This window comes from Leiobunum rupestre, chromosome 2 (genome assembly GCF_980474605.1).
Source record: "Leiobunum rupestre chromosome 2, qqLeiRupe1.1.hap1, whole genome shotgun sequence".
Taxonomy (NCBI): domain Eukaryota; kingdom Metazoa; phylum Arthropoda; class Arachnida; order Opiliones; family Sclerosomatidae; genus Leiobunum; species Leiobunum rupestre.
Genome location: NC_143385.1, coordinates 38,629,778 through 38,701,866, shown reverse-complemented (window position 1 = coordinate 38,701,866; position 72,089 = coordinate 38,629,778). Strand labels below are relative to the sequence as shown.

At 37.4% G+C, this 72,089-nt stretch overlaps 1 long non-coding RNA gene across 3 annotated transcripts; it reads right to left on the bottom strand.

The window, feature by feature from the left end:
* Positions 1-45,299: 45,299 nt before the first annotated feature.
* On the bottom strand, positions 45,300-58,934 carry LOC149957482 (uncharacterized). 3 transcript variants are annotated; one of them, XR_016478227.1, is made up of 6 exons: positions 58,715-58,934; positions 58,588-58,661; positions 45,686-45,715; positions 45,483-45,635; positions 45,397-45,426; positions 45,300-45,343 (listed from the first exon to the last, which is right to left on the bottom strand). It is a non-coding gene; the product is annotated as an uncharacterized LOC149957482 (long non-coding RNA). The 3 variants fall into 3 exon arrangements; XR_016478226.1 differs by having other exon boundaries at positions 45,300-45,426; positions 58,715-58,933; XR_016478228.1 differs by lacking the exon at positions 45,686-45,715 and having other exon boundaries at positions 45,300-45,426; positions 58,715-58,933.
* Between the last annotated feature and the right edge of the window lie 13,155 nt (positions 58,935-72,089).

Genomic DNA, 72,089 nt, shown 5'->3' with positions numbered 1-72,089 from the left:
GAGGTCCTTCAAAGCTTCAAAGTTGACAATTGACTGATTTTTTTTAGTCAATGTAATTTAGTAATTGTTAATTTAGTTTAGTAACAATCTTTCCAGATTCGAATAAAATTGAATAAGCTTTACATCCCAAGGAAACAAAGGCTTTTATATTTTCATTGGGATACTGGTCAGCTAATGTACCTAGGGTAGTCCCTAGCGGAATATTTAAGTCTTTACTCATATAAAGAAAAGCAGAATCAGTATCGACGTAATTTAAATTAGAACCAATTTGAGCCATTAATTTGTATAATTTAATACGGCCGTAACTGGCTACAAACGCGCCTATCGTTGGTGACCCTTTCCGATAAGTTGGAACGTAGTCTTCCCGAAAACGAGTGGTGACTAAGGCTATATCATCGTCTAGTAGTTTAAAATCCGTTAATTCTTTGGTTTTATCGGCCAAAATTTCGACTAATTCCTTATAAGAATTAATAAAAACACTTTGGCCTCGAATTAAATTAATGGAATTTTTGCCCCACAGACTGTTTAGACTAAGTTTGCCAATAGCTTTTAAAGCGGGATTATCGGTTATATCGTCTAAATTTAAATCTAACCCGTCAATTTCATTAAAGTCTCGTAAATAATTAAGTTTTTGTTCTAATGTAATTATGTCTTTTGGATACGACGAATTTTGAACTTTGATTTTGTAAAAAAGCCGAATATAGTCATCGAATAGCGGACAATCTTTATCGAATGTCTCTCGGTAATGATGTACTTCGTGAATTGTAATAATTTTGTAACCGTACTCTATCGCTAGATAAAACTCGGGGGTCGTCCACACGTCGGTTATGCTACGCTCTCGATCAGTATGGGTACATTCGAAACATTGTTCAGCTGCACATTTGTAGCAGAGAGTATAATAAATTTTACTATTAATTTTAGCTGAGAGAATTGGGAGGTTTAAATTGGTAGGTGGCAGCACCGTAGCTTTAATCAGACCAAAATAAGCGTTAACGGAAAAATTAAAGTTACAAGTTATAATTTCGGGGCTTGATTTGGGATATTTATAGGAACTCATCTGGACCGACGGGTACATACTATTGAAATCCACGACTTTGATTGGTCGATCGGGAGTGGCTTCGGCGTAAATTACAAAGTTTTCGACCCTCCCCCCACGAATGGCGTCTCTCGCTCCTATCGGTTTGGTAAAGGGTAGGGAATCGCAGAAACTCGCAATTGCTGGGTCTTCTACTAACTGATCATACTCGTGCTCCCATATACTAATAAACTGTGCATTAGGCCTTTCCTTTTTTAAAAAATTTTCGCGGTCGAGGGTTTTGAGATAAATATTTAAATTTGAATCTTTTAACTGTTTATCGTAAGCCTGGTGGTCAGTGTGCAGTGGGCATTTATGGTAATGGCAGCCGTAAAATTCGGCAATTATTTCGGGCGAGGAACAATAACCGTCTAATCGATAGGGATAAATGACATGTTCTCCACCTAGCGATCGCGCCGTTTGAAATTTCACGTTGAGTTTTTTTTCCAAATAAGCTAACCATTTTAGGGCCTTGACACTATGCCGTTTCCTATAACCCGTCCCCGGAACAATAGCGATAGTGTTTGGTTCGACAAATCTACTAAGGAATAAATTTGTGACGGCTCCCGGCAACGTTATGGCGTTTGACCCTAACAAATCAAAATCGACTGTTTTTAAAAATAAATTTCTAAAACTATCGAATCCTTTCTGTAAAAGTTTAACGTCATCGATCGCGTATTCGGTTAAAACTTTATTTAGATCAAAAACGACGTAACGTTGGGAATCGTACCATTGATTAAATTCCACGATTTCCTCGTCCGTAAATTTGTCGATACCAAAATATTCTTTCTCGGGGAGGGCGCCGATGTAATCTAAATTGTTTTCCGTAGCGAATGAATAACAAAAATAACCTTTCTTTTGGACAATCTTAAAAGTTTTCGAGAAATTTCGAAGGGCTGTAGGTAGGAACATGAAACTATCGATAAAGGCTATTTTAAATTGGTCGAGAAACATACCCAGGGCTTTGGAACCGGTATAAATTATCTCGGGTTTAATCTTTCGTTTTAATAGACCGTTAAGAATAAGCAACGTATCGAAACCACTCCCGAAATGGCTAATTAATATGACGTTTTCAAAGAGAGGCCGCGTATCTCTTTTCCGACCATTAACTGTCACCTGGCATGCTAATAAATAATCTAGGAAATTTTGAACGCAATCAAAGCCGTGAAATTTTCGGTAATCATAATTGGTCGAAAATGGCGCTTCTTGCATCGCGGAAATGATTAAAATTGGTCTAATTGCAGTGTCAGTCGTTATGGTTTCAAAATCAAAATAACATAGTCGTTTCTCATTTGATTTTATTTCTAATGGGCGGACGTGACACTCGTTTTTGGCATGCTCAATTTTGCAAAAAGCGCATTTGTTGTCGCAATTATGATTGCCTTCATAGTATTTCCCGCAATTCAAGCACCGTTTTAAAACCTGACAGGTTCCTAGTTCTACGTGTTGGGAGAAACAATTTGGTCCGGCAAAATACCTATTACAGTCATGACAACGGGTAGCCTGTTCTATACTGGGGTGGAATTCGGGGCCGCGACATCGGCGGCATTTAAGCTCGGATCCGCAGTCGTGACTTTTTTTTTCTTTGTCTTTATATAACAGGGTAAGACAAAATTTACAATAATATTTTGCCCCAAACATGGCCGAATAAGATCGTACGACGTGGGTGTGGTCTTTAATTTTTAAGAGGAAAATTTGTTTTTCTTTGAAGGGCCCAATAAACACTTTATCGAAATTATCGTCCGCCGAGATTAATATAATTTGGTAGTCGGGTAATATATTTTGGAATCGGTTAATATCAATTATTTCTACGGGGCCTTCGGGAACCCCCGCTAGGGCATGTAATTTTTTGGCTTCAATTTCTTGTTCGGGTTTTGTCCCGTTTCTAATTGTCTTTAATTGGTATTCGTTAAAATTAGAACCCTGTCCTAAACTTTTTAAATGTTGATAGTCGGTCAAAACTCTTCCCACCGCCAGGGCTCTCGTAAAACATAAATTGTCCGTATTTCTAATGGGAATAAATGTGTTACCTTGGTTGATATACTGATCTAGACATTCATAACTTCTTGTTCTAACGCTGCGAGGGGGTCCTCTCATAGGGGTATCTTGAAGAAATATTAGGTCGAATCTGAGGGGTGATTCTAAATAAATTGTCTTAACGGACTGCGCTACCTTTTCAATCCCCGTTAAAATTCTCTCAGCTGTCAACTCATTAATATTCATTAATTGGAAATTTATCGGATCGTGCAGCTCATCGGAAATTACCACCACCCTGACGCGCGTGTAGCCTAAATTATCAGCCGTAATTCTATCTAATATTGATTGGAAAATACGGGTCAGTTGGTTACTGATATCCGCGTGGTTTAATTGGTCTAAATTTTTAAAATTACACTCGAATAGCATAGATTTACACCTATACTTTCGAGAAGAACTGGCAATGATTTTATCTATCGAGTAAAAATTTTTAGGGTTGAAACGGGTGCTAAGATCGAGGGCCATGGTGTTTTTAAAGTCCTGCGTAAATATTTAATACGGTTTGAATCGTTGTCGTAAACTTCGCCGGAATTCTGCAAGTTTAATAGTTTTTCGTGGGCACGTCCACGATTTTTATAGACGTCTCTTGCACGACAGGTGAGCGTTCTACCGCAGAACCACGGATACAGTTACGCTTCAGTGAACTCTTCCGAGGAGAGTTCTATTTTGGCTTGCCAACTTGTTATACTGGCAATTTTTATCCCGACTATATCCTTCCAGCAGTCGTCTACTTGCTTAGATGGACCTGACTTGGATGGGGTGCTTTTGGGTGGCGCATCAACTGGTTTGAATGGTGATTGTTTAGATGAGTTGTCGAGAACCGCGTGGCATAATAAGTCTTCTTGTAGAAAAGCTTTTCGCCTTTATATTCGAGACCACGTTTGACCTTATTGGTGAACAGTTGGGTGTTTCGGTGCAATGCACGAACCTTTTCTAAAATTCAATAAAAACAGACTGAATAATCTATTACTCTTCGTTCAACTTCCATCGTGCCCAGGGCCGTCTTAAGGCATCGGCTAAATGGGCTACAGCCCAGGGCCCCCAGCCAAATTTGGGGCCCCGGCTAGGGATAAGGGTTTAGTTGGTAAATATTATTTATGCTCATTTAATATTATGTATCTTTTAGTTACGTCTAAAGTAATTTGACTCATCGCCACATCGCGTATCATACGGTACCTACAATTTCTAAAACCTAGCAGCGAGTCACTGTCAGTAAAAATCTTATTTTCAGTAGTCTTATTTTATACTTTTGTAAAGTTTCGGCTTGATTATTGTGTAGTTGAATTTAGACAACGGACATACAAAGGCTTACCGTTGGGGATCGCAAAAGTGTTAAAAATAATTTAGCCCAGGGCCCTAAAAGGTCTTAAGACGGGCCTGATCGTGCCAGAATAATAATAATAAACGGTCATTTAAAAAAGGTAATTCCCCAAATTTTAAAATGCAAGTTGTGAAATAAATGGAAATAAAGCGCGTCCCTCTATTTATAGTCGCAAAACCCCCTAGCGGGACGCTTAGGAAACTCTATAACACATGCTAATTTATCTAACGCTTTTTTATTAATACATGTGTAAATTTTCATAATAAACTAAAATCCCCTAGCGGGACGCTTAGGAACTTCTATAACACATGTGTAATAATTTGTAACGGTTTTTTTTATATTAACACCTACCCTTCTAAATTATCCGAAGACTTTGTCAAGCAATTATTTTTTATAAAGGATGTTTACATTAAAAACACGGGAGATAAACTAACAATTCTACTTTAAGATTTTTGTAAACTCTAATTATAACAGAAAGTGTAACTGTTAATGATTATAGTAGTTATAGCTTTTTGACTTTGGTCATACTTATCGACTTTCCGCAACTTAAATATTTCCCTTCAACCATTTCCATTACCTCTCGGGTAAAAACGACGCTTTTTAAAAATTGAAACACCTGCCAGTAAATTATTCCATGAAGAATGACGTTATGAAATACCAACGACCATTTTATATTTAACTAAGTCAATCTTGTGACGATAAAATAATAATAGTATGCGTTAAATGGGTGAATTATAATACTCTAATTATAACAAAGAGTAACTGTTAATGTTTTCAATAATAGTTATAGCTTTTTGACTCTTTGGTCCGAGTTTTATTCTTGAAGTGTATTATCTTTAAATTTGTTAGCATTTTGCCCCTTTTTATTATGACCGTTTCTACCTTTTCGGTCATTTCACTGTATTATAGTCCATAGGTGGTTTTTACTAACAACCATCTGTGAAACATTTATAAGGCTAGAGCTGCAAACGTTGTTAATAATACCTGACGTACCAAGCTTATTCTTAATATAAGGACAACTTGTTTTAAACTGCGAGGTTAACGAATTTGACATTGAACTTAAAATGACGATGCCTTCAATAAATTTGAATGTAATTAAAAATATTTTAATTCTATAAATTATTTGTGTTTTTTAATAAATTAAAATGTATCTATAAAAATTGATTCATTTCGAAAAATGGGGCCGCTGAATAGTGTCGAAAATGATTAGTTTCTCTTAAAAATACCTTGATCAAAAGGCTGGGACAAGCTGGCGTGTAAAAAGCGAAAGTTGTTGCCGTTCTAGCTCTATACGTTAAACGAACGCTCTCCATCCGCCCTGTCTAAGCCCGCAGGATATCTCGGCGCTGGCGGTTTGGCGAGAGGGAAGACAGAGGGAGGCGTTACGCACGCGGTGAAGTTATTCAAAACACACATTCCTCATTCTACGGGAAAAAAAACGTTTTTATTAAAATATCTCACAACCGTTATATAAACTCTAATACAAATAGAGCATTGGTTTTAACATCGGGGGGATTGTACTTAAATGTCCATGACATCCGGAGGAATAACAGCTCATGAAAAACGTGATCTGAATATCTCATTTCGGATTTTTATTCTTTTTATAAATAAAACTTAGTAGGTGTTGGTAATAAAAAATCGCGATTGGTTTAGTATACAAAATAGCCGATTATCAACTCGTACAACAAAAAGTAATACAAATCGTAGACCTAAACAGATTTAAAACTTTGTAAATATCTGATAACCGTAAACTACCTAAATTTCTAATAAAATATTTTATTAATATTTCTGGTAGAATATGAACTTTCAAAAACAATTAATGAGAGCTATTTTGGTCAGTTATTGAGATTGGATTTAATTCATATTTTATATCTCACGTTTCAAAAACTTCAAAGCTAGATAGTAACCTGTCTTAAAGTTGAAAAACGTCACGTAGTGTTCTATATCAACCATGTACTTTTAGAATTTATTTCCATTGCCAAAATATTCAATGTGCTATTAAATTTCATTGGAATAATTTGATTACAGACACATAGATTAAAAAATTATGATAGATAGGTAGTCGTAAAACACAACGATTTTTTTTATCTTATTCGCTTTTTATACTAAGAAACGTATTCTTTGCCGCGATATTGAAATCTCCTAACAAAAAAGTCCTGAAAGATTAAGAAACTAGTCTATTAAATAATAGCCAGGCTAAAACCCAAAGCGCCACCAAATCGTGAAGCGACTTTTACATTAAGCAGGTATCAAACAAAAAAACTTGTGTTTAAGTTGTTGTATAACTACACATGATTTTCTGCGAAATAAACCTAAAGTTTAATTGCCAGCAATATTAACTAAAATATCAAATCGATAGGCTGCTACGTTTTTTGCCAATTTCGTTAAAAATTAACTTGATTAACTGAGTGTTATATTATAATCTAAATAAAATAGTTATTAAATGTCTGTGTAGTATTTCTGTTATGTAAATTTTTTAAAGAAGCTCTTATGTAAGAAAATAGTCTTTGGCCATTTATCTAGCTGTACTTTTTATTGTTCGTATAATATATAAGTTGATATACTATATAAAGTATGTCATAATTTAAAACTACATTACCCCCTCTCGGAATAAATTGCAACTCTATTTGAAATCTTAATGTAATTGACAATATCGATTAATAATAATTCGCATTGAACCGTATAGGAGTGAAAATCTCAATAACTGACCACAACACCTATAAGTTTAAAAAGATAACAAATCACCCTCTAAATAGCTCTGCATTTAGAAATTATGTTAATGCTATTAAAAGGATGAATCTCCTAGTGGTGAAAAATGGCCATTAAATACAATAAGGTTCTAAATATGGCTGCCACTTACGAAAATTAACGAACCGTACATGTTAAAGTCTATTAAACCGCTGCGGAAACATTACTCGCGCCGCTTGGTTAACACGGAATAATAATATACGATAGATTAGAGGATTTTTTAACGTTTATTGTGAGTGCGAACCGACCTTGTTATGTAAATATTTCGTATAGTGGCCACGTATTCATAAGTTCTTAATACTATTATGTATTCAATACGCGAACTTATAAATGCATTATATTTAGAAGAATCGTTAATGTTTCAATAGTAACATATCCAGATAATAACAAAAGTCTGGTACTTCAACCCGCGCTAATCCTAAGAGTAAATACTTTGTTTATTATATGATTAAAGACGATAGTTTCCTATCATTGTCCCATAACTAAAACATGTCCGATTGGTAAAACTAAAAGGGTATATGTTACGGATATACGTAAACTAATATTTTTGAAGGAAATGTACACGATGTGCGTAAAGACATTGTATACAATGAAACATTTATAAGGCCAGAGCTGCGGATGTTGTTAATAAGACCAAGCTTATTCTTAATATAGGGACAACTTGTTTCAAACTGCGAGGTTAACGAATTTAACATTGAACTTAGTTTTCTAAGGCTTATTAAAAATATTATTCACGATGACCACGCTCGACAAGTAATACAAATTTTACCCCGTTATGTAAGATGCCATTAACGCATTGACTATGTTAAAAACTTGAAATATCCAAGATGGCCACTAAAAACTTTAACTCCCTAGTTAATTTCTTCACCCCAAAAATACCCTTGAATACACTGTGTAAGACAAAACGAATTATGTGCTTAAAGACAATGTTAGATTAATAACCTATAAAATCTGTAAAAGGGACCCCTATTAGGGGTGACTTATATTTGAAAACATGTACCCGAATCCATATATACCAGCCTAGTGGCGAAAAATGGCAGCATTGCATGATTATAATAATTTAATTTATGGAAGACCCGTTTCAATAACCGTAAATCAGATGATCACGTGACGCGGCTTTTTGATCGAACTATCTAGGGAAAACGTGTTCTTGAAATGTCTTTTGGCATTATGTAATTCCCCATTTTCAACACATGTTTACGTGAGATGACCCCAAAGACCCTTCCTAACGGACGACAGGATATACTATCTTTACCCCGTTATTATCGTATTGACTATGTTAAAAACTTGAAATATCCAATAAAAAACTCCCTAATTTCTTCACCCCAAAATAACCTTGAATACACAGTTTACATTTCATAAATTTTAGGCTTATTATTTACGATGGCCAGGCTTAACAATAAAACTTTACCACGTAATGCACAATGTTTATCGCGCGTCCTCATTAACGGTAATATAAAATTAACACATGATGCATTGTCATAATATTTATCAGCTTACACCCAAGGCACTACCTTAGGCCTAGCGACTTTAAATTCGACGTTTTAGGTTAATATATATAAAAAATTGTTAGCAACAACTTGTTAAACACAAACTTGATCTAAAGTATATATGGCAAATTTCCTAAAAATAACAGACATGGACACCCTTTTCAATACACAGAACCCGTTTAAATATGAATCATTAAAGATGGCTGCCAAAACACGTGAATTTCCAACCAAAATTACTAAGAGTTCATATAACAACCGTTAAAAGAGAGACCAGCCTCCAAACTTTACCCCGTTCTGTTAAGTCTTTTTTACCGCGCTTCCTAACGTTAAAACACAGCTTATAAAACTCTTTAATATTTACTACTTAAGACCACTTGTTGATTAACCCCCAAGACGTTGCCTAACTGTTATAAACAAATATACTGATTTACCCGCCAAATGGCTAAGAGTTCAGCCACGTGACCTCTATTTCAATACACCCTACAGAACCCGTTTGAATATGAAACATTAAAGATGGCGGCCAAAATTAACCCCAAGACGTTACCTAACGGTTATAAACAAATATACTGATTTAGCCGCCAAATGGCTAAGAGTTCAACCATATAACATCCACTAAAAGAGATCACTTGTTCGGGTCCATAATCCCAAAGACGCTTCCTAACCGTTGTCAGGTAATTAAACCATGCAAACTTTTATACTATTAAATAAAAACTTTACCCCCCTCCACTTGTTCATTGATCCTTTTCGCGCTTACATCATCATAAACGCATGTTAAATCCCCGCCAAAACTTTAACAGTTCAACCATATAGCTACCAGGTCAAATACCCTAACGGTTTATTTTAAAGGTACAAACTTTACCCGTTTCCCCGCCAAAATCATGTCAAACATGTAATAGACCTATAGAGTTTAACCACTTGTTGATCGACGCTTACACTTTCCCGCCAAAAATTAATATTCAAACATATAATATAACTACTTGATGATCCTAAACACATGTTACTATCTAACAGGTCAATGACCCCTAACGGTAAAACAATACCACGCTCATTAATATTCACCCTTTTTTAATTGACCTTGAACAGGTCGACTAACTAGGCTAATTAATTAACACCTGTGCTCGTTACGCACGAGTGCACGCGTGACACGCGCCCGAGGGGGGGCGGAATCGCGATTCCCCGCTTCATTCCCCCCCGTCACGCAGCTGGGGACGCGTGGGGGAAAGCACGCTGCGCCCCCCTCGCGTATCCAGAAAGAGGGGGGTAAACTACTACTGGTTCATTTGTAAATTTTTTAACAATTTTAGAAATGTTTTTTGGTAATTATTTTAAAAAAAAACATAATTAAGAAAAATGTTTATATTTAGCAGTCATACAAACATTACAATTTTTAGATAAGCCTTTTCACAACTAATTTAAAAAGTAACCTAAGGCCATTTACTACCATCTTTCTTATTTTCATGACGTAATATCTTAGTGAAGAATTGACTTATTTCTACGAATTTCATTTCAGGTTTTTGAGTGTGCTCAACAACTTGTTCATTGAATGTTTATTTCTACAACCTAGCGTAAAAAAATATAATTCTAAAATCGTGAAATATTTCATGACATTTACAAATAAGAACGACCTTCTTCGTTAGTGTACATCTTGATAAAATCACATTTCTATAGTGAGTTGCAGGCTAAGAAAGACAAAATATATAGTACAGTCGGCGCAAGGATACCTCAGACCATTTCCGGCCAGTCGACCGCGCGTAATTTAAATTTGACCACTTTACAGTCAATTTCAAATTTCGTGAGTTTCATCGTTTTTTCGCGCCATCTAGGAACTGAAATTGGAATCTATTTTTTAATTTCATGTTGTCATGAGTTTAATTACTGAATGCAGCTAAAGAAGGTTCGATAATTGAAGCTCCAAATATTTTAAATAGCCCAAGAGGTTACTATAAAAAGCATGATAAAGGTTTATTGTTAACAAGTAAAGAGAAAAATATAATTTTAAACGTCTATAGCTCATTAAGACAACGTTACCCCCAAGAAATCGTGGTAACTATTTTAAAAGAAACTGCCTATTTAACTGGTAAGACGTAGAAATAAATTTACAAAAATAAATAATTATACATACTATTTTATATTTAAGAATGATATGAATGCCTTATTTTTTAAATTTGCTCGCCACCACAATTATGAAATTAAAAAATAAAGATTCCAATTTCGGTCTCTAGATGGCGCTAAAAGACGACAAAAAGAGCAAAATTTGAATTTGACCGTAAAATGGCCAAAATTCAAATTTCGCGCGGTGGAATGACCGGAAATGATCTGAGGCATCCTTGCGCCGATTGTACTATATATTTTGTCTTTCTTAGCCTGCAACTCACTATAGGTTATATAGTTTTTGAGCAAATTGCGAGGGGCGATTAAATTAGAACACCCTGTTGAAATCTTAAAGTACATGCTTTTAGAAAAATGACCTTCCCCAAAAGTATGCTTAAGCTCTTTTGAGTTTGTTCATAGAATAATAATTATCTTAAGTGTATGATATTTTTTAATTTAAATTATAAATTTTTAGATAAATTTCCTTATGTGCTAAGAAAAAGAAACCTCATTGGCTAGAAGCAGATTTTTCTGAGTACTGCAAACCATCGTATGTGAACACCGCGTAAAGGCTCAAAATGAACTTCATGGGCTACTGCAATGAACGATACCAGAAATACACGAACCGAAATTATCAGCGAGCTATCCCGCTAACGTTAGAGACGCTTTCCCCGTCCTCCCGCCTCCTACCCGCGGTATCACCCTCCTCCCTTTTCGTAATGCTGCCTCCCTGAGTCCGCGGCGCGGATTCGAGTACGCTACCTGGTGATTTCCGTGACAAGCGTTGAAAAACCACGGACTAAATAAATACTCTAGGAAAGTATCTTTTTTGGTCGGTTATCAATTTCGTTCGAATTTAAGCATCAAAATGTCGATTCAAGATGAAATATGTTCGTAATGAATAGGTCTAAGCGGAAGGATAAATCTGTGGGTTGTAATTTAATTATAAGTGATAGAAATTCAGAGGAATTAACAGCTTCACAAACTATGGTTGTTAAGCCTTTGTCAAAATGTTCATATGTGGCAACTCACGAGGAGACGACCCGAGGTGGTTCTCACCGATTTGGTTCAAAGTTGGAGGATTGTTAGACCTAGATGTAACATGAAACCCGTTAAAGGGAAAAGTTACGCTGGGCTTCCGTTTTGCCATGGCAACCAAAAATGTTTTTGACAACATAAAATGAGAAAAAGTCTACGTAAAATAACATGCGAAAATTACAAATTCTAAAACTCCAATAATTAAAAAATATATATATTTTTAAAAAAATTGTAAATTTTACATTTTTGGATTACTTTGGACAAATAGGGGGGAATAAAAACCATTTAGGGTGAGCTCGAGCTAATTTGAATAAATAGGTCGACATTTTAGATATAATACAAAATATTTGTAAAACTTATGCCGTGATAACTGCCATATATTTTCGCCGATAAATCTTAAAATTTCTAAATTACATTATCTGAACGATGTAAACAGATTTTTTGATTTCGATAGAAAAACGACGCCATTTTATAAAATGGCGGATACAAATATAAATCATGGTGCAATAAGTTAGGTAATTTATATCCGATTAACTTAAGATTTTACGTTACATTATCTGCCCGAATGAATTTGTACTATAGATTTTTATAGTAATCCGACACCATTTTGGAAAATGGCGGATATCAATAAAACTCATCGTGCGGTAAGTTCCGTAAATATTCGTCGATTAATCAGAAATTTTCTACGTTTCATTATCTGCCCGAGTTAATTAGACCTATGGGTTTTCCAATAATAATCCGACGCCATTTTGAAATATGGTGGATATAAATATACCTTATGATGCGATAACTGCCGAAATTATTTGTCGATTTACGTGAAATTTTCTACATTACATTATCTGACCGAATAAATAAGCCCCTTACATTGTGATAGAAATCTGACGCTATTTTACAAAATGGCAGATATCAATATCTCATAATGCGATAACTGCCGAAATTATTTGTCCAATTACTTGAAATTTTCTACTTTACATTACCTATTAAAGATAATCCTATTAATTTTAATAAAATTCGAGGCCATTTTGGAAAATGGCGGATGTCATATAAGTTCCGTAATTATTCGACGATAAATCAGAATTTTTCTGTTTCATTAAATGATCGAATAAAAAAGTGCTTTCTATTTTGAAAGAATTACGAAGCCATTTTGCAAAATGGCGCATGTCTGAGAAGTTCCGTAATAATTCGTCAACTATTCTGAAATTTTCTATTTATGACCGAGTAAATTAGTCCTATTTCTTTTGAGAGAAATAGTTCGTTTTTCAAAATAACGCACATCACTGTAACACTTGGTGCGATAAATTCTGTATTGTAATTGTTAAAAAAATTATAGGAAACTTCATATAAAATGGGTAAATTTTAATACATTTCGGCAAAATCCAATAATATTGGGTAAGCTCTTATATTATTGGATTAATAGAAAATAATTATGGTTTTATATATCATTTAGGCATAATTTGGGTAAATTGAAATATTATTAAATTAGTTCAATTGGCATTGTAGAATTATTGGTAATTCGGGAAATTATTGGTAAAGCAGAAAATGGTCGTAATTCCGGAATTTTTGGGTAATTTGGAAAATTATTAATAATTTGGGAAATAATTTGTAATTTGGAAAATTATTAGTTATTTGGGAAATAATTGGTAATTTGGGAAATATTTTGTTATTCTGGAAATTATTGGTAATTCTTGAAACTACTAGTAATTCTTGAAACTAATGGTAATTCTGGAAATTATTGGTAACTCGGGAAATTATTGGTAACTCGGGAAATTATTGGTAACTCGGGAAATTATTGGTAACTCGGGAAATTATTATCGCATTATGAGATATTGATATCTGCCATTTTGTAAAATGGCGTCATATTTCTATCACAGTGTAAGGGGCTTATTTATTCGATCAGATAATGTAATGTAGAAAATTTCACGTAAATCGACAAATAATTTCGGCAGTTATCGCATCATAAGGTATATTTATATCCACCATATTTCAAAATGGCGTCGGATTATTATTGGAAAACCCATAGGTCTAATTAACTCGGGCAGATAATGAAACGTAGAAAATATCTGATTAATCGACGAATATTTACGGAACTTATCGCACGATGAGTTTTATTGATATCCGCCATTTTCCAAAATGGTGTCGGATTTCTATAAAAATCTATAGTACGAATTCATTCGGGTAGATAATGTAACGTAGAAAATCTTAGTTTAATCGGATACAAATTACCTAACTTATTGCACCATGACTTATATTTGTATCCGCCATTTTATAAAATGGCGTAGTTTTTCTATCGAAATCTAAAAATCTGTATACATCGTTCAGATAATGTAATGTAGCAATTTTAAGATTTAACGGCGAAAATATATGGCAGTTATAAGTTTTACCAATATTTTGTATTATACCTAAAATTTTGACCTATTTATTCAAATTAGCTCGAGCTCACCCTAAATGGTTTTTATTCCCCCTTATTTGTACAAAGTAATCCAAAAATGTAAAATTTACAATTTTTTTAAAAATATTTTTTTTTTAATTATTGGAGTTTTGCAAAGGGGGGGGGACCCTTAGAATTTGTAATTTTCGCATGTTATTTTACATAGACCTTTTCTCATTTTATGTTGTCAAAAACATTTTTGGTTGCCATGGCAAAACGGAAGCCCAGCGTAACTTTTCCCTTTAACTTGTTTCATGTTACATCTAGGTCTAACAATCCTCCAACTTTGAACCAAATCGGTGAGAACCACCTCGGGTCGTCTCCTCGTCAGTGCTATCGTTTGCCTCTAAATTTGAATAAAAAACCAAAACAATTGATAAATTTACAAAAACTGTGGACCAACCCAAGCTTGAAATAAAAGTCGCACGCACACAAGTGACACAAACTGTAATTTACAGCTGGTCACCTCTTTTTGAAGAAGTTAAAGCATTAGAACTTCACTTTTCTTCTGAATTGTCTTATCAGGTAGTTTTATATTACTTAAATATCCAATTAGTTCATCGCGTAAGCTTTCGTTTCTTTCCATTATTTAAATAATTAATTTAGTTTCCAACCGCTGGTCTCTTCACTTCACAATCTCGCATATCGTAAGTCTAGGTTTGAAGACTATAAGTAGACGACGTTCGATAGGTTGACCTTTGGCTCGACAGAAAACACTTTTTAATCATTTCCCTCACTAGATGGCAGACTACTCTACCCGTCATACACTCGGATTTATTCCTCGGCTGCGGGCGGGTGTAAATTTCGGAACCCTTTCCCTTCACCCCTCTGTTGAGCTAAGGGAAAGAGTCTCTTCAAAAAATTCGCTCGCTGATAATTTCGGTTCATGTATTTCTGACGATACTTCAAAAGAATATTTACTTTTTGTATAAATCATATTTATTCTTCGTAAAAGTTTAAAAATAGCTAAAATGAAATGCTCCTTTGTATAGTCTTTTCTTCTAAAACTTATTTCGAAGAATTGAAAACATATAAATTGAATAATTCTTATGGATCATTTCAAATTGTATAACTATGAAATACAAAGTCAGAAATTTCAAACTTTATCGTATTTGAAATAAAGGATCCTTAACCCAAGTAGAAGGAAAGTAAGGGCGAGGCTCCGATCCTAGGGGTGAAATCGTTGAAAAGTCAATGTATTTTTGATATTTTTCGCAACGATTTGTTTTTGTCTTATATCAACATATTATGTTCAGGACCAACTTATTTAAATTTAAATATGGATGTAAGTATTTTTTTTAAAGTGACGTCATGGAATATTCGTTGTTAAAGTGACGTAGAATGGAAATATTTTTAAACTTCATTTTAATAGCATTGTAGTACTTAAATACGCTTGACACTTGAACCTATATCACGAGTATTTCTTAAAACGAATATCTAAAGTTTAAGTATGAGAAACGTATCGTTCTCAAATGATACTTGAACATGATACAAAAGGGGTTGTATTCGCAATGAAAAGTTTCACTAGCGCCACCTAGTGGCGATGAAGCCCAACTACGATCTGAAGGAAACAAATCGGTCAGATAAGGACAGTTAAATATAAACGTGGAGTTTTCTTCATTAATATCATAGTTCAATCAATTAATGATATTAATATAAATGTATACATACACAACCAGATGGTCAAGACCAATAAATTCATAAGGAAAATAGGCATTAGAAAAAGTAAATTACACAAAAAAAAGCAAAAGAAATTTAGTTTGTGGGGGAAGCTGAGGCTAGAGGGTTATATGGTGTAGGGGATTTACATATCGATTCGCGCGCTGGTTCGTCAAGAGGGTTCAGCAGAAGTTTGTCGTAGAAAGCACTCGATTTATAGCTTGTTGTGATACACTTAAAGTAAAACCCGTAGGACTGCAGTCCATACTTACTTCTTCTTTGTCGAGTACCCTGTTTTTAAGAAAAAATACACGGCTGCAATCTTGATCAAATCCTCTTTGAACTACTATAATAACTAGATTTCAACGCATTATTGAGCCGATTTAAATCACAGTCACCCTAGATGCGGTTTGAATATAAGTGTCAACAGTGACTTTGCATATATCATAATTCATTTAATTATGCGACATAGTTATAAAATATTTGGCAGTTACCGTTAGCAATATAGACTTGTATACAGGGTGTTGTTTTCGAAAACTTAATTTTCTAGAAATATTTACGTTATCCGTACCGGGTGACACTCGTTGGCGAAATTTTATCGATATCATAAATCGTTTTCACTTCATTTAAAACGTAAGAACAATTTACGAATTATTCATTGAAAACTTTTTAGAAGTTGGGCAAGCTTAAATATTTCTTCCTATAATTTTCAAAATTACGTTTGTAGGTAAAAATGGGATAATTTTGATTTAAAGTATGTATGTTGGATAAGTATTAGAAGAAACATTTTATTTTACCAAATGTGAAAAAAACTTTAAAACAGCTTGGGCTCGAAGAATCATGTTGTCAAACGTACGTTGAACCATTTCTGGGGATACTTCCTAACTTGCGTTTTTAATTCTTTGACGAAGATTTTCCAGCGTTTCAACGGGAATGGCGTAAACTATATCTTTAACGAATCACCAAAGAAAGAAAGCTGGCCAATGCATTGAACCGTGTCTCCCTATCCATCATTTTGTAAATTCATTGTTAAGGAACTCTGCCACGTCTCTGTGCTAATGAGGTGGGGCATCGTCTGGTTGAAACTACAGCCACGTTCGTTTGGCAAATGGAATTGAACAGCCGGTTGCAAAAGCCCAGCCTTCTTTGAGCACTGCCAGCTACTTGTCATAGTTCAGCAGAGCTAGAACTGCCAGCGGCCTCTTTATGTTTGGGGATTTACAGAAATGGTTATACTGAGAAGGGTAGCGATTGTAGAATAACTATTTATCAGATCACGTCCATTCATTTTATTTCAAAATGTACACTTTTTGAATGCTCATTTAACAGATGTCCAATGTGACCAATTTTTTTAAAATCTCGGATTACCTTTTTTTAATGAGACTTGAACCAAATCTAGTGACGAAGTGAATTAAAATGGTTTTTACCAAATAGGATCAATAGGTTTACCCAAATCTTCCCTTGGAATCGCTTATAGCCCGACTATTTTCGGAACAGATAGTGATAAATTGAAATTCTCACGAATCAGTAACGAATGAGCTGCATAGTCGTAGCGTGCGATTTGAAAAATATTACTTTGAATGAACCTTTAAAGGTGAGAAATGAAATTTGATTTATTTTTACAAGTCACCAGTGGTTAGTCTCACTATTGTTTTTGAAGTTTTGTAACCCCTATTTTCGACGATAAATATGACAATTCTCTGGCGACTGTTGTATTCGGCGATTTCAATGGAGATATCTACTCCTTTTTGGAAATATGGGGAGTAACGTAAGCAAATACTCGTTTGTGGTTGGTTGACAAACTAAAACCGTACGGGTTCCTTTACGGGCAAACTATAATCAGAATAATTCTTGGAATATAAAGCTGCAATCGATTTTCTTTTTTTATTGTATTCTAGGAAACAACAACTTTCTTGGTGTCATTAAACCACTTCTTGACATTTTCCCTTCTCTTTGTCTGCAGTAAGGTACTAATGTTAATGCGAGTGTTAATGTGCCTCCGCTCGAATGTCGAACGACTATATTTATCTTCGCGGTTCAGAGTGTATACAAAATGATCCTATCGCCAATTAGCATCTAATAAGCGTTCATAAATTTAGCAGACTACTCACTTGTAGACTGAACTAATAATAACCCACATGATCGCGAATCGAAAGTTCTCTAAGAGAGAGGTGTCTCATTTGGTCTGAGGGTGAGCAGAACTTCGAAATGAGCGTTTCTTTAATATTAATATTGTTATTATTATTCCATTTTTCTTAATATTTTATAATTTGTGCTTAAGTATGTTAACTTTTTTATTTATAAAAAAAATTGGAAGTCATTTTTTATGTTGCGGTAATGTTTGTAGCTGAAAACAGTTCCACATTATAGTATGAGATAGATCGGATTTTAGTTAATAAGTTTGACGTTAAAGACTTTAAATGGATATTTTTTAGAACCAAAAAGTGAGGTTTATATTAGCAGCGAAGAATATTTAAGTTAACAATGTCCACAAAAGTTTAATTATTTCCTTTAATGAAACCCAATCATTAGCTTTGTTTGAAATTCAAAAACGGGCATAATCGTTAGGGTTTTGGAATAGCTATCAGGTTGCTTTCAGCATTTAACGATTAAAATAACTTTTACTGTTTTAAACAAAAATCTGCGTAAGCCTACGTAAACGACCATGTTATAGAAATATACTTAGTTTGAAAAGTTTCATGTTAACTTAAACCATAATACAGCCGAACAAATTTATGCACGAACTAAGCTTGATTTATGATAAAAATGTGATATTTCCAACAAAAGCCCGGTTCGAGCCCTGCATACGTTATTTGAAATCCATCGCGGGTCATTATAAAATTAAATTTTTTAAATAACTATACGTTCCACCTACATGTATATAAGCTCAGAAAAGTTTTGTACTGCTTAGCACTTTCGTAGTATAATTGAACGAGCTGTTGATTTTTTAACTGGTATATTCGCTTTGAAGTCTTATCGACCGAAGTATCTCGTTGGTAAATTAGTGTCCCCAAATCGTGTGTTGTTAACTTCTTACCGTTTTATATATTGTTTAGTAATGGTTTTTGTCCCCAGATTTTTTAGAATTCCGTCAGCATTGCGCTGTTTTAATAAAAAAATATGACAAATTAAATCATAACGCTTTAAAAATAATTCCTTAAACGTAATTAATTTTAAAAAGGAAGAACTGAACAGGTTAATAAGGTCGTAATTTTTATATATATGAAGGTAATCTGTGAGTCGGATCAGGTTGATATGTTCCCCTAAGCCAGCAATGTGATCTCAAATTATGGGTGATTTTTCACAATTGCAAGTAACTGATCTGAACTGATCAGTTATAATTTGATCTCCCCAGATTTAGCTTAGCTCTGACTGTGTTTAGTATACACTTAAACTACTATTACTCGTTGTAAAAAACTCTGGTGAGGACAAGTAGTCAGGTAGCAGAGACAACCAATAGTTCTTACTCAATTATTGACGAGTATCTAAAAATTTCTTGTTTAACTTTATGTCCTCGATTTTAAAAATGTCAAGCACTCGATGATGACCGGTTACTCGCACAGCCCAACTAATATCATCCTAAATTTTTTTGAACTAGGTATCTATTAACTGTTCTATACAAATCTCTGAGATAGTTCTTCGAAAGTATATCAATATAGACCTACATATTCGGTACTTCCCGTATTGTGGTTTTACTTTTTCAATCGAATGTCTTAGCCTTATTTAGGTCTTAAACAATATTTTGAAATTACTAATTATAAAGACTAAAGTACCTTTCAGGCAATGCAATTATATTGAGGCCAAGTTAGCTGTTCATATCCGATACACGAATTATTTATGTCTGCTATTTCGATTATTGCAATATAAGATAGTGCTTGATTTTTGCGTTGGTGTTATTTAATTTGAAAACAAACTTTTTGTTTCTAACTTGAACTACGTACTCTTTTTCAAAAGTTTGGACCTTTTATATTTTTATAAACGCTAGACATGAGATTCTTGGAGCCTCACAATATAATAAGTTGGCAAGCCAAAATATACCTCTCCTCGGAAGAGTTCGCCCTTGGGCGTATTAACTACTGAACACGGCACTTTACGAGATACCTCCACTATTTAGAGCGCCATACAAAAAACGTAATTCCGATTCAATCCCGACCGGTTGAATATGGTTTATTAAAATTAAAATAAATTATTAAAACTGTTAAAAAGGCGATTCCTTTTTTCAATAAAAAAACGAGCCCAAAAACTAAGAATTTAATTTTACCAAGACCCGCACGATAACTTTAGGATAATTTATTCCCGTTGCCGCTACATCGAAATTTAATTTGGTTCGAGATTGCCAAAACTGAATGTAAAGGGTGGAAAATAGAAAACACAAGGACAAAAGTTTTTTCATCTTTAGATTATGTAATTTAAAAAATTCAAAATTACTTTTACAAGACCACAATCAATTCAAATTAGAAAAATTCAAATACGTCATCTCTTACAGTACGTCGCTCAAAACAGTCAACAAAAACAAGCACTTTAAGCGTTTCAATCATTCACATTCGCGCGCACACAATTCAAACGTTCATACTTAAAACAATTTTACCTTAATAAAGAAGCCCGAACCATTAATTTAACACTTGCACCTCGTCCGACTTCTGACATTAACTTACATAATAACCCATTCGATCAGGCTTCAGAGCAATAATAACGCAATTAAGCAATAAATTAATACAAACACTTGGAAATCAAGCAAAAGTCAATTCAAACACCCACACCAATAGAAAATGTAATAGCAAAAAGCGAAACACACCTCAGCGTAAAAAAGCACGAAAAAGCCACTTGATTGAATATTGGAGACTAAACGACTGCTCGTTTATCAGCAAACGTCAAACCAACGCCACCGCTTTAATACAGCAATATCTCACAATTTAAGTTTTTTAAACACCCGTAAAATACGAACTTTCGACGTAGCTACAATCAAACCGAATAAGCTCCAGGACACGACGCAAACAATTGAAAGGTTCCATAATAAATTATCCATATCGCGGAAAGGTAAACACGCTTAAAAATTAATAGATGCGTCTCATTCTCCATCCAGTAACCTGTTTCTTCAACGCTTTAGTATCAATGCGATTATCACCACCAGCTATACCATGAATCGCAGTTTCACCTATTAGTTTTACCACCCTAACCTCAAGTGGGATCAGGTCATCGTACTTGACTGGACCACCCACAGTCGCTTTCCTGGTCCTTATGATATCTTGAGCCCTCTTCTTAACTATGCTTTTGAAATCAGACCATTGGATTCTATTTTGTGGGCTAGTTCTCATTGTCCCCATACCAACGGCTGACACTTCCCTAGCAATTTCGTACACGCTTTTGCTACATTTTTATTACTTTCGGAGGCTTTCCCTGACTCTGTTCACCAAACCCGTTCTAGCTTCTAGTCCAGCAACAATTGCTTCAGTTAATCTTTCACTAAAACTCTAGGCCCGTTGTTCTCCTTCTTAAGTGTCTTTTCTTCGCTTTTCCCATTTGTAAAACAATTTCGAGTTTATGAAAAGTAAATAAAACTAAAACATCGCCTTTTCAATCAAACGAAATTAGCACACGTGACCGAAAATCAACGGGCGGAATGGTTTCCTTTCCAAAATCAGACAAGTGGTTCCAGAAGTATTGAGGAAAATCGAAAACAAAAATACGGGTTTTTTAAGCCTATTGTCAGTTTCAGTTCACAGCCAGGAATCAGCCGACGCCCCGGTTATTCGACTATTTTGAGATTGTGGCGGTGTTTTATGATATTTCTTCGTAGTTTTATGGTATTTTAGGATATTGAAATCATATTTTATAGCTTTTTCAGTATTTTAGGATTAGTAACGCGTTATTTTATCGGTGTTTTTGGTTGTTTTGAATAGGTTTCGCGTTATTATATCGGTGTTTTTGGGCGTTTTGGATAGATTTAGCGTTATTATATCGCTGTTTTTCGGCCATCAGGTTAGACAAAACGTTTGAAATTCTTAAGTAATGTTGGTCTGAAAATGTTTGAGTTGCTTAGAGCTTTCGAAGTAAAATTGAACGAGCTGCCAAGTGATATACTTGTTGATTTCTTAACTGGTATATTCGCCTTGAAGCCCTTTCGACCGAAGTACCGCAATGGTATAATTAGTGTCACCAAAACGTGTATTATTAACTTCCCGTTTAATATATTAATGTTTAGTTTTCAATAAAAAAAAACATTTTTACCAATGAAAGTTTCTCAGACTTTCTTGATTTTTGAATTTGTTTTATTTATTTGGAAAACACACTGGGTATTTTCAACTTAAACTTTTATGTAGTGCTATAAACGTGAATAAGACCTTTTGATTTCAGCAACTCATCTTCTGAGGGTTTTATGATTTTATTATTCTAACTGGATTTTTACCAAACATTACATTTCTTAATTTGATTTATAATTTTTGTTTATAAATTGATCGCCTACTGTAATGCCTCCCGTTAGTCCCATCGCGCTCGCAGAAACTCTACCTTTGAATTGACGTTAATACTTTAGAGGGGAAATCAACTTGCTTCTCACCTCATGCTATCAGATTTTCTTTGAAGATGAAGGTTTTCGGTTTCGGCTGTTTAGAGAAAACCATTTTGCTAAATTTTGAATTGTAGAAGTACAGTCTTCATATAAACTTTGAATCTAGGAGCTCGTAAGTGGGAAATAAAATATAAGTTTTATCCCTCAAACTTTGAAAAAGGACAAGTGCACTTTCTTATCTTTGCAGTAAATGTATTAAAATCACTATTTGCTCTTAATATTTATACAATTATTTCACCTTATAGAAAATAAAGAACTTTGATGAAATTAATTGCAGACTAAACGATGCATGTCGACTTTCGATTACTTTATTATTATGTGAGTATAAACTGATTTCTAGATTTGTGTATCATGATATAATAATTGTCAGTGCAATCACGGCAATCCACAGATTTTCTGGCGAACCTTCAGTAAGGGTCTCACCAAACCATTTGACGCAGTTTGAACGGGTTGCGATAATCTCTTTTGTTCCATTAATAATAAAGAAATACGCCATGAACTCTGGTTTCGAACGAAAGCATGACCATGGCACGATCGGCGGACTTTTCTCATCTGCTTTTGGCATCATTATTGGCGCTTCTGCGTTGCTAGTGTGATTCAAATTTCTACTCATTAAGTCTAATTATTGATCTTATTAAAGGCGATGCTTTTATGTAAAATTTCAATGTAATATGGAAAGCTATAGGCTAATTCAGTTGTGACTGAATTTTCAATTTAAATTATCTCCATTTTGAAAATCAATTTTGTTCAGTTTATAGTAGCAATTGTTTTTATAATAAACATTTTGAGGGCAAGGTCGCCATTTACGAAAGATCACTCATTTGAATATCCCTAGGCTTTTTTATTTGTACATTCCTCTTATACGGAGTCTTATGATTTGATATATTCCATTCGTGTATTTTGTCGCCCTTAATATATTCAAAGCGATCAGTTTCTCGCGATTTCTTTGAAAATTTAGGATCTAAGTACATTGATTTAACACCATTGAGTGATGTTGATAAGAGATTGCTAAAATGAATTTAAAAAAACACATTTTTATCTTCCAAATTTTATAACGGTTTTCTTTTTTCAGCCCAATCCTATGTTTGAAAACGTAGCATTCAATAATTCAGCGCTGCCAAAAGAGTCTTACGACATTTTATATGAAGTTTATTTTATGAAATCTTGAAATGGCCTGAGATATTCAATCATACATATGAGTAAGAATATAAACTACTCAAGAATGTTTGCAATTTGTCCCACCGTGACTTAAATTTCATTAAAAATAGACTATTAACATATGGATTATTGTTCAATTTTAATAACGCAACAAAGTGTTTGGCTTCGGGTGGTACCACAGGTATTAGCCTAGCTGGTTAATGATATCCCCCATAATATCAAAGTATATATATTTGCATTGAGTACAGGAAATGGTTCATACTGAAGAGTTTGATCCTAAATTTAGTTTAAGCACGTGTCTATGGTGCCAGTTATTACAAATAGACCAAGAGTAAACATTAATTTTATAATACACCTTTTGCGAACTTGAATTAAAATAAACCTGTGCGTATTTGGTTAAAATTAAGAACCATACGTCAACAATCACACTGGCACACACAAATAAATATTTAAAATAATTGAACTTAAATTAATTCCGTACGTGGCAGACTTGTGCCATTTAGAAGTCGGGAACACAAATATACCCTAAAATATTATTCCTTTTTTGGCAACTTTATCTTTTATTTAGTGGTGTACTTCACCAAACAAATAAAAATGTGAGGTTTTTGGAAGTATTCACTTGGAACAACCCCACATTACCGTAGTGTTCCAACGCATTCTATTTAATTACTAAAAAATAAATTGTCTAATTTCTAGGTTCGTGGGATTTCCTTGGACCGGAAAGAAATGAATCTTAGAATTGATTTAGATTCCGTAAGTAAACTCTTCTTGAATTTTGAAATAAGCAATAAATTTAGTTACGTATTTAATAAATAAACCGGTGATATTGTAAATTTGAATACATGTATTAGGTAATTTAAGAAATTGGGTGCTCTTTACTTCTTACCTCAACTCCTCGAGGTTATAATTCGCCTTCTAATTTTTCTTTAATAGAGTTACACTACTTATTTTGGCCAAATCATTTGTTATTAAGAGGTCTTCTGTGTTTTTGATAGTTATTATTAACAGTAAGTAAGCAGCGAGGCTTTACAGGGATTTGTTTTTATAGGAAGATATATCCATAGATGGTGCTTGCTAAGGTCGTCTATCTAAATTATCTATTGATGGAAAATAATGGTCGTGGTAGCTCAGAGTCGCTCCAATGTGGTAGTTAAGTTAGATTTGCTGACAAATATTAGAGTAGATCTAGGACAACCCGACGCTGCAAAGTCGTTGGCGGACAATTCATCATCTAGGAAAACCTATCACCGGACAATTTTTCGCTCGAAAAATCGAAAATTTATAATAAATTTAAAATGAAAATATCACTATAATATATAAAACTTTAAGTTTTAAATAGTAAAAAAAGCGCAACGAATTGTTCGTCTTGTGCGATTTTCAATAATTTTATAGGAAACGATTTTAGTTATGATATCACTGAAAATGTAAACTTGTGCAATTTAATTTATTTCCCGATTAATCATACAGTATAATACTTTTACACAGTGCATATAATGATAGTCAAATGCTTGGAGAAACTTAAAGTTCATTTTTCTTATGTATCAGAATGTTCCAGCGATTTCAGCGTTACCACTGAAACAATCTAACCCGGCTCATGCTCTAAATTAATAATTGTCATTTATTCTAGTACCCAAGTCATCCAGGGACTTTTATGCTGGTTTACATAGCGTAGGAGGGTTTGGTGAGCCTCTCGTGCCACGTGAGCCAATATCTCCCTACACTTACTTTTACTAAGGGGAAACCGCAGCTCTCGATGAAAAACCGCTTTTAGCAGTGGAGGGATTAATTGGAATCTCAAATCCTTGGAGGCGAAAGTGCTAACGACTCCTCCACCCCTTCATTCTAAATATTTAGGAAAACTTTTTTTACAGAAAAATCATAGCTTTATCGATGTAACAAACTATTACGATGCCCAAGAAGTTTTCGACTATAGATTTCTTCCCTTTCTGACTGGAGTGGAATATCATAAGGTGATGTCAATGTCGTATAAGTACACCGATTATACATTTCTCATCGGTCCTCCACGCGCTCTAAACTACAATATCTGGAAAGCTTTGCCCAAAAGTGATTTTTACGTAAGTTACAAAGATACCACTAAGAGAAGATAATTTCTTTTTAGCTGGTTTTCACTAAAGCGAAAACACCACGGTGGCACGCGTCGACAAAAAAACTAACCATTTTCCCATAATTAGACTAAAATGATCGCCCTATCCGATGACAAACTTTTGCTAAATTATCAAGGACTATTTTAGTGGTCAGAATTTGACAGCTTATCATGATGGATTCTTAAGCTAGAGGCAGTATTTCCAGTCAGAATTGGTTTATAAGAGTCAACCAAATCCTTTAGGCTTTATTACATACGAAATGTTTGAAAACGCGCCAAACTCATCGCGATCACGTGATGTCATTTTCATGGTGATTTATGGATTTAATCATGGAAAAAGGCGTCAAATTCGGACCGTTGAAATAGCTCATTTTTCACTACAACCGAAATGACGCCATGGCGGGCGCTGACGCAAAAAGATTAGACCATAGTCTCAGTTTCCCTTCGCAAGCGTTACCACCCATCTCTCAACTTTGGCAAAGGGATTTGCGCGCGTAATTAAAAGAAAATTATGAGGCATAATACTTGAAACTAGGCTTAAAGGCTATTTTTACTTACAAAAAAAACCGCCACGATGACCCCACAGGCAACGCAAAACATTCCCATTAGCAATAATACAATTTTCATCAAAAATTAATTTCGCAATGATATCGTCGGCTTTTTATTCATCGGTGAAATTCATAAATTTTAATTTTTATGTTCACTCTTGAAAATTTGCTATGTATAATTTTCAGAAAATTTCCAATATTTAATTTAACAAACATACCAGAAATTCTAAAAAGAAAAAAGTTGTATCCTTTATTTATCAGCAATTTTTGTAAATTATGTAAATACCAAATAACTTTCGAATCCTCTTTTCCTCGTCATGTAGGTCTATCTCTGTTCAGGAATTTCCATGTTGGCAATTTGTCTCTACTTTTTCACAGAGGATGTGCTCATTCATAATGTGAAGCGTAAAACGAACCTGGTTAAAGTGTTCTTTTACTATTTTTACGAAATGTTTAAGTTCGTTGTGAGACAGTGTAAGTTTTCCTTGCAGTGGCTTAAACATTTTATTTTAAATACCCAAAGGGGTTTTCTCTTACTGAAAACGACAAAGTTTTACGTGTAGCCCGCCAATGATCGAATGCCTAAGCTCCTCCCTCAATAAGAATCCGGCAATATTTTTTTAAAATAAACTAGGTATATTGCCTTTAGCTAAAATGATTCGTCAATATTCGGACAGAAATTGAAATTAAACAATATAATCATGGAACCAAATATGTGTAAATAGAAGATGATTCGCGTGTCGCAACTTGGCCACTGAGAGAAACACTGCGCTTGTAAAACACCCAACGACAAATCATTAAGGAAGTTAAACTAGATAATAACCATCTACTTGTTCAGCCATTAAAAGTAGCTAGATGACTTGGGTTTAAGGTGGTGCCTTGGGTATTAGCCTAGATGATTATTATTATAAGAACAAAAAGTTATTATAAGAATACTAGCTTTAATGAATTATATCTGATTTGTACGTAAGCAAGCACGTAGAAAATATAGAAAGTCTAAGGGGGGGGGGGGCGGCTTATAACACAACCAGATGAAATCGCGAGCGCGAAATTTTTCGTTAGCAATAACGCATATTTAAAGTACTGGCTAGACTCGGGACGAGTGACAATGACATTTCCGCACGTGTATCAAACGAAGTTTTTTAATATTTAAATTCAGTTTTACGTCTTACTGTTTATTTCTTAACGTTGTGCATCTTTTGTAAGGAAGGAATCGAGTCATAAGGGGGGGGGGTTTGAACCCCCTAAACCCCCCCCCTTATATACGTCATTGTACGTAAGAAAGGTAAACGCTGTAGCAAAAACGCTACACGCGTAGCAAAAAGTCCTGAACTACTTAAAAATCCCAACTAAACCTCCCCTTCTACGAAGTATCTTTCTTTCTCACTAACCCATTGGAAAAGTTTGAAGGTCGGGACGCGCGCAAGGAACTCAAGGGGGGGGAAACAAATACCGGCGCGACCACGCGACTATTTAAAAAACATTAATCCGAAAAATAGATAAGGAAATGCCGAGACCAGCCGGAAAAAAGATAAGGGATGCAAATAGGTGGAAGTCCAAAGTCGAGTAAAATAAAATTTAATTAGGAATTAGATTAATAACCATGTCAGGTATTTGGAATTAGGCCCTGAACATTGAGTTAAAATTTCAAAGCTAACCGTTCTCGAGTTTTTAGGAACATGACATAAGCATAAATCTATAATCTTAAAGTTTGTCCTTTTACTTTTTTTATTTGTATGTCATGTTCCTAAAAACTAGAGAACGGTTAGCTCTAGAGCTTTGAAATTTTAACTCAATGTTCAGTGCCTAATTTCCAATACCTGACATGGTTTATCTAATTCAATTTTACTCATTATTCAATTTTATTTTACTCAACTTTGGACTTTCGCCTCTTTGCACCCATTATCTATTTTCCGGCTGGTCTCGGCTTTAAATTTTTTTCTCGACTTCCACCACCTTTGCTACCCTTATCTATTATTCGGATCTATTTTGGAAAAATGTTGCGTGGTTGGGCCGTTATTTGTTTTAAAACGTCGCCCGGTTTGTCTTCCCCTCTTGAGTTCCTTGCGCCCGTCCCGACCTTTAAACGTTTTAACGGATAAGTGTGAAAGACCAGCTTGTGTCAATGGGTGATACCACGTTACAAATCGAGGTGGTACACCAGATTTCTGATATTTCGTTTTCTCGATTTACGGAAATATCGAATATACGGCAAACATTTCCAATTATTTCTCTAGATTTTTAATATTTTTTGAATTTATAAAGATGTCTTATATTTCTCCTGCTTTTCTTAAACTTCCAGAAATATCGAAAATATTTTCGTTTATTTCTTGTTTGTACGTCAGATATCTTAAGGGGTTACCCATCGTTACAACTGCTTCGGCGTTAAGTTTCCTCCCCACTGGTTAAAAAAGGGGTTTTCTGCCGAGTTCTTCGGCTTGCCCTTTCTTCGTGGTAATAGTGCCTGTGGGCTTGCCACCACCTTCCTACGTGGTATAGCTCGGCCAGCTGAATTAAAGGCAATAAAAGTCCCTGGTTAACTTAGCCCTAAGACTCTGCATTCGGTATTAATCTAGCATATTATTATATTAATTTAAGTTCCGATTTTAATCTCATTTGTCCAAATTAAACTAACGAAAATTTTACAATTTAGACGGAAAGTTCATTCCTTTAACAATAACTGGACATTGGGTTTTTATTCTATGGGTCATGGTTTCTTTTCTGTTATCAACTTCCTATTTGTGCATTTTGAAAGCCTCGTTTTCCACTACTGACAAAAAACATCTGAACACTTTTATGGATGTGATTAATGATAAAAACACTCGCATTCTATTACCAGATAACTCTCACGAACTATTTAGACTTTTCAATGTAAGTGCAAAAATAAGTCTAGCAATTTGCCCTTTTCAAATTAGAAAACCAATTTGGTAACGTATTTTTCGATTTTATCCGACAACGAAAGAAATGGCTGAAAAATTTATATATTACTTTATTGGTTTTTTCTCTATCGCGAATTATTTTGTAAATAAATCAAAATTGGTAAAATTGAACTATATTTTACTGACTGATTAACAATTGTCGGCATCTGGAGAAAGGTTGCGGGTAAAGCAATTATTTTGATAAATATCAACTTTATAAAAGTTAATTGTTTTAAAATACAAGTGGAAAGATGAACGTTTTACGAATTTAATTTGGTTTTATAACCAAGAATGTTCACAGCGCGTAGGTTATATATAGTCTAAAAATAGTGTAAGAATATAGAATCATCACTGTAAATATATTATAACGATAAATCATTGTTATTATTTTACAAAATAAATTCACCGCAAGAATCGAAAGTGGGTCTATAATTGACTTTGGCTCTTGTGTCGACGTGGAAAGAAAATAAATGAACTGGTAAGATGACGGTGCATTGTTATGCTAGGGCTCCAGCGTTGACACGTAAAAGAGCTACTGTTCCATTCTCAGTGTTAATGAATTCTTACTACTATTGATATAGTATTTTAAAATTACGCCATTTATCGACATTTTACCTCCTTCACTGATTCGCTCTATTCATTCGCACCAAGATATGTTAATAACGTATATTTTTAACTTAACATGGTTCGAAAATTAAGAACCATGTTCAAGTATGAAGCCCATGAGATCATTCGATTACCAACTCGGGAATTGTATGATTTGGACATTTAATTTCCAACTGGATATTTAGAAAAGCGTAAGTATATTATACGAGCTTGAAACCAAAGTTGATTCCAAACCAGATTAATTAATATCACATAAAATATTGATATTTTTCTGTTTCAAATATTTAATACTTAAAATGTTGTTACTGTTCACGTGATTATTCCGAAAGCCCTTATTGTGATTAATATAGAATTTTACAAAATTATTTTTCTAGTGGTGCTTTAAGAGCAAACAGTCTTTTTGCAAGGATTTAAGGTACGATCAAGTGACAAAGGTAGCCATGCTCTACGAAAATCCGGTTGTAACGGCAGTAGAAATGATTCAGAGGGGAGAAGCCGTTTTCTTCGGATCCAAGCACATCATCCTTGAATTGCTTTCAACATATTCTTTCTTAGAGAAAAAGTTTAACTCGAGCAATTTCTTCTTCAGTTTTTCTAAATTTGACATGTACATGCAATCATTCTTTTTGGGAATAAATACGCCGCAGCCTATTCGACATTTGGTTGATTTAAGGTAAGTGATTGTGCCAAGCTTCGAGTTATGAGCTCGTATTGAATTCACTCTCAAGTTTCGAAAATAGTGTTGACTAACGAAGTATGAGTTCGTTAAACCGAAATAATTTTTTGAGTTTTGTTTTTCAATTTCTGATACTACAAGAACCTCTATACAGTGCGGATTTACTATTTACTATATTATAAGAATGGAATCACTGCGACCCCTGGTGGCGGAAATAGCTTCCGTGAAAGAATATAAAAACACCTCCGACCGCAATGGATAATACAGCATCAGATTAGCCAATTTGGACCTTTTCTACTTCTTAGGGACATTCATACTCACTGCACAGAAGGGTATTTTTCAAAAACGGGCAAGTAACATCTGGTAATTTCAATTATGCTAGAAGACTGCCCCTTATTTTAACTTCATTTACTAAAATTCAAAATTAACGTAATTTAAGAAAAAATCATTGTTAGAAATTCCCGCAAAACATTAAAATTTGGGCCAGAAAAAGAAAATCATACGATCTTATTCTGGTTATACTAGTTGGCAATTATTAAAAAAAACTATCAGTGTAGAAAACCGTCATTTAGTTAAAGATATAGGTAGAAAAAATTATTTGTGAAAACAACTAATCAGTTTTTTTTACCCTTCATAAAACCCTACGAAAATACCTCCATATTTATAATCCAAGATTGCCAGTTCGTTCGGAACTAAAAAAATAATATCATCAAATACAATATGTGAAATTAAATTTTTTCCAATAATTAAGTTCTGCCATTTAATATAACTCACATTTACTTTTCTTTTGTTTAAGATTTCTACCTTTTCTTACTAAAATAGTGCGGATTAGGGCTATTTTTTACTAATTCATTTAAAATTGTATATTACACTTTTTGAAAATTTTAGATCAACAAATTTTAGTAAATATACTTAAGATAAGGGGCTGTGTTCTTGAAAGGGGATTTCCAGTTGACTCATGCGCGTTTTTGAGAAAAAACCTTCGGAGTTCTTTCACTCTTATTTCATCTGCACAGTGTGTTTGAATATAAATAAGACTAATACATGAACTAATCTGATTGTGTACTATACATTGCCATCGGCAATTTTTTGATATTCTATCATGAAAGCTAGTTCCGCCGCCAGGGGTCATTTTGCTTCCGTACTAATATTATTGTAAATCGTACAGTGTACTGAACCACACATTATTCGTGGAATTTATTTCAAAATTTGGGGTCTTTCGAACACTGTGATCTATGGGCAACCTTTTACCTTTTTCTCAAGGACCAAAACTTTGTGCATTTCTGATTAATGCTCCTCAGGTGGGAGGCACAGTTTTCTCTTCTGTTGGTGCCCATTAATTAACCTATGCTAGAGTTAAAAATTTCTTATATCGGATAAGGGTGACCAAATTTCTAGTTTAGAAGATGGTTATTTCGAAGGTGAAAATGGCAACTATCAAGGTCAAGATCATGCTGGTTACAGTAGTTATTTTCATTGTAATTTTTTCTGAACATATTGGTGGACGTGGCCGAGGCTTTTTCCCTTAGATTTATTTTCATTTTAGGTAATTCAAAATTTAATGAAACAGCCATCTTCAAGACACTAAATCCGTTTTTATTCTTATCCGATATAACTTTGTTTCGGAAAGATTCTATTATTTTAACATTTTATCCGGTAAAACCTTAACTAGTAGAATATTCAACGGGTCCTTTATTAAAAATTGGCATGAAACATACAATGTAAAAAATCAAGTTACAATCTCTGATTTTTCTACGAATATAGCCCTAAATGAGTCTAGCCAAAGTAACGTATGAACTCCAATATTATTGGAATAACGCAATCTCTTATTCATTGCAAATGATAGGTAAACTGATCAACAAATAATCTTCTGTTGTGAAACAAATTTGTACAAATATATTCATCTTTTGGTACCTTATTGCTAAAAAAATGAAAATCCCTTTTTTTAATTATCTATCTTTAAAAAAAACCAAGAAGCAAATTTAAACCACACAACTAAAGAGGAAAAACTAACTGAATAATTTACATTTGGGTAAGTTTAGCTTATATAAGTTATCCTGACTCTTTAGTATAAAATCATGTTTGTAGTGGGGTGGTTAGCACTAACACTTAGCATCAAGAGGAACCGGGTTCGATTCCAATAATTCCTGATAATTACATAATTCGGTTTTTCCCTTCCATAAAAACTTGTAGAGATAAACGGTGAAAGTCAGCGTAGGGAGCTGTGCGCTTACTTCCACCATTCTACACGGTATAACGCAACCACCTTAATTAATGCCATAAAAATAGTAATCAGCTAGGCTTATACCCAATAAACATGCTTATTCCCATGCTTTGTAGCAACTTTTAATGCCGTTAAAATAACTTGATGACTGAGGCTATTGATATTACCTTGCACTTACTTTTATTATTATTGGTATTTCTTGTAAAACATTATCTTGCAGGTGCTTAAGATTTCATGAAACTGGTGGATATCACTTGAGTGACTTGAAAACGAATTGGTTTCCTGGAGGGCAAAGAATTCGTAGATCAGACGAAGAAGAAGTGCGCAATGAGTTTATACCGTTTTCGATAATGCACTGCTTAGCTTTTCTTCTTGTTTATGCCACTGGAATATGTGTATCTTGTATTATATTTGTCATCCAATTTGTCTGGTTTTGTACTTAAGCGTAATTCGAAAACTGATTTTTGAACGATAAAATAACTTACAAAATTATAACATTTCTTACATATTAGTGAATGTTAAATTAAACATAACACAGAGAACACAAGTAATTGTTTTTAATTCTATGGACAATAGACGAGCCAGTCAAACCACAAATTATTTGGTGTTTTTGTAAAGAATTAAATCATCTTATTCTGCTAGACCCCAAAAACCTTATAGAAGAGATATTTGATTAAAATCGGAAGTATATACTAAACAAAATCATGTATCCTTATCAATTTTAATACTGATATGTCAGATATGTCAATGTGAAGGAGATAGAAATAAACGGATATTTAATTTATTTAAAATATATATTATATATAAATAATATATTATATTATTATATGTATTTATTGTTTCGTTATAATTTTTTAACTTGTTTTCACTTTGGTGGAGGCTGTGAATGTTTTCAATAAAATTTTTTATCATTGAACTGTGTAATTTAATAACATCAGTATTAATTCTTTTTAATAAAGCATGGTGTAGTAAATTTACATTATAAGTTATAAGCAACTTCAGTGGGCTTTTGAGAAGAAGAAAACCGCTTGTTAAACAAAAATATCATTATTAGGCCATTTATTAAATAGGCCATTAGTACGGCAAAAGGGATGTTAGCAAGTTACGTACCTTTAAGGGTAAGCAGTTGGTTTTGTAAGGGTAAATTCAATGTTACAAGTAAACGTAATAAGTCGAATTTTAGTAGCGGTGCTATAATTTATATCAAACAAGAATATATTTAGGATAGAAAAGAATTTGTGCCCCAACTTAAGATTGGGTTTTTATTATCCCTTCAATATATTTTCTACCTACACGCAGAGTAAAGCCCCGTTTTCAATTACGATAAATTTAAGGCTTTTCGCTTTTGCTTTTTTGACGCGCTTTTATTTCAAAAGAAGCCGATATCAAATCCATTTAGATATCTGCTTCTCGTGACAAAAAAGCCGATAGAGAAGCTTCTCGCGGTTGGTTTTGACGCGAAAGCGTAATTTTTTTAAGAAAAATTCGTGATTGAAAACGGGGCTTAAGCCTGCGATCGTAACGTACAGTGTTCAGCGATTTGGTATCTAGGTAAAAGATAAAATATAGTAGGTAATAGATATTTGTATCTAAGGTTAAAGTATCTAGCGTATCTGTTGATTGTTTGTTCGAAGATACTTTTATCTAGTTGAGCTATAATTATCTAAACGTGCTATACTGCTTATCTTCTGATAAGTATTCGAGAGTTATATTCGCGTATCGGATATTTCCTCGAACACCTATTCACTTAAAATATAGTACCCAGTAAAAAGTGATTTTATCTAAAGGTAACTAGATAATAGGTACAGTTTAGATATACATAGCGATTATTATGTACTGTGAGTAGCGACACGAAATTTAACAGAACATTTCAAATAGCAGGCATAGACCGAATATCAACAAAGCTAACTCAAGACGTTAAATCGACCGATAGGTAGATTCAGAAAGCCAGTGGGTGAAAATTTGCATGACGTGAAGTCTAACTCCCCCCCTCAGGCCCGGCATTAGAGAGTGCGGGGCCCTAAGTAGTGAGAAGGGGCCCCTGCTCTTGACACAATTGAAGGAAAAAAGAGGGGGCTCACCAATAAGTGCCGCTAAGTACGGGGGGAACCAAAAAACCCCGCTAAATGCGGGTTACCATTAAGTGTCGCTAACTGTCGGATCTCAAAACATATCGCTAAGCACGGGGCGAACCAAAAACCCCCCGCTAAGTGCGGGATACCAATAAGTGTCGCTAAATACGGGGGGAACCAAAAAACCCCCCGCTAAGTGCGGGATACCAATAAGTGTCGCTAACTGCGGGATCGCAAAACATGTCGCTAAGCACGGGGGGAACCAAAAAACCCCCCGCTAAGTGCGGGATACCAATAAGTGTCGCTAACTGCGGGATCCCAAAACATGTCGCTTAATACGGGGGGAACCAAAAAACCCCCCGCTAAGTGCGGGATACCAATAAGTGTCGCTAACTGCGGGATCCCAAAACATGTCGCTTAATACGGGGGGAACCAAAAAACCCCCAGCTAAGTGAGGGATACCAATAAGTGTCGCTAACTGCGGGATCCCAAAACATGTCGCTTAATACGGGGGGAACCAAAAAACCCCCCGCTAAGTGCGGGATACCAATAAGTGTCGCTAACTGCGGGATCCCAAAACATGTCGCTTAATACGGGGGGAACCAAAAAACCCCCCGCTAAGTGCGGGATACCAATAAGTGTCGCTAACTGCGGGATCGCAAAACATGTCGCTAAGCACGGGGCGAACCAAAAACCCCCCGCTAAGTGCGGGATACCAATAAGTGTCGCTAGCTGCGGGATACCAAAACATGTCGCTTAATACGGGGGGAACCAAAAAACCCCCCGCTAAGTGCGGGATACCAATAAGTGTCGCTAACTGCGGGATCGCAAAACATGTCGCTAAGCACGGGGGGAACCAAAAAACCCCCCGCTAAGTGCGGGATACCAATAAGTGTCGCTAACTGCGGGATCCCAAAACATGTCGCTTAATACGGGGGGAACCAAAAAACCCCCCGCTAAGTGCGGGATACCAATAAGTGTCGCTAACTGCGGGATCCCAAAACATGTCGCTTAATACGGGGGGAACCAAAAAACCCCCAGCTAAGTGAGGGATACCAATAAGTGTCGCTAACTGCGGGATCCCAAAACATGTCGCTTAATACGGGGGGAACCAAAAAACCCCCCGCTAAGTGCGGGATACCAATAAGTGTCGCTAACTGCGGGATCCCAAAACATGTCGCTTAATACGGGGGGAACCAAAAAACCCCCCGCTAAGTGCGGGATACCAATAAGTGTCGCTAACTGCGGGATCGCAAAACATGTCGCTAAGCACGGGGCGAACCAAAAACCCCCCGCTAAGTGCGGGATACCAATAAGTGTCGCTAGCTGCGGGATACCAAAACATGTCGCTTAATACGGGGGGAACCAAAAAACCCCCCGCTAAGTGCGGGATACCAATAAGTGTCGCTAACTGCGGGATCGCAAAACATGTCGCTAAGCACGGGGCGAACCAAAAACCCCCCGCTAAGTGCGGGATACCAATAAGTGTCGCTAACTGCGGGATCCCAAAACATGTCGCTTAATACGGGGGGAACCAAAAAACCCCCCGCTAAGTGAGGGATACCAATAAGTGTCGCTAACTGCGGGATCCCAAAACATGTCGCTTAATACGGGGGGAACCAAAAAACCCCCCGCTAAGTGCGGGATACCAATAAGTGTCGCTAACTGCGGGATCCCAAAACATGTCGCTTAATACGGGGGGAACCAAAAAACCCCCCGCTAAGTGCGGGATACCAATAAGTGTCGCTAACTGCGGGATCGCAAAACATGTCGCTAAGCACGGGGCGAACCAAAAACCCCCCGCTAAGTGCGGGATACCAATAAGTGTCGCTAGCTGCGGGATACCAAAACATGTCGCTTAATACGGGGGGAACCAAAAAACCCCCCGCTAAGTGCGGGATACCAATAAGTGTCGCTAACTGCGGGATCGCAAAACATGTCGCTAAGCACGGGGCGAAACAAAAACCCCCCGCTAAGTGCGGGATACCAATAAGTGTCGCTAACTGCGGGATCCCAAAACATGTCGCTAAATACGGGGGGAACCAAAAAACCCCCCGCTAAGTGCGGGATACCAATAAGTGTCACTAACTGCGGGATCGCAAAACATGTCGCTAAGCACGGGGCGAACCAAAAACCCCCCGCTAACTGTGGGATACCAATAAGTGTCGCTAACTGCGGGATCCCAAAACATGTCGCTAAATACGGGGGGAACCAAAAAACCCCCCGCTAAGTGCGGGATACCAATAAGTGTCGCTAACTGCGGGATCGCAAAACATGTCGCTAAGCACGGGGCGAACCAAAAACCCCCCGCTAACTGTGGGATACCAATAAGTGTCGCTAACTGCGGGATCCCAAAACATGTCGCTAAGCACGGGGCGAAACAAAAACCCCCCGCTAAGTGCGGGATACCAATAAGTGTCGCTAACTGCGGGATCCCAAAACATGTCGCTTAATACGGGGGGAACCAAAAAACCCCCCGCTAAGTGCGGGATACCAATAAGTGTCGCTAACTGCGGGATCGCAAAACATGTCGCTAAGCACGGGGCGAACCAAAAACCCCCCGCTAAGTGCGGGTTACCAAAACATGTCGCTTAATACGGGGGGAACCAAAAAAACCCCCGCTAAGTGCGGGATACCAATAAGTGTCGCTAACTGCGGGATCGCAAAACATGTCACTAAGCACGGGGCGAACCAAAAACCCCCCGCTAAGTGCGGGATACCAATAAGTGTCGCTTAATACGGGGGGAACCAAAAAACCCCCCGCTAAGTGAGGGATACCAATAAGTGTCGCTAACTGCGGGATCGCAAAACATGTCGCTAAGCACGGGGCGAACCAAAAACCCCCCGCTAAGTGCGGGATACCAATAAGTGTCGCTAAATACGGGGGGAACCAAAAAACCCCCCGCTAAGTGCGGGATACCAATAAGTGTCGCTAAATACGGGGGGAACCAAAAAAACCCCACGCTAAGTGCGGGATACCAATAAGTGTCGCTAAATACGGGGGGAACCAAAAAACCCCCCGCTAAGTGCGGGATACCAATAAGTGTCGCTAAATACGGGGGGAACCAAAAAAACCCCACGCTAAGTGCGGGATACCAATAAGTGTCGCTAAATACGGGGGGAACCAAAAAACCCCCCGCTAAGTGCGGGATCCCAATAAGTGTCGCTAACTGCGGGATCGCAAAACATGTCGCTAAGCACGGGGCGAACCAAAAACCCCCCGCTAAGTGCGGGATACCAATAAGTGTCGCTAGCTGCGGGATACCAAAACATGTCGCTTAATACGGGGGGAACCAAAAAACCCCCCGCTAAGTGCGGGATACCAATAAGTGTCGCTAACTGCGGGATCGCAAAACATGTCGCTAAGCACGGGGCGAACCAAAAACCCCCCGCTAAGTGCGGGATACCAATAAGTGTCGCTAACTGCGGGATCCCAAAACATGTCGCTAAGCACGGGGCGAACCAAAAACCCCCCGCTAAGCACGGGGCGAACCAAAAACCCCCCGCTAAGTGCGGGATACCAATAAGTGTCGCTAAATACGGGGGGAACCAAAAAACCCCCCGCTAAGTGCGGGATACCAATAAGTGTCGCTAACTGCGGGATCGCAAAACATGTCGCTAAGCACGGGGCGAACCAAAAACCCCCCGCTAAGTGCGGGATACCAATAAGTGTCGCTAACTGCGGGATCCCAAAACATGTCGCTAAATACGGGGGGAACCAAAAAACCGCCCGCTAAGTGCGGGATACCAATAAGTGTCGCTAACTGCGGGATCCCAAAACATGTCGCTAAATACAAGGGGAACCAAAAAACCCCCCGCTAAGTGAGGGATACCAATAAGTGTCGCTAACTGCGGGATCCCAAAACATGTCGCTTAATACGGGGGGAACCAAAAAACCCCCCGCTAAGTGCGGGATACCAATAAGTGTCGCTAACTGCGGGATCGCAAAACATGTCGCTAAGCACGGGGCGAACCAAAAACCCCCCGCTAAGTGCGGGATACCAATAAGTGTCGCTAGCTGCGGGATACCAAAACATGTCGCTTAATACGGGGGGAACCAAAAAACCCCACGCTAAGTGCGGGATACCAATAAGTGTCGCTAACTGCGGGATCGCAAAACATGTCGCTAAGCACGGGGCGAACCAAAAACCCCCCGCTAAGTGCGGGATACCAATAAGTGTCGCTAACTGCGGGATCCCAAAACATGTCGCTAAATACGGGGGGAACCAAAAAACCCCCCGCTAAGTGCGGGATACCAATAAGTGTCGCTAACTGCGGGATCGCAAAACATGTCGCTAAGCACGGGGCGAACCAAAAACCCCCCGCTAACTGCGGGATACCAATAAGTGTCGCTAACTGCGGGATCCCAAAACACGTCGCTAAATACGGGGGGAACCAAAAAACCCCCCGCTAAGTGCGGGATACCAATAAGTGTCGCTAACTGCGGGATCCCAAAACATGTCGCTTAATACGGGGGGAACCAAAAAACCCCTCGCTAAGTGCGGGATACCAATAAGTGTCGCTAACTGCGGGATCGCAAAACATGTCGCTAAGCACGGGGCGAACCAAAAACCCCCCGCTAAGTGCGGGATACCAATAAGTGTCGCTAAATACGGGGGGAACCAAAAACCCCCCGCTAAGTGCGGGATACCAATAAGTGTCGCTAACTGCGGGATCGCTAAACATGTCGCTAAGCACGGGGCGAACCAAAAACCCCCCGCTAAGTGCGGGATACCAATAAGTGTCGCTAGCTTAGGGATACCAAAACATGTCGCTTAATACTGGGGGAACCAAAAAACCCCCCGCTAAGTGAGGGATACTAATAAGTGTCGCTAACTGCGGGATCGCAAAACATGTCGCTAAGCACGGGGCGAACCAAAAACCCCCCGCTAAGTGCGGGATACCAATAAGTGTCGCTAACTGCGGGATCCCAAAACATGTCGCTAAGCACGGGGCGAACCAAAAACCCCCCGCTAAGTGCGGGATACCAATAAGTGTCGCTAAATACGGGGGGAACCAAAAAACCCCCCGCTAAGTGCGGGATACCAATAAGTGTCGCTAAAAACGGGGGGAACCAAAAAACCCCACGCTAAGTGCGGGATACCAATAAGTGTCGCTAAATACGGGGGGAACCAAAAAACCCCCCGCTAAGTGCGGGATACCAATAAGTGTCGCTAACTGCGGGATCGCAAAACATGTCGCTAAGCACGGGGCGAACCAAAAACCCCCCGCTAAGTGCGGGATACCAATAAGTGTCGCTAGCTGCGGGATACCAAAACATGTCGCTTAATACGGGGGGAACCAAAAAACCCCCCGCTAAGTGCGGGATACCAATAAGTGTCGCTAACTGCGGGATCGCAAAACATGTCGCTAAGCACGGGGCGAACCAAAAACCCCCCGCTAAGTGCGGGATACCAATAAGTGTCGCTAACTGCGGGATCCCAAAACATGTCGCTAAGCACGGGGCGAACCAAAAACCCCCCGCTAAGTGCGGGATACCAATAAGTGTCGCTAAATACGGGGGAACCAAAAAACCCCCCGCTAAGTGCGGGATACCAATAAGTGTCGCTAACTGCGGGATCGCAAAACATGTCGCTAAGCACGGGGCGAACCAAAAAACCCCCGCTAAGTGCGGGATACCAATAAGTGTCGCTAACTGCGGGATCCCAAAACATGTCGCTAAGCACGGGGCGAACCAAAAACCCCCCGCTAAGTGCGGGATACCAATAAGTGTCGCTAAATACGGGGGAACCAAAAAACCCCCCGCTAAGTGCGGGATACCAGTAAGTGTCGCTAAATACGGGGGGAACCAAAAAACCCCCCGCTAAGTGCAGGATACGAATAAGTGTCGCTAAATACGGGGGGAACCAAAAAACCCTCCGCTAAGTGCGGGATACCAATAAGTGTCGCTAAATACGGGGCGAACCAAAAAACCCCCGCTAAGTGCAGGATACGAATAAGTGTCGCTAAATACGGGGGGAACCAAAAAACCAACCGCTAAGTGCGGGATACCAATAAGTGTCGCTAAATACGGGGGGAACCAAAAAACCCCCCGCTAAGTGCGGGATACCAATAAGTGTCGCTAACTGCGGGATCGCAAAACATGTCGCTAAGCACGGGGCGAACCAAAAACCCCCCGCTAAGTGCGGGATACCAATAAGTGTCGCTAGCTGCGGGATACCAAAACATGTCGCTTAATACGGGGGGAACCAAAAAACCCCCCGCTAAGTGCGGGATACCAATAAGTGTCGCTAACTGCGGGATCGCAAAACATGTCGCTAAGCACGGGGCGAACCAAAAACCCCCCGCTAAGTGCGGGATACCAATAAGTGTCGCTAGCTGCGGGATACCAAAACATGTCGCTAAATACGGGGGGAACCAAAAAACCCCCCGCTAAGTGCGGGATACCAATAAGTGTCGCTAACTGCGGGATCGCAAAACATGTCGCTAAGCACGGGGCGAACCAAAAACCGCCCGCTAAGTGCGGGATACCAATAAGTGTCGCTAACTGCGGGATCGCAAAACATGTCGCTAAGCACGGGGCGAACCAAAAACCCCCCGCTAAGTGCGGGATACCAATAAGTGTCGCTAGCTGCGGGATACCAAAACATGTCGCTTAATACGGGGGGAACCAAAAAACCCCCCGCTAAGTGCGGGATACCAATAAGTGTCGCTAACTGCGGGATCGCAAAACATGTCGCTAAGCACGGGGCGAACCAAAAACCGCCCGCTAAGTGCGGGATACCAATAAGTGTCGCTAACTGCGGGATCGCAAAACATGTCGCTAAGCACGGGGCGAACCAAAAACCCCCCGCTAAGTGCGGGATACCAATAAGTGTCGCTAGCTGCGGGATACCAAAACATGTCGCTAAATACGGGGGGAACCAAAAAACCCCCCGCTAAGTGCGGGATACCAATAAGTGTCGCTAACTGCGGGATCGCAAAACATGTCGCTAAGCACGGGGCGAACCAAAAACCCCCCGCTAAGTGCGGGATACCAATAAGTGTCGCTAGCTGCGGGATACCAAAACATGTCGCTTAATACGGGGGGAACCAAAAAAACCCCCCGCTAAGTGCGGGATACCAATAAGTGTCGCTAACTGCGGGATCCCAAAACATGTCGCTAAGCACGGGGCGAACCAAAACCCCCCCGCTAAGTGCGGGATACCAATAAGTGTCGCTAAATACGGGGGGAACCAAAAAACCCCCCGCTAAGTGCGGGATACCAATAAGTGTCGCTAAATACGTGGGGATTGAAAAAAACCCCCGCTAAGTGCGGGATACCAATAAGTGTCGCTAAATACGGGGGGAACCAAAAAACCCCCCGCTAAGTGCAGGATACGAATAAGTGTCGCTAAATACGGGGGGAACCAAAAAACCCCCCGCTAAGTGCGGGATACCAATAAGTGTCGCTAAATACGGGGGGAACCAAAAAACCCCCCGCTAAGTGCGGGATACCAATAAGTGTCGCTAAATACGGGGCGAACCAAAAACCCCCCGCTAAGTGCGGGATACCAATAAGTGTCGCTAAATACGGGGGGAACCAAAAACCCCCGCTAAGTGCAGGATACGCATAAGTGTCGCTAACTGCGGGATCCCAAAACATGTCGCTAAGTGCCGGAAAATGGCGTAGACCAGGGGGGTTCCGGGTCCAGACTTCGGCCACCCCCCTTGACGGATTTATGCTGGCCCCCAATAGGTGCCGCTGAGTGCGGCGCTCTAGGCGGTCGCCTTTGTCGCCATGCCCTAGCGGCGGCCTTACTTCCTCTACGTCATATCGTCAGCCACTTCGTCGTCTTCCTTTATAAGATGATAGTAGGGGAAAGATGGAGACACACTGAACTCAGCGTTAGTCACCATACTTTCCGTATTAATAGTACTGACACATTAAGTGAAATACTAATTAAATTACATTCTTCAAAGAAAACGACGATGTCCGTCATGTTAAGAGTAGGTGTTTCTTTTAAAGTCTTACCAGGGGTGGATTGGGCTGGAGGGCTGGTGAGCGCTATCTCACGGGGCCTCAACCAAAATTACCCTTTAGTTCGACTTGGGACCGCTTGAAAAGTGATTTTTGGGGGGCCGCAAGCCTACAGTACCCACTTCACGAAAAAGGCGCCTGTTCGTCCCTGAGTCTGACTCTTGTACTCTACAAACGTTAATAATGCTCAGTGTTTCTCTCATAACATAATTACGTTCATTTTCACTTTTGGTACCTAGTATATCTTTTTATCGATGTATTAAGGACCGTCACAGATATAGCCCCACAAAAAAGATAGATACGAAAGGGCAATAATTTAGATACATAAGATACATTCTTTGCAAACAGATACGGATAAAGAGGTATGTGTAAGAGTTTTTTATTTATCTGTGTTCGGCTGAAAATAGGTAGTATCTTTTACCCACAATTGTATCTTGTACCTAAAAAAAAGGACCTAAAAACGTAGCTAGATCCGTATCTAGATATCGTGTATCTAGATATCGCTGAACACTGGTAACGTAGTTTTAAAATTGCACCGTAAAGGCGAAGGGTTGTGGTTTCACGGAATTTACTAGGCGACCAGGATATTACCCGCATTTTCACCTCGCAACCAAATTAGTGGGGTTGGATCACAACTTGTGGAAGAGACAATTTGTGGTTTAAAATTTGTTGAAGTTAACGGTAATTGTAGGTGCAGGTAGTTGTTAGTTTGCGGGGCATGAAGGGCTTACCACCAACCTCCTACGTATTAAAAATCGACCTATCGAATTAACGGTAATAATTTCGCCGGCTGACCTGGTGGTAACAAATTATGATATTACTCTGCTACGACAATTACGTTCTTCCTACTCCAAATGCTCCTCTGTATAAGATCGGCCTCCATTTTGCTAATTGTGTAATGTTTAACTAGTATAAGTCACCTTTTGAGAAAACGAAAAACATTTGTGTTTTGCGGTGTGGCTTCATAAAGGCTGAATTTTAAGTTCTAAATCTTAAATTCAACCTACTGTTTCAATTTAAATTGCGAATTTTGCAAAAGAGTTGACTACTAACTATTCGTAAGCCTCAACACGTTTTTGGTTTCTTTTAAGAATAGCAAAAACGAAATGTGGAAAGCAATCTATCGGCAAGCCCTGAGGACGAACGGTTTTGACATGAAAATCGAATTAAGGCATTTTAAGAAAGAGGAATGTTTCGTCATTATGACAGAACAAACTTTTGATTATTGCAATTTCAATCTGAATTTGCACCAGTCCAAGCAGGAAGTGAGTTGTACCACTAAATAAAAGGAATAGACGAAGACTTCAAACAAAAATTTTATAGCGTGTTAGTTGTGGCAGGTTGAACTTGAATCGATTCGCGCAAAGGTGGATTCCCAAATTGAAAATTTTAAGTAAATATTAATCATGAGAGACAACATTCGTTTTATTGCATACTCAAAAAGTAGATGTAATAGCAATACGCAAAAATTCTTATCGCTTATAGAAGTTAACTCCTCGTTTATCAAGTGGCTTTGGAAAGAACAGATTGTCTGCACTTTCATCATATGGGATACACGGCGAAAAGATAACGACGCCTTTGCTTGATTTGTGGAATGGAGCCTATTGCCAAAAATATATTAGAGCACTGATAACAAAATGTATTTGTAGATCTAACCTTTTATTCGTAAATATTCTAAACACCGGACGTTATTTACTTTATACACTATTATAGTATAAGAGTATGCATTACCAATATGCTTTAAGCACAGTTATATTTTTAGTCAGTACCACTGCCTACCGAAATTAATGAAATGTATGTAAGCTGCAAGTTTAATTCCTTTAAATTTACCTCTCTAAAACGACTAAAAATATTTAAATATAAAGGTTGTCTGCTATTACTACCCACACTTAGTTGACAGGAGTAGTTAACCCCCCTATTCCTGGATACGCGAGGGGGGCGCAGCGTGCTTTCCCCCACGCGTCCCCAGCTGCGTGACGGGGGGGAATGAAGCGGGGAATCGCGATTCCGCCCCCCCTCGGGCGCGTGTCACGCGCGCGTGACCTGAATAATTAATGAGATTAACAGGTGTTAATTAGTTGACCTGTCAATCAAGTAGGTAAGCAAGTGTTTTAAAAAGGGTGCATATTTATGAGCGTGGTATTGTTTAACTAGGTGGATTACCGTTATGGGTCATTGACCTGTTAGATAGTAACATGTGTTTAGGATCATCAAGTAGTTATATTATATGTTTGAATATTAATTTTTGGCGGGAAAGTGTAAGCGTCGCGTGTATAAAAATCAACAAGTGGTTAAACTCTTTAGGTTTATTAATGTACACTTATGTTTGACATGAATATTAATATATGGCTTAAGTTTGTACCTTTATAATTAACCGTTAGGGTTCATGACCTGGTAGCTATATGGTTGTTAAAGTTTTGGCGCGAATTTAACATGTGTTCTGAAGACCGTTAGAAATTGTAAGCGTCGATTAACAAGTAGGAATGGTACGTTTTAACCAATCTGTATGAAAATGGTTTATATAATACAACTAACGTGTATATTAAGAAAGACACAAAAATAAATATAAACAGTTTATTTAAATTAAAATTTTAAGGGCGCCACCTAAAATTACATAAATTAGTTGCTAATATAATAAAACATGTTGAATATATTACCCCCTTCCACGATGATTTTGATCCCCGGCGCTAGAAAAAATTCATATTATAATTTCATACGTATTAAAATATATTTAACGAATTACCTTTCCTCAAGTCCAGTACTCGCATTTCCGCCGACAATGACGGGTTGATGAAAATCTCCCGATAGGGAATCGTGGGAGAGTTCGAGGGCGTTGGGGAGTTCCCGGGTGTTGGTGGGTCCGAAGGCGTGGAGGGTGGTGGCAACGTGTCAGGTCCTATTGTTAGAAATTTTATAAAAGTATAATAAAAAATAGAAAATAATTACTTCGAACTGGTCCTAGGTCCGCGTTTTCTCCTATAATTTAATAATTATCAATTACTTGTTACAGTATATTATCAAAAGTACATTACTTCCGCGTCCTCTCCCCTTCAATACTTTAATAAAATCTGCTGTAGTGTTGGAAGCCCTAAATTTTTTAATTTTTGTTGAAAAGGTTCGTATTAAGACGTTTTACAACTTACATTGTAGTTCAGGAACGAAATGTGATAAAACATGAAAAAATCACGCCTTTTATACCCGGCAATCTTAACCTAAATATTTGATTTACTATAGCTCGAGGTTAGGTTCGTGTATGGAATTTTTCTCGAGAAAACATTGATTTATTTTAAAAAACCGTTGCGTGAATAGAGTACGTAAAAATTGTTACAAAACCATTAGAAAATGGAGTTTCCTAAGCATCCCGCTAGGGGTTTATTTACCACATGTTGATATAAAAAACCGTTGCGTTAATAGAGTACGTAAAAAAATTGTTACAAAACCTTTAGAAAATGGAGTTTCCTAAGCATCCCGCTAGGGGGTTTATTTACCACATGTTGATAAAAAAAAACCGTTACGAAAAATTACGAGTACCTAAAACCGTTATGAAAATTAGCATGTGTTATAGAAGTTCCTAAGCGTCCCGCTAGGGGATTTTTGTTTATTACGAAAAATTACGCATGCATTAATAAAAGCGTTAGATAAATTAGCATGTGTTATAGAAGTTCCTAAGCGTCCCGCTAGGGGGTTTTGCGACTATAAATAGAGGGACGCGCTTTATTTGCATTTATTTCACAACTTGCATTCGACTTGAATTCGACTTGAAGAAATTGTAAGTACATTTTAAAATTTGGGGAATTACCTTTTTTAAATGACCGTTTATTGTTAGGAAATTATTCTGGCACGATGGACTTTGACCGCAAAGTAATAGTTTATTAATTCAGTCTATTTTTTATACCATTTAATTTAGTTTAATTTTTAGAACCAATCCGAAACACCTCCCTGCTCCCAGGTCAATAAGGTCCGTCGTCGATTAGATTTCGGAAATAAAGTAAATATTAAGAAAACTCGTTTCGAAGTAGACATCCCGAAGAATCAACCCGATATCATAGATTTAACATGCCACGAGGTACTCGATAGCCCTTCGAAACAATCGCCATTCAAACCAGTTGATGCGCCACCCAAAAGCACCCCATCCAAGCCAGGCCCATCTCAACCAGGTCCATCTCAAGCCGGTCCATCTCAAGCCGGTCCATCTAAGCCAGTAGACGACGGCTGGACGGATATAGTCGTAGAGTTTTCCCGCCATAAAAATTTCGGGATAAAAATTGCAAGTTTCAAAAATAACTTGTATTTAGATATAAGGCGTTACGTCAAAAATAGCGATCGGCCAACCGCGACGAAAGACGGCGTTTGCGTCAAACTAGATTCGGCGTATGAGTTAAAAGAGTATCTAGAACAGATAGTTTATGAAGAAGGTGATTTTCAACTAAGGTTGAAATTCTAGCGGGTCGGCGAGGTGAAGTTCTAGTTTACAAGAACCGTGGACGTCACTACGAAAAACTATTAAACTTGCAGAATTCCGGCGAAGTTTACGACGTCGCGACAACGATTCAAACCATATTAAATATTTACGCAGGACTTTAAAAACACCATGGCCCTCGATCTTAGCACCCGTTTCAACCCTAAAAATTTTTACTCTATAGATAAAATCATTGCCAGTTCTTCTCGAAAGTATAGGTGTAAATCTATGCTATTCGAGTGTAATTTTAAAAATTTAGACCAATTAAACCACGCCGATATCAGTAACCAACTGACCCGTATTTTCCAATCAATATTAGATAGAATTACGGCCGATAATTTAGGCTACACGCGCGTCAGGGTGGTGGTAATTTCCGATGAGCTGCACGATCCGATAAATTTCCAACTAATGAATATTAATGAGTTGACAGCTGAGAGAATTTTAACGGGGATTGAAAAGGTAGCGCAGTCCGTAAAAACCATTTATCTAGATTCACCCCTCCGATTTGACCTAATATTTCTTCAAGATACCCCTATGAGAGGACTTCCTCGCAGCGTTAGAACAAGAAGTTATGAATGTCTAGATCAGTATATCAACCAGGGTAACACATTTATCCCCATTAGAAATACGGACAATTTATGTTTTACGAGAGCCCTAGCGGTGGGAAGAGTTTTGGCCGACTATCAACATTTAAAAAGTTTAGGACAGGGTGCTAGTTTTAACGAATACCAATTAAAGACAATTAGAAATGGGAAAAAACCCAAACAAGAAATTGAAGCTAAAAAAATAACACGCCCTAGCGGGGGTTCCCGAAGGCCCCGTAGAAATAATAGACATTAACCGATTCCAAAATATATTACCCGACTACCAAATTATATTAATCTCGGCGGACGATAATTTCGATAAAGTGTTTATTGGGCCCTTCAAAGAAAAACAAATTTTCCTCTTAAAAATTAAAGACCACACCCACGTCGTACGATCTTATTCGGCCATGTTTGGGGCAAAATATTATTGTAAATTTTGTCTTACCCTGTTATATAAAGACAAAGAAAAAAAAAGTCACGACTGCGGATCCGAGCTTAAATGCCGTCGATGTCGCGGCCCCGAATTCCACCCCAGTATAGAACAGGCTACCCGTTGTCATGACTGTAATAGGTATTTTGCCGGACCAAATTGTTTCTCCCAACACGTAGAACTAGGAACCTGTCAGGTTTTAAAACGGTGCTTGAATTGCGGGAAAGACTATGAAGGCAATCATAATTGCGACAACAAATGCGCTTTTTGCAAAATTGAGCATGCCAAAAACGAGTGTCACGTCCGCCCATTAGAAATAAAATCAAATGAGAAACGACTATGTTATTTTGATTTTGAAACCATAACGACTGACACTGCAATTAGACCAATTTTAATCATTTCCGCGATGCAAGAAGCGCCATTTTCGACCAATTATGATTACCGAAAATTTCACGGCTTTGATTGCGTTCAAAATTTCCTAGATTATTTATTAGCATGCCAGGTGACAGTTAATGGTCGGAAAAGAGATACGGTTACGAGGCCGGTCTTTGAAAACGTCATATTAATTAGCCATTTCGGGAGTGGTTTCGATACGCTCCTTATTCTTAACGGTCTATTAAAACGAAAGATTAAACCCGAGATAATTTATACCGGTTCCAAAGCCCTGGGTATGTTTCTCGCCCAATTTAAAATAGCCTTTATCGATAGTTTCATGTTCCTACCTACAGCCCTTCGAAATTTCTCGAAAACTTTTAAGATTGTCCAAAAGAAAGGTTATTTTTGTTATTCATTCGCTACGGAAAACAATTTAGATTATATCGGCGCCCTCCCCGAGAAAGAATATTTTGGTATCGACAAATTTACGGACGAGGAAATCGTAGAATTTAATCAATGGTACGATTCCCAACGTTACGTCGTTTTTGATCTAAATAAAGTTTTAACCGAATACGCGATCGATGACGTTAAACTTTTACAGAAAGGATTCGATAGTTTTAGAAATTTATTTTTAAAAACAGTCGATTTTGATTTGTTAGGGTCAAACGCCATAACGTTGCCGGGAGCCGTCACAAATTTATTCCTTAGTAGATTTGTCGAATCAAACACTATCGCGATTGTTCCGGGGACGGGTTATAGGAAACGGCATAGTGTCAAGGCCCTAAAATGGTTAGCTTATTTGGAAAAAAAACTCAACGTGAAATTTCAAACGGCGCGATCGCTAGGTGGAGAACATGTCATTTACCCCTATCGATTAGACGGTTATTGTTCCTCGCCCGAAATAATTGCCGAATTTTACGGCTGCCATTACCATAAATGCCCACTGCACACTGACCACCAGGCTTACGATAAACAGTTAAAAGATTATAATTTAAATATTTATCTCAAAACCCTCGACCGCGAAAATTTTTTAAAAAAGGAAAGGCCTAATGCACAGTTTATTAGTATATGGGAGCACGAGTATGATCAGTTAGTAGAAGACCCAGCAATTGCGAGTTTCTGCGATTCCCTACCCTTTACCAAACCGATAGGAGCGAGAGACGCCATTCGTGGGGGGAGGGTCGAAAACTTTGTAATTTACGCCGAAGCCACTCCCGATCGACCAATCAAAGTCGTGGATTTCAATAGTATGTACCCGTCGGTCCAAATGAGTTCCTATAAATATCCCAAATCAAGCCCCGAAATTATAACTTGTAACTTTAATTTTTCCGTTAACGCTTATTTTGGTCTTATTAAAGCTACGGTGCTGCCACCTACCAATTTAAACCTCCCAATTCTCTCAGCTAAAATTAATAGTAAAATTTATTATACTCTCTGCTACAAATGTGCAGCTGAACAATGTTTCGAATGTACCCATACTGATCGAGAGCGTAGCATAACCGACGTGTGGACGACCCCCGAGTTTTATCTAGCGATAGAGTACGGTTACAAAATTATTACAATTCACGAAGTACATCATTACCGAGAGACATTCGATAAAGATTGTCCGCTATTCGATGACTATATTCGGCTTTTTTACAAAATCAAAGTTCAAAATTCGTCGTATCCAAAAGACATAATTACATTAGAACAAAAACTTAATTATTTACGAGACTTTAATGAAATTGACGGGTTAGATTTAAATTTAGACGATATAACCGATAATCCCGCTTTAAAAGCTATTGGTAAACTTAGTCTAAACAGTCTGTGGGGCAAAAATTCCATTAATTTAAATCGAGGCCAAAGTGTTTTTATTAATTCTTTTAAGGAATTAGTCGAAATTTTGGCCGATAAAACCAAAGAATTAACGGATTTTAAACTACTAGACGATGATATAGCCTTAGTCACCACTCGTTTTCGGGAAGACTACGTTCCAACTTATCGGAAAGGGTCACCAACGATAGGCGCGTTTGTAGCCAGTTACGGCCGTATTAAATTATACAAATTAATGGCTCAAATTGGTTCTAATTTAAATTACGTCGATACTGATTCTGCTTTTCTTTATATGAGTAAAGACTTAAATATTCCGCTAGGGACTACCCTAGGTACATTAGCTGACCAGTATCCCAATGAAAATATAAAAGCCTTTGTTTCCTTGGGATGTAAAGCTTATTCAATTTTATTCGAATCTGGAAAGATTGTCACTAAACTTAAGGGCATTACATTGACTAAAAAAAATCAGTCAATTGTCAACTTTGAAGCTTTGAAGGACCTCGCTACACGCAACCAACAATTGAAATACAGCGTCGAAGTCCCATTTAACGTGAAACGTTTAAAAACGGGGCTGCTATTCCAAAAACCAGCTGAAAAACTCGTTGGATTTACGTCTAACAAGCGAATCTTCAAGAGCGACGGTACCAGTATTCCCTTCGGCTACAAAAATGTCAGTAACGCGGCTCAAGTTTAAATCGCCGACCACGTTCCTCATCAGTGGACCGAGTCGATGCGGCAAAACAGTTTGGACTTTTCGGCTTTTAAAAAATCGACACACGCTGTTCGAGAAACCTCCCGAGCGAATCATTTATTGTTATAATATTTGGTCGGAAAAATTCAATGAGCTTAAAAAAATTATACCTGATATCGAGTTTCATCAGGGTTTATTAAGTGAGAAACCGGAAGAAATATTTGATAGTTCTATAAATAACTTGCTCGTTCTCGACGATCTCTCTCAAAGTTGTTTAAATAACGCGTACGTTTCGGAATTATTTCGTGTTGGTAGTCACCACTTAAATTTAACTATATTATTCTTAACCCAAAATGTTTTTGGTCAAGGTCGAGCGGCTCGCGATATTAGCTTGAACTCATCGTACATTGTTCTATTTAAGAGTCCGCGTGATCCTAGTCAGATTAAATGTCTCAGTCGACAAGTATTTCCTAATAACCCAAATTTTCTAAGTACTGTGTACAATAATGTAACTGCTTCTCGACCCTATTCTAATATTGTTTTAGATTTAAATCAAGAAACACCAGAACATTTCAAAGTGCGAACAAATTGCTTATTTGAAGAGGGCCCAATGATAACTTTTCTAGAGTAATGGTGACGGGTTTAAAAATAATGTTTAAAAAAAATTTATTCTGTTAAATATATTCTATAAAAAATATGTGAAAATGTTTTCATTGTATAAATTCTTTGTGTTTTTTGAATAAATTTGAATGTATTTATAAAATTGTTTCATTACGTAAGATGACTTGGCCACGAGCGATACGGGAACATAAACCTTATTTAACGCTCATTAAAAAAGCTTCCCCCAGTCAGCGCAAATTTTTAATTAAAAACGCTAGTCCCGAACAATTAAACTCTATTTCTAATATTTGTCTTAATATTACCCGGGGGGCGCTACCTGTAGGCGCAAATAGGAAAAAAATATTACAGCGCTATAAAGCGTGCATCAGAAAACTTGCTCGTAAAAATTTAACCGACTTAAACCGTCGAAAAATTCTAATATCTCAGCGAGGCGGATTCTGGGGTGCAATTCTCGGTTCATTAATTCCCGTGGTTCTTAACCGTATTATTAATCGATGAAAAAATTCGTTTTAGTCCCCGCTGATAGCTATTTTAGCGATACGGCCAAATTAATAGACATTATTCAAAATCAAATGAAAAGTATCATAAATAAACCGATTAAAGTAGGGAGTGAGGAGGATACGTTACGAGAGTATTTAACTATGCTTCAAAGGTACTTTAAAATTAAAGAATTTCAAGGAGTCCCCGCCGTTCGTTTAGAGCCCCCAGCGATGCCTCCTCCATCGAATACGTTAGCTCCTCTTCTCGCACCGGCGCAGATTATACGGCCCGTGGCCCCTCTTCTCGCACCGGCGCAGATGATACGACCCGTAGCTACACCAACAAATTCTCCGAGAAATGTCTCTCGCGGTTCCCCCGTTTCACCCAGTACAACGTTGATTTCTCCCGATCCGATTCCCGTTTATCTACACGCGGAACCGAGACCCCCTCTTCGACCTACTCCCCCAGTCCCGGCGTTTCTACCGGATCATTTGATAGCGGAGTCAACACCGAATATTCCCGAAGCCGTCCACGAAGCACTCCGCCGCGAGTTTGATCCTCTTTCAAGTAGTACACCACGCCGTTCCGAAAGTACCAGTAACATAAGGAACCTCTTCAATACGTCTGAAGGCGCGACGGGTACTACACGAGACAGCGACGTAACGTATAGGCCATCGGCTGAAAGCGTGGAGAATTTATCGGAGGCTGTGTCTCTACCATTTTCGGATAAAGATTTGCAAACGAATGAAAAGCACGTGAAGAGGAGACTAAATGTTCGCAAACCTTATCCGACACCTAAAAACAGACGCCGCGCATTAAGCCCTCTTAAAAAATGGAAAAATTGATACAATAAAAATTTATTGATTACAATATTTATTTTCGTGATTCATTAAATGCAGACACATATTCCATAACGAGATTATGTCATTGATATATAGAGTATCATTATACATATCTAATATTTCTCTATAAGTATACCCCGAACATTTACATACGATATAAAATAAACAATGAGCACCGCATGTTTCCGAGTCAATCGGTTGGATAATATTTTTATTATATACCCACTTTTTAGCTAAATGACCCAAGTTAAAATTGTACGTAACAGGTGAATTTCCAAACGAACAGAAAAATTCTCCCTTTCCCGATTCAATAAACACAGCGACCCAATGAGAACCTGGTTCCGTCGAATCGTCCGTATTTATAATAAAACAATACGTTTTCTGTTTCGGCGCTTTTTTGGGAATCGCGTCTTTGGAAAATGTACCAATGTAAAATGGGCGCGTTCTATAATCACATTTCAAAAATTCATCAAGCTGATTAGTATTCATGATAGAATCTTTTGTAGTTCTTCGGGATAGAATGAACCCAAGATGACTTGATTATTTTGATCTTGTATGACGTAAACAGGACGAGGTCTATTAATCACTCTCTTAATAGTAAACACTTCCTTCGACCAGTATCCCTTGTAGCCTTTAGTAAACGCTTTCGGGGCTTTTGTTAATCGAACACGTTCACCGACTTTGAATTTGGCTTTTTCCCTAATTGATTTTTTACCGTAAAGATTTTTCCAAACTAAATGCTCATTATCAACCGTTACTTCACACGGTTTGAACCCGGTCGACCTGTGTACACTGTTATTATACGATCTAACAATTTTCGGTAAATCCTTAATGAAATTTGGTTTCTTAGTTTTAGTAATTAAACGATATATTTTGTTCTCGAGAGTTCTATTGGCGCGTTCTACGATTCCGCATTTTATGTCCCCGTAACTTACAAAATGTTTTATATCGTTCTTTTTTAAATAATCCTGTACGGTCTTATTAAGAAATTCCTTTCCTTGATCCGTATTAATTTTCATGGGTTTATTAACTTTGTGAATTTTTTTTAGCGCCTGTAGAACGTCTTTCCCGCTCTTTGTTTTCAAAGGTAACGCGGATAAAAAGCGCGATAAAACGTCAATGTTAACTAAAATATAATTATAATCCGGTTTCAACTCGTCCAAAACTATTAAATCCATTTGATGAATTTCATTCAGTGACGTCACATATGTTGGTGTACGAGCAAATTTAAGCTTTCGGTCTCTATGCAACGTATAGGGGTCTTGCGTTAACAACCATTTTTTAATTTTGGTCTTTGGAATTAAGGGCAAACTTTTTTCTAATCGCTTGACACCACCTAATCCCCCTGGATTTTCAGGATCGTAATAGACTTTCTCTATGGTTTTATTCATGGCCGCGCGCTTTGACCTTTTAACTTGTAATAAAAATTAAACAAACCATATTCTTAAATTTATACCCTTTATTAAAACAAAAATTCTGTAATAATTTCATTTACATCGTTAACCATTGCATGAAATAAATTATGTATGTTTAAAGAACAATGTGGGTAGTTTTCGTTAAAATTATTTAGTCTTTTGATAATTGACCAGAGGAAGAGCTCTTTTCACATTAGCCTCAAGCCTTTCAGACCAATGCGAAGCTACGGGAAGGCACGTAATGTCATGAGCCAATTGAAAGTGACATGCTGTATTTTCACAGGATCCCGTTAACGACATTAGAATCTCGGTTAATTCGTCTGTAATACATTTCTTCATACACTGGTAACAGTTTTTTCTCTCCTGAATTTCCGTATTAAGACTTAAGCGAATAATTTTTAACCGCTCCCAGCTTGTTTTACACATTGCAAAACCGTTTGAAGTCGAGTACAAGACATTATACTTTTCATTAGCTCCGCGGACGTGCGGAAAATGTCCATAAGTTTTCCCAAACGTTAAGATTAAATGAAACGTATTTTCTATGCCCTTGGCGTTTAATTTTAAGATCGGTACCCGGAATGTCATTTGAAAGAAAAATTTCCAGTTTATCGGAGAGATAATGAGAGCGTGACATGGTTGAACGATTGCAAGCGAGGAACTGTTAAACCGCTTAAGGTAAAGTGCTTTAAATGGGTTTTATTCGGCGTTATAAATTACTTTGCGATCGCGTGTTATCAAAATCTCATTATCGAATTCAAAATACATTATACATGTCACATTATGTGTTAATGCGTTTTTAAATTGCACATCGAGTCGTAAACTACCGTCCTTTCTAAGAGACATATAATCCCCACTAGCATTGTTGTCGCTTGTTAGATCGAATAGATACATGTTATACCCGGATTTAAAATTTTTAAAACTTATGAAATTACCACGGTCGGCCCCATCGATCCCCATCGCGGAAAATAGACTCTGATAAGGTAAACAATAATTCCCTTCGTCGTAGTCCATTTGGAACCCATCGGGAGGATAACGATCAGGACCCACCGAGAGGGACAAACCGGTCACGTTTAAATGTTCAAATTGTAAACTATTACTATTCAATGACCCGATAAACGCATCTTCCTTGACAAAAACCACAATAGCTCGTTTCGGTAATCTACCTAAAATGATGTTATCGCGGTTTATACTCGTTAGGCCTCTCGCTACGCTAAAATTTTTAACAATCGTTTGCGTTAAGGGAAAGATAGCTGGAATATCTGATTCTAGCATTTTTGCATGCGCCAATACGATTGAAGGATTAACTTTAACTTTTGTCACGTACAAGTACGCTTGGTCTATAACTAGTTTATAATCCTTGCCTGCTTCCATAGAAATGATGGTAGTTAGGCGCGGGCTTCTAACTAAACGAAATCGTACCGGAACTTGGTTTAACATAAACTTATTAATTTTGCAAATATCAACAGACAAAGGCCCCATTATTTCAAAGGATTGCGATTCTTTTGATCTTGAGCCTCGCTTCAGGGCCCCGTTGGACTCTGACTTGAACGTATCTAACCACATTTCCGAAGGCTTGGTCGTAGAGTCCATATAAAAGAGGCCATTTTGGAGTTGCGAATTTTTTGCATCTTCTCCATAGTTGACTAATTTTTCAATGTAGGAACTGTAAGCGTAGCAGTTGTTCGCGGACTGGGTAGAAGTATCCCCGAGATAACAATCGCATTGACTAAAAAGCGACCCTATAAGATTATTCGTTGGTGCCACTTTTGTTTCAGCGGCGGGGACATTCGATCCATCGTTATGTAAAAGTATCTGTTTCAATTTTAACATAGTTTTTGATAAATCCATATATAAATCTTCCGACGCGGGAATAAAAAATTCCAGAGGGCCATTGTCCGATAAATTGTTTGTTGGTAAATATCTTATTTCCGTTGTGGTAATTACATTAGTATTGACCAATGGGCGTTGAAAAATATCCAGCTGACTTAGCATTCCCTCGTAAACCGCCATTATTATCCTAAAAAGTCAAGTTTGGTTCTTTTTGTAACTCTCCGTTTGGACACTTTTTTTCGTTTCCTAATGGGGCCCGTTCGTCGTTTACGGCAGCCGCTGCCAGACTGATTTCTCGTTAATCGATCAGCCGCTTTATGTAATAAATTGCTACCGGCGATTCTTAAATTGTTCTTTAACGTTTCTTTAGGGTCATGTCCTTGTTTTAAATCTTGCCACCATCTCTTGCCTACTCCAAAAGCCTCATTGGTCACGGGTTTGATAATGGGTGTTATATATTTTATCAGCTTTTTAAAAATTCCGCCCACGCCTCTTCCCCGTTGATAAACAGGTCCGGCAAAAAATGGTCCGCCACCATATTGTTCGCGGTAATATTTGAAATAACTTTCACTGTCGGCCATTTCGTCTCAAATGAAGTCTAATGACACTTTTTCCGTTTATAAAGGCTATTGTTTCGCCAAAATCCGTTTTCATGTCAATGTCAACTATTTCTGTATTATTTGTTCTCAAAGGATAGTAATCAATTTTGTCAAAAATAATAGATTTTTCAAACGGCTTATCATTTCCAGCTAGCGGTATTATTTTCATCAAAGGGGCAAACGTATCGCCTACATATTGAGGGTATATTAAATTTGAATATATATATAGTGTTCTGGCTCCCATTGATAAATCAGCAGCGTAGAGACTATCTGTATTGGCCAAGAGTTCACTAAAGCGCGTAAAGCCTAGCATTTCACCGAGACCTTTCTCAGATGAATGAAATATAATTGCAAACCCCGCCGCGGCTCCAATGTGAACGGATCCATTATGGTTAATGGTTAATTGAAATTTATCCCTTATTTATTCATCCAAGGTTAACATCATTGCGTCTAAAATGTCTTGGACACTCGAGTAAGCACCAGTCGGTATTTGATAATCAATTCGAGTTTCGACTCTAAACGCGGCGTCTTGTACATTATCACTTCTAATTTCAATGTAATTAAAGTTATTTAACGATAAGGACTTTATATAACCAGCAAAAGGTTTCGTACAAAAATATGACCCAATATGAAATCCGTCTTTCCGATATGGATTTATGTTAGGTTCAAAATCGAGAAGCTCTTTAATTGGTCCATTGGGAATTCTAATATGGTAGTTATTGGTGGTTATCAAATTCCAACAGAGCCCGTTTGGTTTTGTGTGGAGTTAAATTTTAATTTCATTATCAAGCCCGAATTCTTTTAAACTTTCATTAAGCGCTGCAATAAGTTTGCGCACGACACTATATCGAAGGATATTTCCATTCTGGTCTTTCTCCGCTTCAATTTTACCCACTTTCACTGATATTTTAAAGTATGTAAACGGTTGCACGTTTTTAACGGTTGTCGTGGAAACTGCTAAAAATGACCGGTTTTTTTCTGTAATATTTTCCCATGTTGGCGGTAATATAATTTCGCTAATTCCAACTTCAAAATTTGAAGGTACATTTAAAGGTCGTCCTAAATTTACTTTATAAGTAGACGCTGTATTTTCCGGGTATAAATCGCTCGAAGCGTTACTCGGTAATGTTAAAAATAGATCGTCCATTGCAAAAATAATATGGCCACTAGTCTGAACCACCACGTAAACTTTAATTAGATACGATATTAACAACTGGTTATATACTATGACATTCCTTTCTAATTTATAGGGCTATTCACCTCTAGTTATCGATAACCTGATTCTGATTTCCAGTTTTTCCTGGATTTACTGATATAAAAGGACGGGATTTTTTCCATGTTTTCTCACAATTCGTTAATGTTTCTGATAAAAAGTCTTACGTTCCTTATGAAAAATCAACAATCTACTAGTAGCTGGGATCTCTCTCGACATGGTAATATACTTATAATAACATTCAAATTATTGTAAAATATTCCACAAAAAAATTTGTGTTAAGCTAGTCTTAAAACAACTTAATGTTTCCCCGACATACGTTCTAAAACGCCTCACTTGGTGGCGCTGGAGAAACTTTTTGACGGGGCCTCGTACCCAGTTTAACCCCCCCGACCTCCCATAAATCTTTCTATCATACACCTTATTTAAATTGAATAATACAATATATATATATACGACCCAAAACAAAATACTAGCTCAAAATTATAGTTTTTTACCTTGTCAAATGACAATGATGAGTCCGTTACTGTTCGTTGAGCTTCACCAATGGCCGTTAGTAATGGCGTACATCCTAGAACGTTAAAATATTTTAAAAAATGTTCATTTTTAAGCCTAAAATTTTACCTGGAAAGTATGCGGCCAATATAATTCCTAGAAATCTAAAAAAATGTTAAAAGTTACGCGGTTAGATACTTAGCACAATTTAGTTCCCATTAGCAATAACTAGAGTGCCCGAAACCCTATTTAAAACGTTCAAAACTTAAAACATTATCTTAACAATACTTCTGGCTTAACTTTCTTTTGGAGAATGGCTATTTCGACCGCGTTGCTTAAGATGCTGGGTGAAGATGCTGGGTGAAGAAAGTGGCGCCATCTAACTTAAATATTATATATAAAAATTTAGTAATTTATAAAGTGTTATTAATATTGATATATAATAAACAAATTAGCCTGATATTTATGCTATATATTTAAAAAAGTTTTTGTTCGAAAATATATTTTTATGGTAATCTTGCAACGTAATACATAGATGGCGCTAGTGGGCTTGGAAAGGAGAGATTTTGGCAATTTTTCAGGAGGCGAGTTGCTTAAAATTATCGGTTAGGTTAAATGTTATATTATATTAATTATAAAGTGTTATGAATATTGGTATATATTAAACAAATTAGACTGATATTTATTTTATATATTTTTAACAGCCCAAAAATATATTTTTATGGTAGTGATTTAGTACAATAGATGGCGCTAGTGCGCTTGGAAAGTAGGGATTTTCGTGGAGGCGCGGTAAATTCGAAATGTCAATATAAAATGTTAAGTTATTTATCGTCAACTTTATGCTTTGTATAATAGGAATAATGACCATCTGGTATAATGAATTCAATACGAGTTCTATGGGAGTCAAAAGAGTTTCAGCAACTAAATATTTGGACACTGATAATCCTGGACTCTGGACATCTGAAGAAGTCTTAAATTTCGAATTAGAGGATGAAGGTCCAAAAGAGTTTCAGCAACTAAATATTTGGACACTGCTGATCCTGGACTCTGGACACCTGAAGAAGTCTTATACTTAGAGATTTATGGTTCGGTGTTGGTCAAACCGAAAATATTCAATACACCTTTTTAACTATTTTTGTTTAACCACTTGTTGATCGACGCTTACACTTTCCCGCCAAAAATTAATATTCAAACATATAATAAACCTAAAGAGTTTAAACACTTGTTAATCGACGCTTACAATTTCTAACGGTCTTCAGAACACATGTTAAATTCGCGCCAAAACTTTAACAACCATATAGCTACCAGGTCATGAACCCTAACGGTTAATTATAAAGGTACAAACTTAAGCCATATATTAATATTCATGTCAAACATAAGTGTACATTAATAAACCTAAAGAGTTTAACCACTTGTTGATTTTTATACACGCGACGCTTACACTTTCCCGCCAAAAATTAATATTCAAACATATAATATAACTACTTGATGATCCTAAACACATGTTACTATCTAACAGGTCAATGACCCATAACGGTAATCCACCTAGTTAAACAATACCACGCTCATTAATATGCACCCTTTTTAAAACACTTGCTTACCTACTTGATTGACAGGTCAACTAATTAACACCTGTTAATCTCATTAATTATTCAGGTCACGCGCGCGTGACACGCGCCCGAGGGGGGGCGGAATCGCGATTCCCCGCTTCATTCCCCCCCGTCACGCAGCTGGGGACGCGTGGGGGAAAGCACGCTGCGCCCCCCTCGCGTATCCAGGAATAGGGGGGTTAACTACTGACAGGTGTTAAAGTAGATATCACTTTTTTAAAAGGTCAAAGCTAAAGAAAAATAAGTGGATATTTTATCTTTCAAACAAATATTCATGTAGGGAAATTTTAATAACTACACATATTAATAATGTAACTGAAACCTCGTCATGTATTTAATTAAAAGCCTTGATGTACTATACTGAGATCTATTAACGGTGTCGACACAATGTTTGAAATATTACAAGATTTTTTCAACTCTCAAAACATTTTGTCTACGCCATTAATATTAGATATGATATCCATCAAATACTTAAAATGTTTTCGTAAATATATTATAAAATTTCAGTAAAATAAAATTGTGCAATCTACCTAACAAAATTATAACCCTAGGAAACCAATTAAAGACAGATAAGAAGTGTAGATTAAATAACAATTTGTTTTTAAATAAAACCATAATAACATTACTTAGAATTGTTTAAAGAAATAAAACTGGATCGGAGATAATTCTTCAAAATTTGGATAAACGTCTTTAATTGAATATCCAAACGTGATATAAAGTCAAAAAACCCATCAAACCACTCGTTAATGGTTTTTGGCGTACATGGCATCGCTCTCGCTAACTGCAATGGTTCAGGTGTTCGAAGTTTAACTTCACAGTGTCTATTTAAGAAACCGATCCAAAAATCCTTTCCAGGTCTATTTTCTTTGAACGGTGAAGGCCAATTTTCCATAGTTATAAGTTGGTAAACCTTTTCAGCAATCTGCCGTTTCGTTTGTCCATAACCGATTTTAGACATTTTAACTGCCCAGGTAGCGAAATAATTTTCTTCGTCTTCTGTTAATACTGTTGGTTTTCCAATTTTTGCGAACACGTAGTTTGTTATGAAGCGTTTGTCTTGGTATTGAATAAAGCTTGGCCACCTTCCTCAAAGACATCTTCATTGCATTCACAGCTTCCATGGCCTAGCGCAGATTTTTGTCGGACCACTTTCGATAATTACTCTTGGTTACTGGCTCAGCAACTATACTACCCATATTTTCTGAAAGTAAAACACTTTAGTTATTATATTATTAAAGACATCGTTATATAGAATATATTCTTTCCAAATGGACCAAATTCAGTAATCACAAGTTTTGCTCTTAACTTTCCATTAAAATAAACCATAAAAAGGCCAAAAACACAGGTTTTAAGGGACAAATTGTAAAAATATTTAACCATAAGACGTGTTTTCTGGCCAAATAGAGTAGTATGGGTTCAAATATACCTTCCTCGATTTAGATTTGTTGACCAAATTACTTGCCTACATAAAAAACCAACTGCGTGCAACTCCGCTACTCACAATATCAAATATGAAAACCTTCACTTCCCTAAAACTAGAGAATAAAAGCCTAGTCTGACTTCAATTTCTACAACCAAATGACTTCCTCTTCCTAATATTTGTGAAAAAACATCCTAACCAGTTTTGCTCTCAACTTTCCATTGCGAAATAGACTAAAAATGGTCAAAAACGCCAATTTTAAGGGTTATCTTGTTTAAATATTTAACTATAAGTACCTGTTCACTGTAAAAACGTAATGTCCGGCAAACGTTAACTACAGCAACCTCATCTGGTTTTATATTTTTTTAGGCGGATACGATAGAGTTTGTCAGGTAGATAGCGTGCGAATTTTTTTGGCGCAAATGATTATTAAATTTTAACATTGTGTTATTTTCACGTTTTTTATAATTATTATTTTGTCGTGTGATAGACCTTGCCACGTATATAGCGTGGGTATTTTTTATTTTGTCCGCAAATGGTTATTTTATTTATTTATTAATATAATCTATTGAACTTCTGTGTGTATTTTAAAATTTTGTTTTGGTTATTATTTTTATTAAAAAAAATGCTAAAGAACAGTTTTTCGTGATAGTATAAGGTTTGGGAGAACGGAGCGAAGCCGCAGCTTTCAAAAACTCCATAGAGGCGTGTTTCCCTTGCTGTTTCCCCTGTAGCACACGGGAGTCGGATTCGGGTCGTCGGTTTTGGGTCGAAAGGTCGGTTTGAGGTCCATGAAAAATCCGACCCAAAAAGTCGTAATCTTTTTCGATTAAAAAAAAATATGTACGTTTTTCAGACTTTTTTAATCAGGGTGGCGACCGAAATATATAGTACAATTTCCGACCTTAAAATTTTTCGGATAATTCAATTTTGGGCATATTATTTGTTTCATGAACCCAAAATAGAACAAATAATACTGTGTTCACTTGAGTACGGCCAACTTTGATCACGCGCTGTTCAAGTTGGCCGTGGCGGTAGTATAATAAATTGTCTAGTTAAAAACAATGAGGTAGAATATGAACTATAGAGATACAAACAAATCTGGGATTCGCGGGACACGTTTTATTTGAGTAGGATAATTAGGCTTAAGTTTCAACTTTAACCAATCGTGTTGGCGCCATCTGTTTCTACAAGCAGACACTTATGCAAAATATATTAAGGTTTAGTTTTCCAATAACACCATAGATGGCGGCAACATGATTTGGTTGAGTTCATTTACTAGGCCTAACTCTCCTACTCAACAAATACTGTCCCGTGAAACAGTAGGTTAAAAAAAGAAACCGCCAAAAGTTCGTGAACTTCGCGCGTTCGAGGATGGTAGTTGTGATGGTTTGTTTTGTCCAGTTTTATAACTTTTAGTTCAAAATTCTATTTTAAAATATTAAATACACAATAACACATCTCAATTATTGGATATCCAAAATTCTAAAGTAAGTTTTCGATCATGTTTCTAGAACATACAGTATTATGTATTACGAATTTCTTCCTTATACTACACGCGTTGTTCTACATCTTAGGCCTTGGCTTTTTGCTTTCCAAATGAATATTGCTATATAGGAATGCATATTTATAGGTTTTAAACTTGCGATAGGTAAATTGCAGTACATAAAGTTGAATATATCAATAGAAAGAAAATTATGGCTAAAAGGGCTCCGTTTAAAGATGAGCCTGATGTAAGTGATAGGCAAAGAAGAAGAATAAGATCGGAATTCGTGAAAAAGGTTTAAGGACAGTCTCGGAAAGCGAATTACCCCAAAATTTAGTTAGTAACGTTGAAACCTCCGAAAGCGATTGCCCACCAGGTCCCTCATTAGAAAAGGACCGAGAAGAAAGTGTTGTCAGTGTTTGTCATCGTGATGAGAGCTGGTCAGATTCTAGTGAACCTGACTTAAGTCCTCCTAACCCTGGCTCTTCAGAAAGTAGTGACGAAGACATTTTACCAAACATTTCTTCAGATATAAGAAATTGGGCTTTAAACCATTATGTCAACCATGATACGTTAAATGATCCTTTTTCCCATACTTATAAAAAATAAACATGCATTAAATGCTGATTCAAGAACCCTTCTGAAAACCCCAAGGGCTACAACTGTTTTGAATATAGCAGGCGGTGATTTATGGTATCTAGGATTTCAACATGGTATATCCAAATTTATTGGAGATAACCCAAATTATTCTGACGAAATATCATTTGTCACTAATATTGATGGGTTACCAATATACAAAGTTCAGGGAAGCACTTTTGGCCGATACTGACTGCTGTTTATTCTTTTTCTCGCGGTACAATTGGGAAACCGTTTATTGTCGCAGAGTATTATGGTGAGAAAAAACCTGGAAGCCTGGAAGGTTTTTTACTTCCTTTCATTACTGAACTAGAGGAACTCGAAAGAGATCGATTTACTTACAATGGTCAAACATATGTTTGTAATTTGCAAGGGCCATTTATATTAGACACCCCAGCAAAAGCCATGGCTAAGAAAACAAAAGGTCACACCGGTTGTCATTCTTGCGATAAATGCGACATAAATGGTTTCCGGTACCATAGGCGTACTGTGTTTTTTAGTGAAAACGAAATTGCTAGTTTACGCTCAAACCAGTCATTTAGAGACGAAATTGATGATTTACACCACCTAGCTGGAGGTCCAACGCCTTTGACGCGACTAAACATTGATATGGTTCGTCAATTTCCTTTGGACTACACTGTGAAAAATAAAGGTATTTCGTTGGTATTTTAAAATAGCAGAAGGTGTTTCGAAGTACCATTGAAAGTATTATACATATTTCTTCTATTCCGTGGTTCGAAAAAAATCCATTATAGGTTTTTGTCTATAATCAGTATTTTTCTATGCCTTTCTTGGTATACCTCGATTGTTGTGGTATGAAAATCTCTCTTTGGGGTTTTTCCCCTAATGTCAAGATGGAGGCAGAAATATCTCGTCCTTTTGTCCGATGACTTTTAATACACGATAACCCCCGCGGAGAGTAGTTTTCACGCGCAGACTGATATCCGAAAATAGAGACTTCCTGACCCCAGCGTTTCCAGACGTACTATAATTTTCGCAAATGTCGATAATTTCAAGCTAGTTTTCGTGGCGTACTATAGTTTTAACTGCGTACTATTAGTACGCAATTTTCGACAATTCCGCTAAGGTGTACTAAGATTGTACTACAATTTTCGAATTTAGCGGAAACACACTCATCAATCCAGCCATTGGGACTTTTTACTCACCAAAAGCCGCTGAGCCAGACTTGGAAATAGTGATATTTTTTACGGGGGCCCTGCGGGCTCCCGACCCCCTTAAGTTTATTTTTATTAAGAGCCACTGGCCCAAGCGGGGGGGAGGGAATTGGGGGGGGGATTTAAAATTAGGTAGGGAAAATAGGAAATAACATTTATTAACTTTAAAACAAGCAAGTATATTATAATATCACACATTATCATTTGTAACGCTAGATCCCGCTCTCGTATAGGGTAGGAAAACCGAGGGGTCGGACACTTGCCATTATTTTGTACGGGATTTCGTAGAGATTTTGGCGATTTTATTATTACTTTTTGAAGTGATTTTGGGATTTCAATGTTAATTTACCATAGAGAGAGTTACAAGATTTTGCGATTTTAGACAAAGTGTACGGGATTTTGGTAAATGTCCGACCCCTCGAGGAAAACATAGTTTCAAAAACGGCGTACAAATCATCTTGGAAGAAGAAAGCTAAGGAATAGAATTGAGTATCGAAGTTCTACCCACGGTTTGATGCCAAATCCCACAAACGGGTGAATGGGGTGGGTTGAAAATATGGGGATCGCATCGAGGTAAAATTGACACGTGACAGCAAACTAGCTTCATCGCACCATGATGCGGCCATCTAGATATAACTAATATATTTTTGGCCGTTGCGGTTGCGCGCATTATTTTCTTAGCCACAACATCTCCACAATGGCAAGATTTTAACTGTTTTTGCTGATGATTTTAAATCTAATTTAGCTATAAAGTTTATAAAATGGGAAGGTATTGTGTTTAATATCACTGTAATTTTGAAAATATATATTTTCCTATGGAAAGAGGGCGCCAACAAGGACTACGCCAAACAGTTCTATTTCTAAATTTTCTATGCTACTTCACAAATAATTTACCACGATAACCCCTTTTTCACCCCTCTTATTCTCCCACCAGGGGGCCTATTCTGTAAATATTCGAAATCCAATTTTCGATCGAAAACTACATTTTGAACTTCGAGATCTCGACGAATGGTATTCGGTAAAGATTTCGAATAAGCATAAATGAATGCAAATTGTCGAAGTCGATCTCGACATCGTATAGGGTATCGAGGTCGAATTCCCATTCGATTTCTTACAGAACCACCCCCCTGGGGGTGGCGGAGTTCTCGCATGGGGTGTGAATCGCGCGCCTCAATTCTATTCCTTAGCTTTCTTCTTCCATGAAATCATGTTCCAGAAATTTCCGTAATATGTTTAATAAATATTTTTTAATTAAATTGAGAGCCCCGGTGGTTTTGTAAAATACTTTAATTGGTACTTATGTGTACCTCATGGTTCAAAACTAAACCTTTATGGAAGGTATTTTATAATACTTTCATAGGAAGGTTTTATTTTGCACTTTAAAAGGGTCGTCTGGGGACGCAACGTAAAATACCTTTTTTTTGGTATGAAATAGTCATTTTTTTCACAGTGTAAATGCACCTTGTGTGCCTAGGTGTTGTAAAAAAGATATTGTAAATTGGATAAGCGGTCGGTTGACAGTTAGGCTAAGTAATAATATGATAGACCTAATTTATAACAAATTAGAAGCTTGTCGTTCTTCAACTCCTGCAGAGTTTGCACGAAAGCCGCGATCCGTAAGGCCTGTTGACCGATGGAAAGCAATCGAATTACAGAAATTTCTACTTTATACAGGAACGGTTGTTGCGATTGACATTTTGGACGAAAATGTGTTAAAACATTTTAGACTATTGCAATGTGCAATTTATATTTTAGCACATCCTGAACTTCACAAATCACACTCGGAATAACCCAGTGAACTCCTGAATTCGTTTATTTCTACATCTAAGAACCTTTACGGAATGGAGTTCATAATTATAAATGTCCCAGCCCTCTCACATATTGTCAGCGATGTTAATATTTTTGGGAGATTGGACGCATACAGTGCTTTTCCATTTGAAAATCCTATGCAATTCAGAAAAAAAAAACAATTAAGAACCCCTAATAAACCCCTCCAACAATTAATAAGGAGATATGGAGAACAAGCCAACCATTTTTTCTCAAAAGAGCCGAAAACTTTTTCCTTAAAGCGACCATTCCAGTCGGATAATCCAAAATTGCCTCCCAATGTTATCTCTTACACATTAGGCCTCGTTCGGCGCATTGCTCTTTCACCACGAAGTCCCTGGGAATTGAAACCTACGTCCTGTCCACGCTCGAGTACTGCTCTGCAGTCTGGTCCCCTACCTCGACCAGCGGCATTCACTCCATCGAAACTATTCAGCGGTGGGCAGCTCGGTTCGCCTCTAGTGTTGGGTTCTCCTGGAGCTTCAGTGTCACCCGTGTCCTCACCAACCTCAAATGGACAACCCTCGCCACCAGACGACGCCGCCACCGTCTCACTCTAGTGCACAGTGTCCTTCACAACGCCAGTGGGGCTCTTGCCCCCCTCTCCAAAACTGTGTCATCGTGGTCTCGCCCCCCCACGGGGCTACCGTAACGCCACTTTTATCCTACCGGGTTTTCGTCTCGCCACTAGGAAGCATTCTTTCCTCCCGTCCTCTGTTCGCAACTGGAACTCCCTCCCTGAGTACGTGAAGGTCCTTCCGCCGCGTGCTCAGTTTCGGAAAGCTCTTGCGCAATACTTTGAAGTGCTTGACTGATTTTTTATAACCCTGTATATTCTGTACCTTGACGTGATGGGTCCCTGACCTTTTGTTGAGGTAAATTGAATTAAAGAATACCAGCTTTCTGCTGCAGAAATTTTTTTGTGTGCGCGGTGCCAGATCTTTTGGAAATCGTAGAACTACCAATAGAAAAATCTATGTAGTTCGAATTTAGAACTCAAAACGCAATTATTATACTTTAATAATGGAAATTAATTCGGCGGCGTTTCGGCGTTATCTAAATAATCGGTGGCGGTGGCGTTTGATCGGCGGCGCTATCTTCTATGTACGTATATTAAAGTTTTTTATCCAGTAAAATCTGATACATTTTTACAGCGGTTCAAAAAATTAATACCATTGCACTCGCCGCACATAGCAGAACATATTTACGACAAGAACATGCTTGCTGTATCTTGTATACATCCGAAACTTTATCAACCTTAGACGATTTCCTAGGTCTCAACATTAAAATTTTCGTATCATCTACCACAACCACTACGCAGTTTCTCTCAGTCTAGCAGTCTTGGGCGGTTGATGAGATCACCGTGTCTGCATCCGACTTGCAAAATAGTTAACGTACAGATCGAACTCACTTTGGTCATAAAGACGTCGCGAGTTTCTTAAGTCTACCAGTTGTTCGGTTGAAGTTCTGTAAACGCAAGTGAATGTTTCTAATGCGTTGCTAATACGCCTATATCGAAGGGTGGGACTAAATTCATCCCTCCCCCTTCCCCTGATAAATTTGAATTTATATGAAAACTTACTTCCGCCCATGCGCGTACGCATTTCCGGACGCGACGTCGAGCTTGTTGTTCGTCTGCTCTGTTCTCCCTTTTCTGGATTCAAAACCCGCTAGTCTTATGTTTATTAATTATTTCGTTATAGTTACGTTTTAAATATCGGCTGAATAATTATAAAACTAGAATAATCAAAATGACATCTTCACCTATATCTGCGCGACATTCGTCGCTTATAAATAAAATGTAAACAAAAAGCCGATGCTTAATCTTAAGACCTTAAATATTTAGAGAAAACACATTATTTACCCCATCGCTGGATATTCCGCATCGTTAAAAAATGTACCTTCAATATCCTTTGATGATATCAAAAAATATTATCGTGGAATTTCTATAGTGGGTCGCCATTTTCAGATAAGTTATCTATTCGCTGTTGAACAATATCTAGTGCCTGGAAGCTTAACTACATGCATTAAAAGGTTAATTAAGATTTTCCCCAGTCTCTATAAATTAACTTAATCAAAATTGTTTATTTTTAGAAATGATCGAAACAATCTATATACGAGGTAAATGCTACAGAAGCACGCGAAAGAACGAGTCACCCTACACTGTGCTCACCACTTGGGCGATAGATACTCCAGAAGTTTGGGCTAACTCCTGCGAGCGCCCTGCAGGCAAAAATAGAGGGTGTGAGCATTCCTTGGCTTTACTTAGGATCCTTTGCATTTTAATACAAAAGAAATTTGACTATGCCCCTACGGAAATATCCTGTACTGGTTTACCTCAGATGTGGGATAGACCACGGGGTGAAAAACAACTTCATTTAAAATCAGTGAAGCAATTTGGCAAGCACCAAAAGAACATGGATGTGAGAAAGAAATGAAAAGCAAACTATTTGATTCCAGAAACTTTGGGCAGAGAATAGAGGAGCAGGAAAATGAAGCTGCGATAAAACTACGTGCCAATCTGGAGGCTAGTGTTTTGCATTTATTTGCCAATTCATTGGCACAAGACCCAGTACCTTGGGTAAAAAACCAAAGAGGCTATGGGCCAACTGAAGGGTTTCTATCATATCAAATTCCTTTTTCTGAAAGTGGGTTTGAAATAGTCACCTCTCTACAAAACAAAACTTCGAGTATAGTGCAATCTTCTATACCTAGTCAAAGCTATAGTGATACAGAAATTAGTGCAGCTTACTTGAAATTGCCGAAAAGTTAACTGAAAATATTTCGAGTAAGAAGGGCTTCATATAAACTAAACTGAAAGGTGGGTAAAATGTTGATTTGGTTAAGTTTTCCATATTCCACATAGGAACCATAATCTGGCAACCCAGACCCTAGACTAAATTTACTTCTTACATGTCCAGCCCTCTCCTGTTATTCTTTCAAGAGCCTAAGTGATTAAGTGATCCACCGTATTTTTATAATGTTGCTATTTATTATTAATCGAGACTATTAAATGCCATTCACTATTCTAAGTAATTCTACATTTAAACCTAACAAATAACAAAACAGGTTTGAATTTTTATAAAAGCGAATATCCGCCTCTGCCCAGTTTCTGGTTTTCCAGCTGATTTTTATTGGTCTTTATATAAATTCAAGTTGCGCAGGGAGGGTTGACATTTTTTCACACTTTTTATTATAGGTCTATACCTATACTTTTAAGGAAAATTGTGTGACTGGACTAGAAGCTTTGAAGTACGAAAGGAATAGGCGTTCCCAAAGAGCAAGTGAATTGTGGAAGAGGCTTCGCTCAACACGAGTAAAAGCATCTCAAGTCAGCCTGATTCTCAAGAGAAGGTTTATGGACTAAAAAGGATTGAATAATCTTATAACCCCCAAAGACTTAAGCCGTGGTAAAAGTATTTCATATGGCCGAAGCAGTGGCGTAAATAGTGCCCCCGCAGACCCCGCGGCGCGGGGGGCCCCCGAGAACTAGGGGGCCCCCAAACGTTTATGATTAAAATCGGTGCTATTTAAAAGGGCCTCGAGTCGTTTTTCGTGCGGGGGGCCCCGGAGTTCCTAGTTACGCTACTGGGCCGAAGAAATGAAGCGGTTTATGTCACTAAATATGAGAAGGCCCTTAAAAATATTGGACATTATGTTAAAATTCAAAGCTGTGGATTTCCGATTAACCCCAAAACCCCTTATTTGGGTGCTTCACTGGATTGCATCGTGTATGACCCTGCAGAGCATGACCCTGTGAGTTTAATTGAAGTGTAGGCTCCCTTTTTATTAAGGGATAAAACTCCAACCGAAGCTGTTTCGCAAGACAACTGGGATATTGTTCTAGAGAACGGAGAACCTAAACTTAAACCAACTAGTAACTATTACCACCAAATACGGTTTCAGTTAGCATCTACCGGATTGAATTTGTGTGATTAAGTAGTTTACTTTCCTAAAGGCATTATTGTTATTAGGGTACGAAATAGTTTTACCCTTTGGGCAGAAACATTGTTAAAGCTAGAATGGTTTTATTTCGAAACAATGTTACCCTTTCTAACAGAAAAACAAGTGTAATATGGGTAAAAATAGTTACTATTTACATAAACATAATAGCAAACTTTAAAATCACTCTTATTTCAATGAGATTTTCAGTGCTGTCAATTATTTCACAGTTCTCATTTATTTTAATGGGAGCTTCAATTTCATCAAAATTTAAATTTGGTCAACAAATTTCACTACTGGTGCCTGCGGAAGAATTTTCATCCAAGTTGTTCCTGAATTATGTCAGTGGCCGTAATTGAATAAGATACACATTTGGTTGAAAGGAGTCGATTAATATTTAAATTTGCAATAATTGGGCGTTGAAAATTTGTAAGTAAAACACAAACAGTCCAAAGTTCATTCACTGTTGTTGCTAATGTAATAGACCCTTCTATAAAGTAACATTGGCCTTCTTGTTTAGATGTATCGGGCGCGTCACTCGTGACGTAGAAATGACGTTTCACTATGAAAATTCGACGAGTCACCCTCTTTATAAAGCTCTAACCTTCAAAACTGAACTGAACTCCCACGTATCTCGTGACGAAAGCGATACATAAAAACAAGTTCGGCAAGCGAAATGACTTTATAGAAAGGCCTATTGGTATTGGCCGGTCAAATATGTGGAACCCCTTGATTTCACGTATCCTTCGTTCCACGTGAATCTGTACTGAAGCAATTTTGTGGTTCTCTTGAACCTCTTTTTCCGAAAATTGTCCTTTGTTTTTGAGAAATGGAGGAATATTCAGGTTTATGTTGATTTCTTTTAGTATTTCTCCTATTTGAAACCCTAAATAATATATTTTTAATATAGTAGTAGAAGTACTTTTTTAACAGTGTGGCTAATCATTTCCTCAGGGTTTCCACAATACCTGGAATACCCGGAAAAGTGACGGGAATTGAAAATAAGTGTAAAATCAGGGAAAAGTTAGGGGATACTAAGTTTTAGTTAAGACTAGCTGAGAAGCCCGGCCTCCGGCCGTGCTTTCAGCTAGTTGAGTAAATTCGGGTTTAGAAAACGGGAACAAAATGCACTTTACTTGAAATATGCAAATTAAATTATTTTTAAGTAGTAAATAGGCATTTTTTAAATTGCAAACGTTTAATAGTGCAGAATATCATATCTTGTAATATTTACTTATATTTGATTTCTTTGATTAGTTTAAGATGTAATTATGATAAATTAACATATATTTGATTTCTTTGATTAGTGTAAGATGCAATTATGATAAAGCGTTTTTGTACACAATATTTTTAGTTTCAACGTTTGGAGTAAGTATGTACAGGTTATTTGCAGCTCCAACTCTTGAGC